Genomic DNA, 72,089 nt, shown 5'->3' with positions numbered 1-72,089 from the left:
GATGCAACAGAGTTGATTTAATAGGCTTTTGTGTGCAACGCGGTGAGAGTCTTATGAACAATATGTGTATATGACGTCAGACTGAAGCAAGGAGAGTCTTTTTTTTTAAATTAAAACATTTATATCATGTTTCCAGCGTCACTAGAAGTTTTCCCCGGGAGAACACAGTGCTCGGAAATATCTATCACATCACTGGTGTAACAGCCAATTACTTTCGTCCAGAAGCCGGGCCGTGGGTGTATAAGTATAGCTTTGCACTTAGTGAGTTTATACGGAAACTATTCCAACGTTATCTCTACTTTCAGTGCAACAGAAAAATCTCCAATTCCAAAATCTCCAAAAACACCAATTTAGTTTTTTTTACAGCAAAGTTCTTAGCCTGTCGGCAGTCGGCGGTTTTTGTGGCCATCCGTGAGCACAAATTATTATCATCACTGATGGCTCGTATCCCCCTAAGCAGGCAAAAATGCAATAATTCCCCTCATAATGCAAGCCTACAACTACTAAGCAAAGTGAAGCGAACAGTGCACGCATTGATTGAAATCTTCAGTGGGACACACAGAACAGCATACGTTTCAATAAAGAACAAACTCAAAACACGCATCGGAACGCTAAATTAAGCATTGCACACCTCCCTCAGAAGTTGTAGGGGGGTTTTGCAACAGCTTCGCTAGACATCCACTTTCGCAGAGCCAGGGTGGTGAGTCAACGTTTATTAGCAGTTCTTCATTTTTTCGTATGTATTTAAACCATATCAGCCTCTGCATGGCCTATTCAATAATAACTCAAAATACCAATAGCAAGAATTCATAATTATAATCATTATCAACGCGCAGTTGTCGTCTCAAAGAGCTAGCTGCCTGAAGCCCGCCGCCTCTCTATTTTTTTAGGTAAAGAGGAGAATCCCTTTGACTGAACAGTGAAAGAAGTCCGAAAGAAGAAGTCAAAGAGTCCGAAAACTACGCTTTATAAATCTGGCATAACGCATCTCACTATGAACTTCGAGGTTAACGCATTTAGCATCGATGCAAGCACTTCCAACGACGAGACGTGCATGCTGTCAGGGCCTACAGACAAGCTTCCCACTGCACACGCTGCGCCATCTAGCTGCGCTCCTGTGAAGTGGGCGTGTGGCGCGCGTTTGATTCCGCCAAGTGCCAGGAAACTGCAAAGAAATTTTGTTCGCATTGCATTGCGACACATGCGCCGTGGCACATGCCCCGTAGCGTATGCCCAGTTGCTCAAGTTGGGTTCAGCTATAGTCGTGTACAAATTTAGAAGGCTGCGGAATTTGCCTCTCAAAGGCGGATGCACACGAGCCTCCGCCATTGTGCACGCACTCTAGACTGACGTCATGAGCCGGACGGATGCTGACGCCACCAACGGAGAACTTGGCAGCCCGTGCTTCGAACTGGGCCGTGTTTCCTCCGCAGGACTACTTCTGCGCGGGGCTTCTGCTGCCTTCATGAGTTGTACTCGACTATAATTTCATTGAAGAGCCGCAATTACATGCACAGACAACCAAGTTTCCCTCATGTTCATTGAAGAAAGGCACACACCAACCGACACATACCCAGTGCTCACTATTCGCATTAAGCAAGTTCAATGAACAGTCGCAGATACCAACTGATACATACCCAGTAGCATATATATGTTGGTGGAAAGTTTATTGAAGAACAACACAAGCAAAGTGGCATACCCAGTGCAGTAAATTGAAATCAGCAGTATCATTCAATAATGGGCTTACCCAGCGCCACGTACTAAAAGACCAAATTTGGCATGAAGGTTGCTTTTCCCGCAGCTCACGAAGTTGGAAAACTTCATGGGCAGTTTTTCATGGCCCTGATCGCCGATAACCCCCATCCATCAACAAGCAGCCTGAGCGCTAACCATTACACTATCAGCCACCAGCGACCCAAGTTAGCGGGGAAACGGTTAGAGACAAACAGGCAAATAGATAGATAGCCCTCAAAAAGAGCGTGAAGTATCCTTGGAATGCTAATCGAACTAAAAAATGGCCGATGACATGCACTGTGGAAATCGACGTAAACAAAGCGTCAATAACAAAAAGGAAAAAGGTGCAGCACAATAAAAACCGAACACCAGGTTTCGGCAACTTATGCGTAAGGGCCATCACCCACCATTACAATGTTAATTAACGCGGTCGTTGGGTAATACAATGTTACAACTGGGAATTTATAAAACCTAAATAATGTTATTATTTTTAATAACACCATTTATTTCTGTCATCGAGACGAAAAAACTCCCCTTTAGATAAACAATTTGCGAATGCTGTCGTGGTGATGTATGTACATTTTTGCATTCTTTAATAATATCGCGCGAACATCGAGTGCACACCATATCTGAAGCATATATGGGCTAGAGGCTGTGAAATTGGCGACATTGAGTGCAAATGTTGCAAAGTTGAGTGGTTGTAGGCTACTGGTGGGATTAGCCTTGCAGTGGCTGCCGGCAATTGCTCCACCGTAGCGACACCTAAAATAAATAAATCATATAAGTCAGACACAGACCTCACAACTACAAATAGTCACTCCTAAGGTCACCATGTGGAGGCCAAATCCGTGTCCTACAGGTAATTTAAAAGAAGGCGAGAAACCTCCTTCCTCCAAAACTGGTTCCCGCGCGGGAAAACAATGTCCTCAAGAGAACTGTGGGGAATTTCTGTCTTCTTGAGGGACTCGAATAACGCACTGCCTTCCGCGTTATACAGAGTACAGCACATAAGGTAATGTTCCACGTCGCCGCATAAACCACACGTTGAACATAATGGAGACAACGCCAGGCCAGTCTTATACAACCACGCAGGGGTACGAGCAGAGCCCGTGCGAATGCGGAGCAGTAAAGTGGCTTGGTTTATTTGAGGCCCTTGGTCACACATAGCTCATGAGGTGAGCTCCACAAAGAAGTGAAGTGGTACAACACCGCTTCTCTGAAGAGTCTCTTGTCCTCTTGAGGCACTTTTCTCAATGGATTCCCAGACAGCGCTCTATGGGCGAGGCTGTCCGCCATCTCGCTGCCTTTGATTGAAAACCCATTGAAAACGCATGAAGAAGCCTTTGATATGGAGATTATATGGACATAAGGCATCAGTAGGGAACTTGTGCTCTAACCTTTGAAGGGCGGAATTTGAATCTGCAAGAATGACAACAGGTTGAGGCGTACAAAACCGTAGCTTCTTTACAGCTGCCTCAATGGCAAAGCTTTCGGCCGTTGTGGAGGACACAACTGCAGCGTAGGGAACCGTCCAATCATATACTTCAAAGAGGGAATGTGAAAAGCAGCTGCACTAGAGCCTCAGACCTTGTTCACAGAGCCACCAGTAAAAATTTGAAGATGACGTGCATATTGAGTCTCCAGATGTTCCAGTACGAGCGAACGCGTTACCGTCAAAGGAGAAGTCCACTTAGCGCAAACGTGAGGTATTGTCAACGAACCATCGAGGCTCGCGAATGACCAAGGTGGTTTCAACCTCTTAGTTCGACCTCTAGCGTCAAGACTCAGGTAACCAAGAGTATTAAAAGCCAAGTATGCTCGGGACTCAGATCGCTTTCGAAGGCGCTGTAGAAGGGCTCGCCTGGCTATCGTCTGTTTCAGGCGGCCATTTGCATCAATAACCTTTGTGAAGCGACTAGGCTAAGACGTCTCGATAGAGACTCAGAAAGTACTGCATTGTTAGGAGCAGTCTGTGGGACGCCAAGAACCCTCCTTGCGCCCTTTCTGTGCAAAGCCTCAAGTCGTTCCAGCGGTGATAGCGAGGGGGAAATTAAAGGCAGCTGGTACATTATTGGACTCGTCACTAGTGCATCGTGCCGCCTGATCATTGAAGAAGGGTGACTTCCCCATTGCTCACTTGCATCTCTAAGGATCACATTGAGACGTGGAGATAGTGATGTCACAATAGAGTCCACAGCTCGTCGCCACTGTAGACGGTAGTCAATAATGACGCCCAAACAGCGCTTGTGCTTCAATTGACGAAGGCAAGATTGATCAAGGTCTGTCTTCAGCCGCGCATAACGTCTTCCTCTGCGTGCAAACACAATGAAGCCAGATTTTTCCACCGATAGAGTCAACCCAACACCTTGAAGGTAATTTTGAAGTGAAAGTAATACCTGTCGAGCTATCAGAGCTAAACGCTTGCGTTGATATCCGGTTAACGAAATACAAACGTCGTCCGCATATATCGACATATGGATATACCTGCAATGTTATTGCACTTCAGCGGGAAGACCAGCCATTACAACATTAAACAGCGTTGGGGAAAGAACACTTCCCTGAGGTATACCTCGCGATACCGCCCTTTTGGTGCTTATGGTACTTCTTAACCTCACTTGAATTTTACGATCACTAATAAATGAGTGAATGGAACGCAGAAGATAGCCCTGTACGTCTATGGCCAGCAAACTATTTAGTATTGAGCGCTGAAGGACGCTATCATAAGCCTTTGATACGCCTAGGAAAATAGCTAGTGTTCTAAGCCCGAAAGCTCATTGATGTTCAGTATGGCTTATCAAGTCCAAGACGCTATCTTGCGCGCTTAAACATGTGCGGAATCCAGTCATGAATGTTGCCAGAGCCCTTTTATCTTCGAGCCACCAAGATAAACGCTTACTTGCCAGCTACTCCATGAGCTTAGCAACACACGACGTCAGTGATATAATATGATACGAAGCCAAGTTTGTCATTTCTTTGCCGGCCTTCAGCACTGGGACAACACAAGCCACCTTCCATGAAGGAGGAACGTCGCCAGTCTCACACACTCGATTGAGATAGCTTAGGAGCAACTTCCGGTGTTCCAGAGGTAGGTTCTGCATCAGCTGGTTGGTAATGCCATCAGGACCTTGTGCACATCGACGCCGCAGGCTGCTGAGTGCTGTCTGTAGTTCTCCAAGTGGGAACAGGGCGTCCATAACAAACGTAGATGTTGCAGGCAGAGCACATGGATGAATTCCTGAACTTGCACGTACAAATGCATCTGCAAATTCCTCGGCCAAGCACACGAGAGGTTTCTGCCTGCGCAGTGCAAGCGCATCGAAAGGCTTACTAGGAGGAGAATCACCAGCGAGGCTGCCAATGACTCGCCAAATTCTCGTCATCGGTGAGAAAACAGTGAAGCTAGCGCAGAAGGACGCTCACTGCGACCTACAGAGCTTGTTCGTATGCCGTCGAATGGCAGAGTTAAGCCTATTGAAGGTCGTCTTGTCGTCCTTCTTCCGCATCCTTTGTCCCTCTGCCCTTCTGCGTGCCGCGCAAAGGTTCCTGAGTTTTAAATCCGGATCCGGAAAATGATTAGGCATGCTTGACCGCCGTGGTAGTAGCCATCTTACCATAAATAATTTTGCCTATAACATCACCAGAAACACTTGCAAGTTGCTCCCTGTATTTATCCCAATCTGCAACCTGGCTCATTTTAGAGCCGTGCATTAGGAAGTCAGCAGTAAACACTAAAATTGGACAGTGACCACATCCCATGCGGTCAGGTGCAGTTGGTCATTTCACACGGATGTCAGGTGAATGCAAGGTTAGGTCTATAGATGTGGCTGAGGCCGGTAGAAAGTGGGACTTCCGTCATTGGCCAGGCACAGGTCCAAACTGTCGATAACTTCTACAAATTTGCGTCCGCAAGAATCTGTTCCTGTCACCCCAGACAGAGTGATGGGCGTTGAAGTCACCGCAGATAATTCGGGACGCTGAGCAACGGTCACAAAGCTGCTGGAGAAACAAATCCATTCCTACCTTCTTCCGCGGAGACACGTATACGGATGCAACAGAAAGAGTTCGGAAGCTGAGCCGTATCCTCACAGCCGCTACCTCAATACTATCGGTGCAAATATCGGTGACGTTGAAAGCCACATGAGGAAACTCTCCGTATGTAAAGGGCGGCACTTCCTGCGGGAATTGACTTTATGCTGCAATTCTTATGTGCGACATATCCTGTCACAGATCTCCCGCTTGGTAGGCCAGCCTCCGACAGGGCCAATCCTGGAACACAAGTTTCTTTCAAAAATAATTTCAGTTCTGCTAATCGACTTATAATCTCAGCTGCAGTGGCCAAGAGTGGGTCCCAGTCCGCATCTTTTGTTGAAGTTGTGAGGCAGTGCGTCCAGAAAAATAAGGTGGTCGAAAATCGGGATCTGTCTGTCCTGCGAGTTTTGTTTGAAGTCCTCCGTTCATATCTCCAAGCGATGCAGACTCGCATCCTGAAAAACTTTTTACAGTTCGTTCTTTCCTTTGAGTCCATCATTAGCGCCTTCGCAGCGAACTTTACCTTATAATATGGCTAGTTTTCTTCAACATCGTGCAACTAAAGATCACCGAAAGTGCCGTTTATTAAGCAATGGAACTGCAAATGTAGAAAGAACTCTCCAGTGCAAGCACGTAAACAGTCCTGTTTCCCCAAAGTCGGTGTTAAAATAGGTATAGAATAAGATGTTTCATGCGCTATGCGCTTTTCCTTCTTCTTTCGCACAACATGAAACCACGCATAGACCAGGCAATAAATATAAAATTTTTTCTGCTGTCACCATCCTATTTGTTATTACTGTTTTTATAATGCGTAAGCTGTTTTTGGAGAATTCCTTAGCAAAGTCTGTCCACCCGTGATGCCTTATAGCTACAAAATGTATGCAATACTGGTCAACTTAACCCATGTAATCGTTATAATGGCGTAATAGTACATTATCACGGGCGTTACAAAAAATTGATTTCTGATAGGGTTTGAACCATGGACTGCAGCGCGGCAAGTATATGTCTGTGCCACCAACAGACAAAAACTGGTTACGTCGCCGTCGCTCCGTAAATGTTTAAAAAAAACTCAAATAAAGAACTTAGCACATGTGGTCGTTATGATAATCTAAAAGTATCTAATTCATAGCGTTATAAAAAGCCAATAAACCTGTTACGTGGCTTTTGCAGCGTCGCGGGTGCAACAAAAAAGTAAAATAGAGTAATTAACACATGTAATCCCTGTATTAGTGTAACAGTGGGTGACTGGCTGCGTTAAAAGGAAAGAGAGCTTGGTATGTCGCAGTGGCCACGTCATGGACGCAATGAGGAAGGAAAATAAAATAAAAATTATATGAGGAAAAACTGGGGTGTGGCAAAATAAGAAGCGGTTGTGATGGCGTTTTGGCCCAGTTGATACAATATATATGCAAAATAAAGGTATGGTTGGTCAAGGTAACACCTAATAATTGTTATATTAGTGTAATAGTAGATGATTGGTAGCGATGGGCAGACATGCATAAGCTAGCCAAAGAAGTAAGTAAAAACGAAGTACCAGCCAAGCCAAACAGTGCTTACCCATTATTAAACAATTAGTAAACCTTCTTTCTTTCCTTTTCAACCCGCCATCATTGCCTAGTGGCTATCGTGTTCGGCTGCTACGCACGAGGGCGCGAGATGAAATCCTCGGCTACGGCCGCCGCATTTCGATGGTGGCAAAATGAGAAAATACCCATGTATTTATATTTAGGTGCAGGTTAAACAACCCGAAATTGTCCAAACTTCCGTAGTCTCCCACAACGGCGTGCCTCATAATCAGAAAGTCCGCCGAAGAGAGGTGACTCTGCTTTATCGCTTATGGCTAGGGGTGGCTTTCACGAAAGCTTACTCATTTCGCATTGGAACAGCCGACAACGCCCTCGGCAATGCCTGTCTTTGGGAGGAGACGCTGGAACAGATTCCGTGCGACTGTCCTGAATATAATGTTCAGCGACAGTCACTGGCGTCCGTTCTAGTGCACCTTGACACTAGACCATTGTCCCTCGAAACGATTTTGACATGCCGCCGACAGGAGACATCGCAGCTGAAGGCGACGAAGGGACTACTTCGGTTTTTGAAAGAGTCGCGATTGGACAAGCGTCTGTGGCAGTGATATCACGTACTAGGCAAGAGTGATGGACTCTAATGAATGATGTGTGTGCTGTGCTATGTGCTTTCTCTCTCTCTCTCATTTCCCCATTTTTCATCCCCCGCATCCCGCTCCCACGTGTAGGGTAGCAAACCGGTTAAGCTCAACTGCTTAACCTCCCTGTGTTTCGTTCTCCACTTTTTCCTTCCTTCCATAATCAGAAAGTGGTTTCCAAGGACCGTTGCCAACACACTACAAAGTCCCACATGCCAGAATACCTTTGTCGGCTTCTCGACCACATCTGTATACGTCTCGCGCCACTTCTTTATACCACCATGACGACGCCTACACCGAACATATGAGGCTAAAGTCCCACTCCCGATTTTGTACCCTCATCTTGGAAACTACGGACACAGATTTGAGCCGACAACGCTTCTATTTTCAGTCTCTCCCTCTACATCCAGCCGCCACCGACAAGAATCGCACGTGACGTCACTCTACGAACATGGTAAAGCTAAAGCTAACCTGTCGAGGATGACATGGTCACCTTTGACGTAGGCAGGTCCTCCTGTCGAAACGTTGGCCAGCCTTTCTGAGGCACCCTATCTCTTTTTACAACCTTTAAAAAAAGAATAAAGAAAATAAGTTATGTGCCCGTGTGAGGCATTCTCACACACACAAAAAAAAAATGTTCTTGCAAATACTTCAGGCTGGGTACTTGTGACGTTGAGCGGTGGCGCCTCCAGGACAAGAAAGGAAGGCAAGTTGCATTAACAAAGAAAATAGCATAAAAACTGCATTCGAAATACAATCTGCTTTGTGCACATTCGCATACTTTCACCGATACTGCGAGTTCTCAAAATTATATGGCGCTTACATTCTCTTTAAATGAGTGCAAGCGTTAGAACCAAAGTTGATTCCATTGTTGAAGCAAAAACAGTATTTTCATGCTTAGTTTTCTTATCTGTGTGCTCGTGTTGTAGCGTTTGCTAGCAGTTGGTTTTTTTTATTGTGCTCATGTGGGGCACGTCCGTGCAGCGTATTATTGATTACTTCAAGTACTTGATCCTGTTACGTCCCAATTCGTTTTTCCTTTTTTCTTTCTTTTTTTGTCTGCAGATTGTGTCTGTTTGACTATGTACAGAGTTCAGGGCTTTTTTTCAAGTGGCTCACGCAACTTTTCGCTGGATCAGCTTTTTGTATCGCTAGTTTTATTCGAATAATAAGCAAAGAAACGTATATAGTCATCATCATCATCATCATCATCATCCTATTCATGTCCACTGCAGGACGAAGGCCTCTCCCTGCAATCCCCGTTCTAGCGCACCTTGACAATAGACCATTGTCAGTTGCAACTATTTTCACATATCGCCGACAGAAGACATCGCAGCTAAAGGCAACGAAGGGACTACTTCGGTTTATGAAGGAGACGGGCTTGGACAAGCGGCTGTGACAAAGATGTCACGTACCGCGCAAGAGTGACAGACTGTAACTAACGATGAGTGTGCCTTGTTATGTGCTCTCTCTATCTTTTCTCCCCATCTTTCATTCCCCCATCCCGCTCCCACGTGTAGGGTAGCAAACCGGTTAAGCTAAAGTGGTTAACCTCCCTGCTTTTCCTTCTCCACTTTTTCCTTCCTTCCTTCCTTCCTTCCTTCCTTCCTTCCTTCCTTCCTTCCTTCCTTCCTTCCCTGCGATCTCCAATTACTCCTGTACTACGCCAACCGATTCCAACGAGCACCCGCAAATTTCCTAATTTCGTCGTACCACCTAGTCTTGTGCCATCCTCTACTGCGCTTCCGTTCTCTTGGTACCCATTCAGTTACCCTAATGGTCCAACGGTTATCTAGTCTGCACATTACATGACCTGCCCAGCTACATTTTTTTTCTCTTAATGTCTGTTAGAATATCATCTATACCCGTTTGCTCTCTGATCCATACTGCTCTCTTTCTGTTCTTAAGGTTATGCCTAGCATTCTTCATTGCATCGCTCTTGGCGCGGTCCTTACCTTGTTCTCAAGTATTTTTGTCAGCCTCCAAGTCTCGTCGCCGTATGTCACCACCGGTAAATTGCACTGATTGTTTACTTTCCTTTTAAATGATAATGGTAAGTTCCCATTCAGGAGCTCACGATGTCTGCGGTATGAGATCCAACCCATTTGTATTCTTCTGCGAATTTCCTTCTCACGGTCCGGGTTTCCTGTGTTTATTTGACCTAGCTGTACGTACTCCTCCACAGACTCTAGAGGCTGACTTACGATGTTGAAATGTTGTTCCTTTGCCAGGCTATTTATCATTATCTTTGTCTTCTTTCTTTAAAAAAAACATCAGTTTATGCAGGTAATCATTATCAAAAATGCATCTGTAGTATTCTTCCTTCGACTTCCTAATTGTCTTGCTGAGCTGACTTCTAGATGACTTGAATTCTATAAGCTTACTGTGGTCACGAGACTGAAGAAGCACCTGAAACATTTTATCTTTGATTTTACTCATTTTCAGCAGGTGTCGAGTAACCCAAGGTTTCCTTGATTTTTTACTCTTACAAAAAACTTTCATTGGACGAGAGGCATAATAGCACTGTCTGAAAAGATCTAGGAATTTATCATAGGACGCATTTGTATCTGTAATAGTCAGTGCTTTGCTCCACTCAACATGCCTGACATTCTCTGGGAAATTTTGGAACGTGAATGTCGAAATATCTAGATACTCTACTTCTGCAGCTTCTCCTTTCTCGATTGGCTGCAGTCTCGCCATCAATAATACAATGGGCAAATTATCACCAAAATCTGGCCTTAAGACTTTGGAGATAGATTTTTCGGCACGAGAGTTCGTGATAAATATGTCTAGTAGAGATGTGCATCAAGTCGTAATTCGTGTTGGAGATGCTAATTCCTTCCAAACACCATTGCATTCTAAGTTCAGTAGTAAATCTATAGCAGGTGCGGAGTCACGTAAGATATCAATATTCAAATCCCCACCTAGTGCTAGCGTGCATCCATTTTCATTTGCATGTGAAAAAAAATTGCTAAGGAAAATAAGAAATTCTGGAATACTGTCATTTGGTGGCCTATACTCAACGCCAAACATGTTGTTGCCATTTCTATAGAAGAGTTAAGTGCTGGGCTAGTTGGTGATCTTGCATACTGAAAAGATTTTGCGCCAAAAAACAACACACACAAGAAAGATGACGACACCACGGGCGCATATCAAGAGTTCTCTGCATATTATTTCTTCTATATCGGGCTTGCCTTTATATCTTCCTTCTGTTGACCTTCAGGACGTGAACCAGCTCCTGACAAACATCGTGTTTGCGACATGCCGTGCAAGGTACCTTGGATTCTGCATCAGGAATTCTGTTACACCGGTCCTTCCATCATTTCAAAGCGCCCGTGGTGTCGTCGTCTTTCTTGTGTATGTTGTTTTTTGGCGGAAAATCTTTTCAGTTTGCCGTTTCTAATGCACAAAATTTCATAGTCTAAAGTAGTCAAAGTAAAATCATTCAAAAATTGGTAACCTGGAAGAACTATTTGCAATGACACACCACCACCACGTCTGTGCCACCGATTCAAATAGAAATGGCTATAACCCGGGAACACAAAATGCTGAGAATCGTCGCTGTACCATGTCTCGGTAAACATCAGCACATCAAAAGTAGTACCACAGGAATCAAAGAGAAGCAGTAGGTCACCCCGTTTTGGAAAGACATACGTTGCATTTAAACGGAAAAATTTCAACCATGTTCTTGCCTTCTTGATTCTTATGATATGCGCAAGTTCTTCTGGGGAAATGCTGTTTTCAGCCATGACTATCTAGAGTGCTGATGTCTCCATACCTGGGCGTAAAAGCCTGACTCAAAGTGTATGTGCTAATAATCTTCTTAATGTCGCCCTCACGCTGAATCGACAGAACGGGAGACATGTCGGTGCGACGCGCGAATATGGACACATTTATTGTCCACACATACTTCTATGCGCATGCTCGCTTTCGCGCGATGCTCGCTCCGAGCAGCTTTTTCACAAATGGACAAAGATGCTCATATATGAAGATGGGCATGGACCATAGGAATGGTCTTCATCATTTTAACCACCCGGGCGGTCAAAGTGACAAAGATAGTCAGATTTTGACTTTTTGAATGCTGTCAGAATAAGACATGAAATCCCCATCACGACCGCAGTCGTGGTACAGTGGTATGGTCGTCTACACCGGCTACGGTAGGTCGGTTGTTCGAATCCGGCCGCCTGATACCCACAGGTTGTAGAAAGAAGGGTAAGGGGTACCCCAACCAGACGCTCAGTACTGTGTGGGGTGCGTGTAACGCCTGCAGAGTGCATTCAACCCCGCCATGCCCTCTCCGCAGGGCACCCTCTTTCGAACGGCATCCCGTAAGGGAGATTGCTATGTCGGCCCTGCTACGCACACAGCTTCAAGTCCTCATCACGGGAGAGTGCGCTTTTTGGAAATGCACTTTAAGACCCATTATTTCGTGCCTTTAGACAAACTTTTAGTGCACTCGTTCTCCTGAAAACAAATTGCAGAAACATTTTTGAAATATAATTCTACAGTTTGCTTGTAGAGGCTTAAAATGTTTTAAAATGGCAAGTGATCGCTAGCCCGAGATGCATCGCCTGGCATTGAATAACCCTAGCATAAGGTAGGTGGCTTTGAACAATTATTTCACTTTTATCATTACCAGTTTAACAATTCGACGAGAAGCCAGCTTCTCTATCTCGATAAAAGCAATGAGTGAGGTTCTGCAGTGGTATGGCGTCATAGATTAGCACGGGGGGCCTTCAAGCAGTTATTTGTCTTTCTTTTATGTGAGTGCACTTGTCCCCGAATCTTTCGTTTATCCTAGAGCAGCTCATGATACAACAACTCATTATGCCGCTCTTGATACGAAAAGCTTTTTGTACTCATATAAAAAAACGAGCGATTGTCTTTCGTTGCACGGTATGGTTACATAAGGGCCGTTGTGTGCGGGAAAAAATTTAAAGAAAAAATAAGTATGCCCTTTTTTCTTTATTTTTTTTTCTCTTTGCAAAAATATAAAGTCACCTGCGGCTGCTAGCCGGAGCATTCATACTTATTTGGCATTACACAATGATGAAGTTGGGCACGTGTACCATTTTTGTCGTGTTTCTTACACTTCTGGCTATTATAGCCACGATACTAGGACCAAACACTTCATATGCTGCTGCTGCCGTATGCGGCTCTCGGGGAAGGGTAGGACGTGTTCGACGTGGCAACCCTACTCCATTTAAAACAAATCCTCGACCAATGCCCACAAGACCATGGACACCAGGGCCAAAGTGTAATTAATGATTTATTTATATACTCTAAACTAGTTGGCAAAGTCACACGCGAAACTCCAAACGTGCTGACTAGCAGCCAAAGTGGTGTCCCTATTCATAGATAAGCAGGATAATAAAAAATGCACGGAAGTCACCCTCAACAAAAGGTACAAGAAGTTGAGAAGCTCTATATACACATCAAAATATTTCACCGACGATTACGATACTCCTTAATGCGAAATTATAGCGCAGCTCTGTGCGTGTTTTGATTTCGCGCTACATTGAGGCATCACACCCATTACGGCACCGACTATCAGAGCTGTGGCGCACGACGCTCTGTATAGACCAGCCACACAGTTGAAGTTTCTTTGCGACTTCAGCCCATGCATCCGTAACTTTTAGGGGGAAACGCTTGTTCGCGAAGGTGTGCTTTCTGGTTCTTTTGTTTTCTTTTCACGCCGACGTGCCGCCGCTGCCGCGGATGCCCGCACGCGAGCGCCATATGGTCGAGCTTCAAGGCGGCTTCCTCCACTTTCCTGAAATGGCTCGCGCCAAGCGCTCGGTTATAAAAGCGAGAGCTTTATATGGCTCATGGGTCGATGGTGGTGGTGGTGGTGGTGAATTGTAGCAACAGGCGGGTTTAGCCTGGCGAACAAGGCCGGCAATTGCTCCGCCCGAGCGTCTCGCATAATACCGCTGATGGGTTTCACCATATGTCCATCAACCCAGTGTCTCTTAAGAATTCGATCAGGAGACGTGAAGTTTCTTTGCGGGCCATCACTGATCCCTCGGGAAATATAAGGTATTGCAGGCGCGCATGCGGAAGGTCCTTGTTTTGCAAATCCTTCAGGAGAGTGTCTCGAAAAGTCCGATGACCGTCCGGCGTTATGGCACCGAAATTAAAGTGCATGCGCCAGCAAGCCATCTGTTTCTTTATCGCTAGAACAGTTCCATTTTCTCTGTTCGAGTTTAATGGACACCTTTATAAAGGATCAGTGTTGCCACGAAAATGTCTGCGTGTTCTTTTCCCCGTTTTGTTCATATTTTACGAGCCATGTGCACGTGTCTTATGATGTTTTAAGCAGTTCAAGTATGGCTGCGAGAACTGGAAATAAATCTGCTGTTCAAAGTTAGAGCTTTGTGTTTCTATAATGGCCCTTTACGTGTCCCTCTATTTCTGCCTGCGCGACAAAAAGCGGAAGGCACCATATATACAAGTCCATGCAGCTATACGGTCATCTATTAAAGTGTTAAAATTAAAATAAAAACAGTCATGCAGTGAACCTGCACAAAGCACAGAGAAAAAAGGCAATAGGTAGCAACAACGCATTCGAATGAGAACGTCAAAGCAACTCAATTTAATGAATGTACGGCGAGCACTCAGGCTCTTGTCTTTATCCTCTTTAGCGAAACCTAAAGTGACTGTCAACTTTGCACTTACATTGTCAATGATCATCGCTGGCGCCTGGAAAATTTTTTACGCTTGTTTCTAGAAGTATTTCGAAGACATTTAAAAGCTTCATTTTACACACTGTCATTACATCACCTTTCTACGCCTCCGCGACGCCCCCTCTGCATTCTGTCTTAATTGCGAGGCCTGCTGTTCAATAGGGGTTTACAGTTGCCTCTGAGGATGAATGGCCACGAAACCACGCGAAAAAGAAAGAAAAAGCTATTGCTTTAAAAGTTCCGTTATTTCAGCACCATCACCGCACATAACCTTAAATTTTCTATACTGAAGAATTATCAGCACACAGGTTTCACTCTCCCTCAATACCTAAGTCGCTTCATTCAACAGCATGTCTCAACTGTCTAAGCAAAATCGTGGTTCGGTAGACAACAGCTAAGGCTGCAGCAGTAAACATTCTTCATTCACGAGGCGCAGCAAATTGGACGAATCACGCTATCACTGACAGAAAGAAGTCTCAGCTGTTGCAGAAACGAACGAGATTGCAGCTGAAGTTGGTGCCTTGGTGCATTGGTTCCATCTGTGGCAACTTCGGCTTCTTCACATCCATTGGCTGCTGTCTCCCGAATGAGCTTCTCCTTAACACCCATGTGGTACACTTAGCAAGAAGGTTTCAACAACGACAGCAATACCTGGTTGACAATAGTTCCTGCTGCAGCTAGCAATAATGTCGTGCTATACTCCTCGCAGATTATGCGAAGTGCCGATCATTGCCCATTGTTCAATGCCTACTGTGTCCACCACTTAGCTGCAAGTAGCGAAATGTTTTTGAATAAATTCCTAGAGGCGCTTTTGAAGAAAGCCCTGTTCTTTGTTAGTGGTAGCCGCGTGAACTTCTCGGAATCGCACGGATTGCAACTCCGGGAGAATCTCACTAGGCTGAGAGTTGTTGCATCGTTTGATAAAGAATTAAAGTTCCACCTGTTTTATTTCGTCGACAGTACCATGCTAGAACTTCTGCTATACCAAAAATACATTGAAATGTTTGGCGACGCGGCTTCAGAAAATACCAGGGATAACTGCTGCGGTATATCTTAAGGACGTGCCATCCGTACACTTGAGAGCAGCCTTTCGGGTCTGAGACCAGAAGGCATAAATGCCCACGAAATAAAGTTGAATCAGTGCCAGCATAGCATGTGTAATTGCCAGACTCTTTTGCTTGACCTGTAAGAGGAGGTAAAAGGTAAAATGTTTTTGTTTGTGATTGTGCATGAAATTTTAGTGAATTAATTGTTTTGGTGCCATCATTCTAATTTTAACCGAAAGCATTTACGAATGTTGAAAGCCATTTCACAATATGGGGGTGTACCTTTTTTGTGCAAGTCCACACACTCAGAGATTCGACGTATGTACGTTTCAAGAGCTACGGATTCAGGGAGTGAATTTTCAGCAGACCCCTCTGCTATAGCATATTCCAGTGCAGATTCATAGGGCAGTCAGTGATACATGTACTTTATTCTCGATAAAAAAAAACCTAATTGGCGTCTCTGGAGAAGCCATCATTCTTGGAGCGCATGTGGCAAGTCTTTCTTCTTTCCTACTTATGACACAAGATATCAATTATTACTTTTCTTTACAATTTTCATTATCGCCCTTCTTTTGTAACACTTCTGAATTTAATAATTACACTTATTTCGCTGTTTTTAGCAGTCGGCTGAGGAGCAACAGGCCGCAAGAATGCGATTTTTCATCTTGGTACTTGACGGATGAGGACCTTTACATCTTAAAACATTTGTTGTTCAGCTACGCCTGCTGCGACACACTAGGAAAATAAATATATGCCGATTTACTGTAAAAACAGTGTTTTTACTTAAATCTTTCTTAGACACTCGAATTTACCTCTGCCTTTCATCACAACAGATCCATAGCCATATTGCGAGAAGATGGATGATATCTCCAGCAGCTACACAGGGTCTTTGTTCCTCATTATTCCTGTCCCATAATTCGAAGTATGCTCTTAACTTACTGATTGAAATAGGCATGTATTCGAGCTTCACTGTATTAAACCATGAACGCAAAAACAGCTGTAGGGAATCATGAACTGATTTTGACTGATGGACTTTGACCGAATTTGACATCATGGCTGATGGACTTCTGGGCGCTTCCGCTGTGCTTGCCAGTCATGGCAGCATAGACGGGCCACATATCGGAGATAGGTGCTATAGGAGTTAAACTATGTGTCATGTTCTGTGTGTGTGCTAGGATTGCTTTGAAAAAAAAAACTAGCAGTGCTATGAGAAAAAATAAGTTTTTGAGAAAGGGCATGGCAACACGTAAACGTACGTGGCTTAGTTGATCTCAATGCTGTATTGGGCGAGAAACCAGGTCGGATAAGTGCAGGTGTGAAAGTGGACAAACTACTTGCTTCGAGGTTTCACATTGGTGTTAGTGTTCATGATACCACAACAACAGTTCCGTCATTTCGAGCAAGATCTCGTACCAAAGCGAACTTATTTATTTTATTTATTTATTTATTTACCCTGAGGGACAAGTGATTACAGAGGGGAGTTAGCAGACAATAAGCATAGCGCACAATAATATAACAAAGCATAGTAAGGTAAGGTAAATCCTAATTATACAATGTTAGCTAAAGCAGATTTAAATCGGCTGTTATCTTCAATTGAAGGAATGTCAGAAGAAAGGCGATTTTAATCTTTTGAAGTAGAAGTTAAAAAGAGTAAGGGAAGGTCTTAGTATGACATGGCTAGACACCAATCTTAAAGCGATGGCCAACACGGTTCAATAGGTAATGTAGCTGAAGAGTGAATTCGTCGCAGAGGGTCGCCTGATACTAAAGCCTATGAAAAATTTTCGAGCGAAAGCGTTTTTCGGTGGGATGCTAATGATGGAACAGAGATAACCAATTTCATGGTAGTTATACTGGTAGTGCAGTTATGACATGAACAGATGAAGTAAGTGGAACAATTTTGTGCCACTTAGAGTAAACTAACCAAATTCTCAGTGCTTGGCTCCCAGACTGGAGTGGCGTATTCTGATTTAGATTGAATGAGTGTTTTACATATTCAAGAGCTTTAAAGATGAAGGAGCTGTTGAAAAGTTACGGCATCAGTAAATTAACATGCGATTAGCGTTGTTAATTATCTGCTCAGCATGCCAAGACCAACTTAAATTAGATGTGATATGAACACCCAAATACTTAAAGGAGGAAACTGGGGCCAAGGGAGCGTCGTTCACGTAATAGGTAAAGGACAACTGATGTACGAGACATCCATCACTTTGCACTTGTTATGATTTAATTCCATAAGCCAAGTATTGCACCAGTTAGATATGGAATTTAGACCTGACTGAGGAATGTGAACAACATTATCAGTAACTAATACGTGAAAGATTGCGCAGTGGTCAGCGAAAAGATAAATATTAGAAGAAACTAGAGAAGGACGGTCTTTATTGGAAATGAGAGAAAGAAGGGGGCCTAATACAGAGCATCGTGAGACTCCAGATTGAACAGGACATTGGTCAGGCGAATGTTCATTGGCTACAACAAATTGCGATCAATTTGAGAGGAAATCATTGATCCACAAAAATATGACTCTGATCAATATTAAGCTTAGTTTATTAGATAGCATCTGGGAGAATTTGTCGGACGCTTGAAAGAATCTAATACCGTCAGCTAAAGAAGAACGATCAATAATGCGGTGTAGTTTATGAGTAAATGATATGAGCTGTATGTCGCATGAGAATGATTTCGAAAACCATTGTTGATCTGTTGAGAAAAAGAAGTGAGATTCAAGAAAGGTGACAAGGTTTGAGAAAATAATGTGTTCTAAGAGTTTGCTGCATGTACTGGTAATAGAAATGGGCCAATATATGAATGGTGAAATTTCATTGTCCGATTTAAAATACTGAAATCACCTTCCCAATTTTCTATTGAGCTGGAAGGGTGTATGTGCCAAGTGATTGCTGAAATATTTTGCTACTATGAATAATAACACAAGTATTTAACACAAGCATGATTAGTAAACAGGAGGATTTTTCAAAAATTTGGAATACATAGAATCATAGCCAGGGGACGAATTGTTGAGTTCTGTAATTGACGAGTTTCGGAAGTGATATACTACACCTTGCGCGCAGTGCACCAATGGCACCCGATGGTTGTTTGCGCAGCCTGCGCTTCCCTTTCACGTGCGGCAAAGCATACATAGGGCAGACAGGCAGGTGCCTCAATGACAGGCTAAGAGAACACAAACAAAATTGAATTGTTATCGAGATGAACATGTCTCCGTGCATTGTGATGATTGCGGCTGTAAAACACTGTTTAATGATTGTATGATTGTGCCTAGACATGCAGATAAAGATACAAGAGATTGTAGAAGCAAGCATGATTGACAAAGAAGGTGCAAACTGCGTCAGTGCCCCGTCGATTTCCTTGAGCAGAAAGATGTTTTCTTTGGAAAATTGAATAATTTCTGCTAGTTGTCTGTTCTCGCCAACCTGTGCCTTATTATACTGCGCCAACTTCCCATAAACTCAGCCATTTGACCCTGTACCAGTTGTCACTCATCGCATTTGCTGTTTAGCAATGAGCTCAGGACTGGGGGTGGAACCTGCAAAAGAGTGCACCCTCGCCGATGGCAAACTCATACACCTTGTTACTGAAAGGCTGGCTTTCCTGCACAGCTTGGCCATCCAATGGCTAAGCGTGTTTAACAGGGGAAATTTGGCCAGCAGCATAAAACTATCGCAAAATTCAGCACAAAATCAGACACACTTTCTTAGATTAGGTAGAAATAAACGCTAAGGACCATGCTTGCTCCCGCACAATCAACAATATATTCGATTTATTTCGAATATTTGTATCCAATCGAATATACCAAAATTTTGGAATAGCTAGTTTTCGAATAGAATAGAATATGAATACTAAAAATTTAATATTCGGTAATATTCGAAATTTATAATTCGCTGCAGGTGTAAAATTGTGGGTTGCCCATGCGATGCTTTTCGCTCGTGTTAGCCGGTGTAAATAACATGCTTTTCTGGAATACAATTCAGTTGATAGCACAAGTTCTATCGTCTTTCGTGTCCCTGTCAATCGAGAGCTACGACTTGAATTGATGCAATGCGACAACTTCTCGAAGTACGAAGACTACGCGTGGCTCCAAATCTGGCAGCGCGGCCATGTCCAGCGACTAGGACACGTCTGGGGGCAACGATGACTGGACCGTTGACGGTAAAGGAGCTGCCAAAGCAGGCAAAGGCAAGCAGTCGAAGAAAACGGTTCGAAAGAGCCGCCTGTCGGGTAGCGAAGCCGAGAATAAGAGCTGCGCGTCGACCTCGTCCGAGCCCGAGGAGAGCAAAGTTTCGAACTATAGCGGCGGTTCCTTGGCGCCGGCCGCCGTTAGCGGCAGCGAAGGCGATGACGATAAGTTCAACGACGGCTACGACGAGGACCTCATGGGCGCGTGAGGTCAGTTGCCAACAGAAGTGGAAGCGGCACCTTTCGAGTGACGATCATCATCTGCGAACTTCCTCTCCTGTTAACTGCGGGGGGTGGTGCTAATTGCTATAGCTTTTGATAAATAAGTAGTTGGACTACGTGAGCACTTTTACAAAAGAATACTTTCAAGTGCGGCAACAAGTCACTTTTTCACGATGATCAGACCTAACTTACGCACTAGAATCCTGGAGATGGTTCGGACAGTATGTACCCACTGGCATATAACCATTGAACGAAGCTGGCATGAGAGAGGGTCATTTAAGACCACAAAAAGAGATACGCGCACACCCAGTTTTCCTAGTCAGTGTCATAAAGACAGACGACTGGTGCACCACCCCCCGCAGTCTCGCAACATCAGTGATCCATGCAGGTGGGTAAAAGCTTCGTTGTCGAGAGGCTCATTGCTACATACTGTGCGACTCAAGATGGCCGGACGGTTGCTTTCAGATCACTTGGCTCCGCGTTGGCATTCGGCGGAGACAGCTATTGCGTAACAACTGGCGTCAGTGCCGATATCGTTTTCGACTGACATGTCGCAATGGGCCGAAACGGGAGCCATAATGAGCAGTGTGATTGACTCGGAGAAAGCAGCGGGTTTTGTATGACCACAGGCAAAACGGCTGTTATGATTAAGAAGATATGTATGCGGTTTTCGATATCCCTTTAAAGTTCTTCACAAAACGACGAAAATAGGAGAGGAGGCCTTCGAAGCTGCCATCATCTTTACAGACTTAGGCACATGGTAGTGTTTCACGGCCCGAATTTTTTCTTCACAGAACTGCCACAGATAGGAAAGTTATTTTCTAATGACTTGACAGTAAAAAAGGTGGTGGCATGTCTTCGTGCATACCTTAATGAAATTTATACCTGTATTGAGTTTCTTCTGTACTCTAGAAGTAGTGGCAACAGTACATATTGCCTTTTCTAACCTCTATTTCCTGTGAATCACTGAAGGTTTTATGCTGGTTTAATATATCGCGCTCCTAGATGATACGCTTTCTGTGAAATTCTGTAGTTTGCATGCCTTTTGTGTGGCATCACGCCAGTGCGTGCGCCAGACTTGGGGAATATTACGTCACACTATATAGCATAATGCGTGCGGCGGGATTGTGCGGCAGGATTGTGCGTCTCGATTATATTTCTTTTTCAATGCTTGGAGCAATACAGCAGATCTGCTTTCAAAGAATTGCCTTAAAATATATCTCACTTGCTTTACGCAATAACAATGACATGAATCTATTCTCATGTCTCAAGACGCCATGTCTTATTTTGTTTTTTCATTGCAACAGCTGCCTAAAGGCACATCAGTGCAATAAGTTTTCTCTCGCTTGTGGACGTACGCGAGAGCTCTACATACACAATAGTTTTCATTGTTTTTATTCACCATGAGCTTACCTAGAACGCCAAATATATTTCAGAGGAGAGTATGGTTTTCAAAGTTTTAAGAGCAGTCCCTATTAAAAAAATGTGAACGAGAATCTACGAGGAACGTTTTACACTATTATTGCTCAATAGACTACGATTTCACATCGGCTGAACGATTTCTCGCCGAATGAACGATTTGTCGCAGACTGAACGATTTGTCGTACTACAGGTGTGTATGAGATTACGTTCTTGCCAATAAACGAGATTCACATACATCAAGAATGAGGTTGCTTGTACGAGCTGAGTGAATTCAAGATGAATGACCTTGTACGATATGAAAGAGTATGAACCCTAACAATATTTCAGTTCTTTGACATTTGCTATAAAATTCAAATATAACTCTTGTAAGTGGTACTACATGCATGACAACCTGTGGTGACCTTACTGCAGTGTTGTCTTGCTGTAATGGTTTGTTCAGCATTGTACATTCAAGAGTAATTTTGAGGTGAAAATGTCGGATGTAGTAATGACTTGTATTTGTAAATAAGAGAGTACACTTAACACAGGCTCTTTTCCAGAGCCATTCAAGTTTTCATTAACGGTGATGTCCTCTCAATTTAAACAACATGTCATACATCTCACAAGTGTTGTTTATTGGACCGTCCAATGGTAATTTGATACACCCAGTCTGCTGACAGATGACCACTGGGATGTGTTCCTTGAGTGAAAGTTTGCAGGACACACGAAAAGTAAACAAAAGCCAACAATTTATTTTCACTTATGGAATAAGATAGCGGATAGGCAATTTTCACCTACATTCACACAGATAAGATTGCTCCAGTGTTCTTCTGTACTCAACAAAGTTTAGTCAAATAAGTGACTTATAAACTTATGACTTCTAAAGGAACATGCATTGCTGTCGTAGAATAACATGTCGCATTAGCACGCCGCGGGAACAAGTTATCACCGTACGAAAGAAAAACACTGTTTGATCAACAATACTTACTAGTATTGAAGGAACAGAAGTAACAAGCCTAAAATGTACTTTTAAAATGGAGCACGAACAGGTCGAGCAAACTAAATTACTTTGAAACTACCCCTCTGCCAGCAACGTAAAAACTGTGGTGGCGTAGTGGCTTTCACATTGCGCTGCTAAGACATTCGAAGAAAAACATGCGAATTTATTATATAGTTGCAGTTTCCATTTTCCAGTTGTCATTAGTTCTAATTCACGCGTGAGATGAACGGAACACAGATATATAATCAGCATCCTCCACTATGGAGTTGAATGACATTGAAATTGAATTACAGCACTTTAAAACGAGCAGTATTTAATAATCAATTGTACTAGGCAGTCGCAAAACGATAAGGAGACCTGTGTAATTCAGTAATGATGTCCACACTAAGCACTTTCAATGCTCTTCCTTTGAGGTTTTCCACATTCACACACAGATTATTACGCTTTATAAGTGCTTCGTATTTTTGTCGCATATGCAATGAGTGTGTGTGACCTACCAATATCTGTCTACAAAGGAGGAGTACTTTGTGCATACTTTCCTGGCTTTACGCGCAGTCCACTCACACACTGACGCACATATTTGATTGTGCTTCGCAGTATAAGCAACCATATAGACACTTATAAAAAACTGCCTATTACGAAAGTGTTTAATTACCTACTAAATGCCATATGTCGTCCATAAAGTTAAGATGACTAGTACTCCTCAGTACTCTATGAAAGAATAGAAATTCAGTAACAGCAGATGATTCTTACTAAGGAGGAGCATGCTTCATCAACAAGTTCACTGTTCATGTATGCGGATATGCCAATAACGCGGAAGTTGCATTTAACAGCAGCTAGAATTGTACATTTCTTCAGTCAATCCACCACTACATTTAAATTCTTACTTTCACTGATTTTACCAGGTGCAGCAGGAAGGTTGAACAGGTTGGCAGTGTGGGCTTTTATGTATTCTTAAAAACTCGCCTTTCAGCCATATGCCACTGCCTTCAGCAATGCATTTCGCTTCCATATGTATGCATAGAAATGCGTGACTGCACATTAGTTTTAAAACCTTGTGTAGGACCGAGTTCATACATGCATTAATTTTCGGCGAACATTGTCTTTTGCTGCGCTTGTCGTTCTTGGAAACACCTCTGGCAGTGTTATACAACATCATTAATGTGCCAAAATAAACGATGTAGGTGCTCCTAAGAGGTTATTAGATTTACTAGTTAACTAAAAGCAGTAAAAAGCAATGCACAGTATGCATGCTGTCGTATCCTGATGAAATACATATGCCTACTTTGGATTAGAAGTGGAGTCAGTACATTATTATCAATTGTATTGAGGAATACTGTCAAGTGCGTGACTTATAGGCTTCGTGAAGATTTTTAAACAATGGTTGTCGGCATGTTTAGCGTTATTAGAAGACACGCTCACAATGATTTGCCGCTGGTGTGGCAATGGTATATGCGACTGTTGTTAGGCATTTATAGGTTGTATAGAAGAAATCCACGACATCCGAAGCTCTAATGTTCTTCAATATGAAGAAAGAAAGCTGGTATCGGGATGCGAAAGCATCCCGCTTAATCATAAAGCTTTCCAGTTGAAATTAGTAAAACAGTCTAGAACTACCTTATGTTCATTCACATATCCTATAAATATCACTGACCTGATTTTATAATTGTACCTCTATAACTCCATGTACAAAGCCAGAACACGCTTGGCACTCCAAATCTGACCTTCAAGCTCAGCCAAGGTCAACCTGCAATGCACAGAGCGACGGCGCTGTGCGCGTTTGCGCCGAGAGTGCCGACGCCGTCGAGCAGCGTCTGTGTGTTTTTGTTTATTCGAGGATCTTTTCGATAATGCCATGTCGTATGCCATCGAGGGGCCACACCTGCAATGCTACTGGCACGCTCATCATGCCAGTACCTGAAATGCTTTCAGTGCAACGCTAAACCATGCTGTCGCATTCAATGCTTCGCTTTCGGGTAAAACAGACAAGTTTTTCAAAGCTGAGTAAATTATGTTCCAATCATCGTAATCAGCTTCAGCAGCCACTTTTTGGGCCTACTGCAGGACTCGGGCATCTTCCAGTTCTTTTTTATTCCCAACGGTCCACAATTGCCTAAGTCATTCACAAGCTCATTGCAACTTGCGCTTTCAAATATCCTAATAATATCACGCAACTTCATTTTCTGCGCTTCTCTTCCTTTGGCCCCAATTCTGTGAATCCAATCGTCCACCTTTTATCTGCCCTACGAAATTCATTGCCTGCCCTGGTCTATGCTTTTACTAATGTCATCTGTAGTGACCATTATCACCTGCGAACGACTATTATCGTTTGTCTTGCTCGGCCGAAGACTGCGCTTTGCGATATATTCAGCGGCCTTAACATCATCGCCTGTTGCTATCGCGAACAAAAATGTCAGGCATGGAGATAGAGAAAACTATGCAGCCCGAGATTTACAAAAATTCGCAGCGAAGTCAGGTCTCCTTCTCAGCCAGGTATTGTTCCTTCACAAAGCGCAATCCAACTATTCCAGGAAATTCGCTAGCCATTCTGAGCAAGCCATTATTTTTAAAGGTTCTATAGAGGTCATAAAAACTGCACCTAGTGCAAAAGATGTTTTCCAGGAAAAAAGATCGCGTTCGCCTTAAAGCTACGAAGTATACCTGAGATTTCGCTCATGTAAGGATGAACAATCGGCGTTAGTGCGTAATGCGAAACTGAAATGTGCAGAAATCATGTGCAAGTTTAATGCGATAGCTTGCTATGTGCGAATGTTTCCTCCCGATGCCCGCAGTTCTCGGAGCTTTAAAAACGTCATACTTTAGACCGTGCCAGATGTCGGGACATCTGTCGCTTGCGCACAATATGCGCTCAAAACTTTCACATTCTGCTCAAGTGCGCTTGTGTTTCTTTATATACCTCAGGCGTTTATAGCTAAAAAAAGTAGTAGCATGAGCTCCACTACTCAAGGAAACTCAATTATACTAAAAAATCTAATTGTTCATGAAACAGTAACCTGGCTCGGTTTCGCACGAAATAAATGGCAAATACTTTGCCACAGATACGATTCATTTTGAACTCATGTCGAAGGTGCGTGTATTCATGTTCTTTTGGCAATAAGGAGATAAGCAAATTTTATTGAATCTCTTACGAAAGATTTGACATAAAGCAAATCTGTAAATTGCGTGAAATCGCAGAAGCCATAATCGTAATGTGTAAGGAAGCGTGCCTTGATTTCCTTGAAAATAGAATTATTTACCCAGAGCGTGAACATAGTTACTACAAGTCTGATCAATAATATTGAGATAATACTAGTTAGATATATGTCAGAAAAGAATACTCCCTTTATACCCACACGCTCAAGGGGTACTCAGAATGGAATTATGGAAAATTGCCGTCCGAAAGAATTCCGGCTAAATTCATTCTGAGCAAGCGCCGCATAGTGCTATGGAGTTTGAGGTGTTATGGACGTTGTGAAGTTACATTACTCTAGGCAAGGCTGTGGTGCTCATTGAAAGGGGTTTGGGGTTTATTAAGATGGAACAGGAATGCCCATGAAATGTAAACTATACGCACAAACATCAACATGTAACGAGAAAAAAAATTGACAATGATGTTACAATTTTGACCTATTTTTTTAGCCGTGATCCATCGAATGCCCTCCAATGGCCACCCACCTACCTAAAAAATCCCCCAACATCACACGCTCCACATCGTTCATCCAATCACATTGCAGAGCGCGTGCTTTGCAAACAGCGGTGCTGCAGGGTGACACTACCCCGAGTTCCAATGTCTCGAGGCCGTTGCCATAAATACTTTGCATCGAAATGGTCCTCTTGTCAGACAACCTCACGAGACACAGTCTCACATATAAAAACTTTCACGGAGGTTCGGTTATCTGGCCTGTTCTGCAGTTGTCTCGGCATGGGTGCGGTGCAGCGGCGATGGCTTGATTTCAAAGCCACGGCACCGCTTCCACGAACAGAATGGCGGATGCACCAACTCACAGCAAACCCCTTTACGCGCTCTCCGTAAATCGGGGCTCCATCACACACCGACTTTCATAACTCGCCACTAGCCGCCGTCTTGTTCTCGAGCGGCTCTTTTGACTGCCATGCACGGTCCTTACAAATAGCCGCCCGCAGAAACAATGCCGACACTTCACTGATGGCTTAGAACAAATAAACAATCGGATGAACCAAGAAGCCTTGAAAAAAAAAATGCTTGAAGGCTATGTTACCAGCAATTCGTAATAGGTTTCCAGTAAAAAAAACAGCTTTGGTCTTATAGGCAAAATTACGCTTGATAAGCAGCATTTGTCGGGAGGTGGCAACTGATTGGGCGGTCTATATATAGCGCCGCGAGTCATGCCTCTTCATATATCACTGAATATATCGCGAAATGAAAACACATAGAGCTGCTCCCAAAGTTCGCATTAGGGTATACCGTGATCGCCAGTGATATTATGTCAGCTAAACCTACGAGATTTGAATCTATGGCTTCGGAACTAGCGTTTTACTGACGACAGCGTGAAGTACAAACTTAAGGTACATTTATGAGCCATCACAAAGAATCATTCTTGGCCCGTTGAACACGTTCTTTGGGCAAGCCATTGACATATTCGAGTGAATGGATTAAAACTTGCACTGACAGCCATTGCAACAACTTAACATTGACATTTTGCACTAAAACCTAGTAGTGTAGTCAGGAGTAGGTACCTGATTTTGAATAGAATATTTGGAGATGGAACTTGCGATGAAAAGTGAGATCAAGTCCGCAATAAAGAGATGTGCTTTGTAGGAAATACCGTGCAAGTGTTTAATTTCCGCTTTTACTTAGTATAAAAAAGAATCATGATATAAAAAAGAAATATAGTTATAAAAATATTTTTCAGCAATCCACAATGAGCTTACGAAAACTGATCGTCTGATCATCTCTAGTGGATATAACCAATGTTTTTGTTCACTATTTCGAAGTACAGTTCAGGTCTCTGAGGCTATTTTTATAGTGACAGCTATTATATGGACTTTAAAGGCGCATGTCTGCTGTCGCCATCGCCTTGATATTCCGCATAAAGTGAAAAAGGGATGACATCGTCTCTGTGCGCCGTATGCTGTATGCGCGGGTGAAAGCATGCGAACGTGAGCCAACGATGGTGGCTCAATTTCACCCATGGAGGAAGGAAAGAAAATGAAGGAGACGTCTTCTCCCGTCCGTGCGCAATCAGAAAAATGTGGAACATGTCACGCGTTTTTATTTTATTTTGTTATAGCGGTGACTTTGTTCGGCCACAATCGCGACTTTGTCTTGGTTGTGAGCGCTTAGACGTGCTGCTCCGTGAAGATTTAGTACCGTGCCAAAGGCGTCGTGTGTGCAGGATTGCGTTAGCCTCCGTGTTTTGCTGCATTGTGTTATCTAGACCGTGCACTCCCAGCTGTTGTGTGGTCAGGTGGGATTGCAAAAAGTTAAAAAAAAGCGTGAAACAAGCGCTCATGGGACACCGTACACCGCGTATCACGCCACGGACGAAGGACGACGTGGGAATATATTTCCCGTCTTCGGTAGATTCACGTAACGTGTCATCACATATTGAAAACGCTGTACTTTAGAATACCTACGATAAACTCCTTGCACATCAGTGACACCTGTGCAGTGTTCCTGCGTTTGAGAACGGATCATGCATTCGTTAGACGTAAAAGAGCAATGTAAAAGAATGGCAAATGAACGGCTGCTGTGAGTCTTGAGGGAAGAATCACCCTTGCAGTAATCTTATAAGTGTGTTCGAGGGGCGCCCGGACGTCTAAGTTGGCGAACGCGGTGCAGTAGCCATCAAGGCTTGACGGCAGAGCGGACGCCTGGGCGGAAATCAAACGGCTGATGTTCGCACGTAAGCCTGGTCAAACAACTAGCCGCACGCATACGCGCCTACACACTTAACGAAAATAATTCCAAATGGGAGTACAGGCTTCGTCCCTTAGCGCATTCCCGAATAACAGTTTCACATGCTCCGTGCATATGGACTTTTAGTTAACTGCATCTCTCAAAAGAGTTTTAATGGTGTTTAATTAGGAGTTAACATTACTTCGTTTATGAAAGGGGTACTTATGTATCCCAAATGAAGTGAATATTACCTCATTTCTTGTAGGAGTACTTAGGTGTTCAATTTGGACTGAATATTACTTCCGTACTTAAAGTGACTTCGGGGTTTCACATGAAACAAATTTAACTTCATTTCTGGAAAGGTTCCTCAGGTCTTACAAGCAGAGCAAATACTACTCCATTTCTGAATAGAGTTTCTCGAGATCCTCCTACATAAATTATACATTTTTCCAGCAATCAAATGAAGGCCCTGCCATCATGCCGTGTCTTTGCGACAGGTATTATGGACCCCTGAAGTATACTGCAGGTGCTCTGTTTTGTGCCGGTAACAACCTTTACTGTAACTTATATAGTTTCCCACCTTTCTACCTATAATTCATTATATCTTGAATTTATTGATAATACTCATGCAGAGATTACCTTAACATTGAATTATATTAAGAGAATTCATCTGCCCACCTAGTTAACCCATTAGGGACCGGTTTCTTTATTTTCTTGCTATCTTGAAATAAATGTCATATCTTAACTTACATTTATACTAATATTTCACATGCAAGAAATTATTATTCTTGCCTAATTAGTTTTTGAAATATAGCCCGTGACCATATGGTCACACTGGGCCCTTGCACTACAGCAAAATACGCGAAGTTAAAAACATTTATTTCAAGCCATGAAACATCGCAAAAAACATATATAGCGAATAGTGGAGCACTTATTTAGTGTGATATGGTATAAATAATCGAATACAAATGCGGACGTCATATTTGTGCACCGCGCGGTTGCAATTATCTCATGCACACCTCCCCCTCTTGCCATTAGGTATTGGTGCACCAAAGTGGGCCACTTGGTCATACCGTGTACCAGTCAGCACATCACCAGTATTTGGTATTCTGCGTTGACGAGGTCCTCTAGGCTTATTGTTCCATCGCATCAGGTAGCTTTGTGCAATTTGCCTGCGGAATCCCACCTGCGTGACGTTAAACCCTGTGCTACAAATTAGCGCCTAAGCGTTGCTGATAGATACATCGCAAACTGAAGTGAAAATCGGCCACCACCACTTTTTGCCACGGATTGGAATCCTGTAGGCGCCTGCATTTGCATCCATCTGGTCCGTACCTCCTATTAATCTTGTACTTAGCAACAGTGTTCGGATGGGCCACCTTGATTCGCTTCTTCTCACCATACGAGTACTTGCCCTATCGAGTACAGCATTGTCAAAAAGTTCGAACAACTCAACAAGTGAAAAGTCCCTGTAAGCAGCAAAGTTTGGGTCGGGAAATATGCCAAGGCTTGTCTGGAGATCACCCTTCGTCCACTTGGAAGCAGTGGATAATTTTGCCGGAATGGCCGCATCAACTACAGAAGAAGAAACCTCTGATATTATGTCACCTTGCTCGCCGGGGTCGTCATCGTCCGAGTCGCATCCACCAATGCGGCGTCCGTCAGAGAAAACAGTTTCAGCGCCGGCTAATAGCTACCACCTGCTTAGAATGTCAATGAGCCCACCTGAGCCTTCATCAGACGAGTTTTCATCCGAATAGGTGCTAGCCTCTGGCGGCTCGATATAAACCACTGACACGTTGTCATGTTCCTCTATGACTGCTTCGCTATTTCTTCCAACAACAACCTATTCCGACAATAAAATAAGGAATAACCACTGTGCAAACGCGCCAGCAGCCGTGCACGAGATGAGAATGCAGGTAAAAAACATAAAAAGTTAGGTAGCCTAAAGGCCTAGCGTGACCATATGGCAACGCGCAAGATAACACGCACGTTCATGGATAAATCAAACATTATTGTTTCACAAATGCTCATAGGAGGTCACATATTCAAAGAACAATACGGTGGTAAGGATATCTGACTATTGCTTAAGCAAGTAGTGAAAGAAAAAACACACTTACCCCTTGGAGCGATGCATGGCAACGCTACTCGCAGAGCAACACTTATTCCTGCATTTGCGAGGGGCTCCCACAAAAAGACTGACAGCTGCTGACACTTGGTATCCATTAAGGAAACCCTAATCTGTCAATCAGCATGTCAATGGCGATTTTGGTGCCGTTTTGTTAATCTTAATTAATTGAAATCCACTGTGCAGACTAATGTGACCATATGGTCACGCTGGTCCTTAATGGGTTAACCTGCCTTTCTCGGTTACACAACTCTGTTCAAAAACGTAGCTCTAAATGCGAACTCCGCACAAAAAAACTGACGCCGGATTGTGCAGTTTCACGTTCGAAAGAGCACGCGTGTGACATTGCCAAGATTCAACTTTGAACAATGATTTTCTTCTTGAAAACATTGACAGGAGTGCATTCTCGCTTATGTATTTCTTGTTAGCATTTCAACGTACGTTATGATTGAATGAAGAAATAAAATTAGGGGTTGGTTGGTTGGTGTAAAGTGTAGTTTATTCTCTGTAGGCATTGCCCCATCAAACGGAAGACAAAACATACAGGAAGACACATGCTTCGAGGAACCTTACGCGTAATAAGTGCATATTACATGAAACGACACCCATCATCTAGCAATAATATAAACCAAAAATCATAAAGCATCAAGGCGAAACTTCAACTTATCAGACATTCAATAAAAAAGGCGCACAGCAACAAATCAAAGCAGATGATAAAAGGAAGTGCGGACGACATTGTATAAGAGAATAATCCGGAGTCAACTTCTACAACAATTACTTGAGTAAACCATACAAAGTGTCGTTGTCCATAGCTTGGAGGGAACCACATTTAACACAAGAAATGTATCCCACTTACGACCATATTTCTTTAGAGAAAAAACAACCTAACATGGCAACCGACCTACAAACTTCTGCAAATGCTTTTTCGTGAACATGAGGCATTGTGACAAGTGCGTATGTGAACCTGCATTCCAAAATGAGATTGAGCTTCAGCTTTCCTAAATGGTTGACGACAGAAGCCCCGTAATTGCAGCAACTGAACCCTCTCAAACTACACGTACGAAAACAAGGCCTGCCTAACACATTCAAGTTATGCATCCCGCCTATTCACCATACCACATATACGGTGCACGAAAGGTCTCCTCCTCGCCGGCAGAAGGAGAACATGCAGGTACGCTAGCCACTATGGAAACGCCGCATCCCGGTGAGGTCAGTGTCCACCAAAGCTGCCGAACGCGTATTGGAACTACGAGAGGCGATGACTGTTCTCGCCTCTGCAACTTGCTTGGTGCGCCCGTGCCTAGCGTCGCCGGATTAGTCGCGCGTCGGTGCCAGATGTCAAAACCGTCAAGCAAGTCCATGCAAACGCTGCTCCAACAAAAGTACATGCACACGGACACTAAGATGGAAGTTTTCATGCATGAGCTTCCAAGTAAAATGCACCGACGCACACAGACACATAGTATAAAGCGCGCTCACACACGCAAACATACACTCAAGCAACGTGGACACGCACTCCTCCCTCCCGCGCACGCACCCACGCAGAGAAACGCTATTTTTTCGTCATAAAATCTGCCCGCTTGGTATAATATTCTCATGGCATTCTCAACATGAATAGATTTTCCACAGGAAGCGCTAGCACCCCATTAAAGACACGTCTTCCGCTTCATGCTCTATGCAACGCGCCAGTCGAAACATCAGCTATACATCAGCCGCCATTCTCGAACAATAATATTCTTGCACGCTGGGCTCATGCGTCCATAAGAGCATAAGTAAGCATCGCAACTTCGAATACAGGCACCATTGGCTATATTCATCATGCACGAAAAATCATTTCACAGCGTTTCACCTAAAGCGACTGAGGTGAGGTCGGCTTCACTAGACAAGGCTCGTCGCACGTCCTATAATGACATTGCTGCTGCCCGGCCAAGGGAAGGTGTTTCGAGAAGGTGAATGTTTCTTTACTCCATGTTGACAGAGTAAATATATTGGGCTATAAATTTTCACAGGCTACTGAACTATAAAACCCCACATTAAGGCTCATTTATATGCACAGTGTACTGCTTGGCATCGGAGAACTTCGTTTCCGTGAATCTTCACTTAACGGGTGAACAAAGTATATCAGGCCGCATTTGGCGTATATAAACGAGTAACGACGCTCTCTTCTGCTGAACTGTTCATTGGCGTGCTGCGGTTCGTCACGCATCCGCGGTGTTTGGCCGCCCGAAACGTGCTCACTAAACCAAAACAATCCAGCATACGTGTTTTTCCCCATAGACTGTAGAAGGGCTTGCCATTGGTCGTATCGCGATCGAATACATCGCGATTAGATACGTTGGCTGGATCACTACGGCGCGCGAACGTGCGCGCAGCCCGGCTAGGTTGCGCGCCAAAGGCGAGAAATGTAATCAAGAGAGGAGAATCCGGCACGACAAGATGGCGCAGTAACGACAACTTGCGGCGTCACTGAGCTTCACAGAGATTTATATCAGGGCTTCTCCTCAGTATTTCCTCCTTCATGGTCTCGCACATGCAACGGTAGAAAACAGCGAGAAAACACGCGATCTTCCATCGCGTGAAAGTAATTCCGAGAGCGGTGATAGGAGGGACGCAGGGGGCCTTTTTATCCAGCGGCGGCTTAACGTCGTGCGCCGAAGTGACGAAAACAGAGAGGAGGCGCACCATCTTTTGGGGCGCACTCGGCAGCATTGCGGATGGGGGTGTACTCCGGCGGCCGCAGCCTATGGCGCAGTCACGCGGACCTCATCTTGAAAGCGCTCCGCAATGCGCACAGAGTGTGACGAGTACTGATGGCTTCGTATGCGCTGTGTTCCCGCCGCTTAGTTCACGTTGAAGCGGGCTGCAGCACGAAAGTCAGTTCGATTGCTGCTGCTGCCACACTTTCTCTCCAGGTGAAAAGCAATTAAATTATGGGGTTTCACGTGCCAAAACCACTATTTCATTATGAGGCACGACGTAGTAGGGGGACTCTGGAAATTGGGGCCATCCAGGGTTCTTTTACGTGCAACTAAATCTAAGTAGACGGATGTTTTCCCATTTCGCCCCATCGAAATGCGGTCTCCGTGGCCAGGATTCGATTCCGCTACCTCGTGCTTAGTAGCCCAACACCACAGCCACTAAGCAACCACGGTGGGTCTTTCTCCCCAATGTTCTCACAGCAAGTGTGCAAGGTCAACGAATAAGATGTGTCAATGCTTTGTTGTGCGCGCGTGACACCATGCTTGTTAGTTTAGTGAGTAAGGGAGTATTTACAAGTTTATATCATTTGCCAATTGATGTCTTGCCTTTCGGGTGAAACTGCAACCTTTATGAGATAAATACTTTTTGAAGTGTCAAGAACAATCGCTTGAAATGCATTTGACGACTAGAGACAATGCCGATAAAGGTCGACTCTGTAATATCTATTTCTTCAGAAAAAGTGCTGTTCTGATAAGCTTTTCAAGACAGGGGTGTCCATTGCATGACAAAAAAATTAACACTGCCACTGCTACGGCAAGAACTCAACGTGACAAAGTATGCTGTGAAGCTGCCTTGCGAGACAATGTGCTTTGTTCTCTTGTTCGTATATATGTGGGGCGATGTTATATCTTCAAAGGCTTTTCCATATAACCATTTATTGCCGCAAGAATGTTTTTCCTTTTGGCCTCAGTTATCCTTTTACTATCAACGATGCATGGAGAACGCCGGTCATATGCTTTAGCAGCGCATGGTCGTTGTAAAGTTGGGCAAAGTCGTCTCTCTAACTATCATCCGAGACCTCCTCCTAGTCCAAGTCCCTCAACGCGCGCTCCTATTCCAAGCCCCCTTCAAAGTAAGTACTATCTTAGTTTCGTAGAAATCATGTCAAAATCAATTACACATATTGTAGTGACGATGAAGAATGAGGCACTGTCTAAACTTTGAGTTACGAGCTTAACTACTTATCGGGCGAACTTGTGCCTAGCTAAACAATATTGAAGCACGATGATAGTGGCAAACAAAATTGGCGAGTGCTGACTTTGCTCTGCGGGTGAAGCACATGAGCTTTACAACATGACTCGTCGGAAGTGCGCGCGCCACCGCTCGTGCCTGCGTGCCTTCCAGAAAGCGATACACAATTCGCATCGCGCTTACAGTCAGAATAAGCAAGGTTCGGTGACAATGGGCAACAAACTGTACCAGCGATAACATTAGACAAACTTCATACACAGAAAGGCGCGTCTTGCGCTGGGCAGTTGTCTGCCCGGGCAATGCGGTCACCACTAAAGGCGATAAATACACGTGGCAATGAACCCCCTTAAACAGCTCCGTCTCGGTACTGTACACAAAATACTAAACCAAAACGCAAAAGCACAGTAATAATAATATTATTTGGGGTTTTACGTGCCAAAACCATTTTCTGATTATGAGGCACGCCGTAGTGGGGGACTCCGGAAATTTCGACCACCTGGGGTTCTTTAACGTGCACCTAAATCTAAGTACACGGGTGTTTTCGCATTTCGCCCCCATCGAAATGCGGCCGCCGTGGCCGGGATTCGATCCCGCGACCTCGTGCTCAGCAGCCTAACACCATAGCCACTGAGCAACCGCGGCGGGTAAAAGCACAGTAAGGAGGCATAAGAAACGAACATAAAAACCTGTTCCAAGGGTTCGTTAGCGCTCGTAGAATGGCTTAAGAAAAAGTACGTGGATGACTTCAGGTCATGTGTGATGGTGCTATGAGTGCTTAATGTTGTCTGACACGACCTCATAGACTAATGGGCTAATGCGATGGAGGATCTTGTGCGGCGCGAAATAACGTAGCAGTATTCTTTTACTAAGTCCTCGTCGGCGTATCGCGGTAAAAATTCCCAGACGGTCACTGGACTAGCATTCCACATAGCGTCTTCGAAGTTTGTAGTGTCGGCTGTGCGCCCTGTGTGGTCGTTTGCCATCATTTCATGAAGAGCTCAGCCGATTATTGGTGGAGCGTTGGTGCCTCGCTCAGTTGCTGTTGCAGGACGGATTTCGTCCCGGACCAGGACAAATTTTTCTTCAACTGTGAGGCTCTTCTTTCGAGGAACCCGTATGGGTTTCCTTTGTAGCAATTGCTACAAATGGGTGGATGTCAGATTTTCCCTTTATTAGAATTCATTTCAGGACAACGATAGCGGCGAGCGATGTCGGCGATTGTCGAAATTTGATCTGTTTGTCAAATGCGTCCACTGTTATACATGATTCGCCCATGGTTAAGGCGTAATCGCTGGTGCCAGCATTCCTTCTAGAAAGTGCTACACATCTACGCCACGCTTACAATTACTTTCACAGAGTTGGGTGGAAAACGTCTAATGCCAGCGATAACATTCGAGAAATTTCAAATAAAGAAGGCTCGTTTTGCACTAGGCTATAACTTTGAACATTTGTTAGTTGAGTCTGTTATATTTTTTGTGTTAAATTGATGCTTAGTCTCTGCTGCCGAGGCTAGTATTTTTATAACTAAGTAGGCAACATAAGTGTGAATTTTCACTCACGGACATAAAACCTAAGCGGTAGTTTTCTTCAGCTGCGTCTTAAGTACTGCGCACTGATGATCAGTGGGATGCCACGTATTTCAGAGAGCCTACTCCTGTTTGAGTCATTTTGGCGGAAAAAAGATTGTTCAAACTTCAAAGATTGAAATTTGGGTCAAGGAACGTACAGTGTATTCGTTTTTTTTTTGATAGATAAACAAAGTAGGTGTATCTAGGCACTGTAAGAATCAGTGACGTCACCGCAATCAGGCGCGAAAATTTATGCGCTGTGTTATCACCTGTCTTTTTGGGGGGCTTTTTTCGGGCGTTAGTGATGCTTCTCGTTATAACAGTGGGTCCTTTTTTTACCACAGATTCATTTCATAATAATGCTTAGTAATAGGTCTTGCAGTTTCCTTCGCGTTAACCATGCACATTCAATCTCTACTCCCTAATGCTAGCCTTTTTTTCTGCATTCATGTTTATCTGAGGTCTGCTTTGGCCTCGCCTAATCTTATAAAAATTTGCAATTGTGTGTTGCACAATTAGTTTTTCTTTATGGAGGAAAATATAACATTGTCGTTGTTTTGGATTGTCTGCCTTATTGCAGGACACAGCGATGTGACTTATTTTACCCTTGGAAGTTCCAGTGTTATCTTTGAAATTTTAAGTATGACTCTCACTGTGTGTTTAGTTTTGCACTGTCTGGGGATGAAATATCGCACTCTGCTCAACTCATCTTGCAGATGGGCCAAAGCCTGGCGGCTAAAACAGTATCACACCTGGTGGAACCGAACACCAACGCCGATGCGGAATTCCACGAAATACTACACTCTGCAGCTCTGCTCAGCACAACATGAAGAAAAAATAAATAGTGTTTTAACACGTGACAAAATTAACTGTTTTAGTTACACGCATAGTACGCATAAGTCCTTTGCACTACACGCCGGTTTAACTGCAGTTCGGTGGCAAGTGCATGCCTTGCGTGTTCTAGACCAACAGTTATCGTTTACTTACGGCTGAGATGCACTCCTTCAGGCGTCTATTTGATACGCAAGATTAGGGTAATTGTTGTTTCACCGCATCTAACAAAATTCTGGCAAAAACTACACAAATGTAGGATCTGCACAAACAGCCCATTCGAAAAAGAAAAAAAAGAAGGCGTAATACGTCAACAGCAGTTGGGTGGCATTGGGGCACCTCGTGAGAATTTAAGGTGAGAAAAGCGGTGTAGCAACACAAGCTATCACATCGAAACGACCGCGCGAAAAAGCTCAAAACAACGCAAAACTACTCTTGACTACAACAGAGCAAATTTTGACGCAATAATACGGAACTGCGCGCATTCATAGACATCTTCTTGCATAACTTCGAAGATAACTGAATATAATCTAATTGGGACAAATTTAAAACTAAAGCGCACAAACTAAATGAAAAATACATTCTAAAGTGAGTCATCACCACCCATTCGCATGCACCATGGTGTAAGTGGTATGTCTGGATGTCATGGTATGTCTGAAGGTGATGAGGCGTTGAATGACGGAACATCGAACTGCAGAGACGAAGCAGTTCTTCTACGGCGTCCGCAGCGACCTGACGACCACGATCGCTAATGATGACACGAAGGGGGACCATGTCAAAAAATAATAAATCGAAGCGAAAACGTTGCAACGGATGCAGCTGTTCAAGGTGGTAGGGCCGCCGTTTCCGCGTAACGGGTAAGATGGTCGACACGTATGATCACGCATCGGTTGTCGTTAGATGATCGGGGAAATGGGACCCAGAAGATAGATGCCCACTTGTTCAAATGGCAGGCGAGGTAGCGGCAGAGGTTAGAGAAAACCTGGCGGAGTGGTCGTAGGGCGCTTGTAGCGCTGACATTGTTCGCAACTGGCGACGTAGTGCTTGACTGTGTCCCGCATTCTGGGCCAGTAAAAACGCTCCTGCGTCCGGTTGAAAGTTCTGATGAATCCTAGATGGCCAGAGGCCACATCGTCGTGCATGGCTCTCAGTATGTCCGTTCGCAGTATCTGCGGCACCACCAGAAGGAAGCGTGCGCCTTTAGCTGAATAATTAGTCTTGTAAAGCAGGCCGTCACGGACACAAAATCGACTGTTGGCTCCAGGACGCGATGCGGCTACAAATAGAGGTTCCACACTAATATCGTTTTCTTGCTCTGCTATGAAAGTCATTGAGTCTGGGAATGTAGAAGAAATGGGAGCAAAATAGTCATCAAAATTGTCTTTGTCACACTCCGTCGTCGTCAGAGGAAGGCATGACAGTCCGCATCTGCGTAGCAACGCCCGGACTTGTAAGAAGTAACGAAGTGGTACTCCTGCAGTCGAAGAGCCCAACGTGCCAGTCGTCCATCGGGTCACGGAGATTCACCAACCAGCATAACGCGTGGTGGTCAGTAACGATAGTGAACGGGGTCCATAGATATAAGGCCGAAATTTGTGGACAGCGAAAACAGCTGCCAAGCATTCTTGCTCGGTCACAGTGTAACTGCGTTCCGCCTTAATCAAAGAGCGACTAGCATAAGCCACAACGTGTTCAGCTCCTTGATGACGTTGCACTATTACAGCACTGATACCGATGACACTGGCATTAGTGTGCACTTCCGTAGGTGCAGATGCTTCGAAGTGACGCAATATGGGCCCTGACGTTAGTAGAAACTTTAGTTGGTGGAACACATCATCGTAAGCCGATGTCCAGTTGAAAGGGGCGGTTTTTTTGGAGAAGACATGTTAGGAGGTACAGCACGTCGGTGAACCTTGGGACGAAGAGACTAAAAAACGAGCACAGGCCCAAGAAACTCCTCAACTCCCGCACTTACTTCGGTGCTTCGAAGGAGCTGACTGCCTCAATCTTCCGTGGATCTGGCCTCACACCGTTTTTGTCGACCAGATGCCCAAGTACTAACGTCTCGGTTTCCCCGTTAGACATTTCTCGAAATTTAGGATCAGACACAATCCAGAACAAGGCTGAGACGGCTGTTATGCTCACTCAATGTGCTGCCAAAAATCACTACATCATCGAGGTAGCATAAACAAATTTCCCATTTAAGTCCTCGGACGATAGTATCCATGAATCGTTCGAATGTTGCCGGCGCGTTACAAAGGCATTGCAAAGGAATTACAAAGCGCATTGTGTTGTCGTCTCCCTTCCGTCCTTGTTTGCTGGCGCTAAATATGCTTCCGAACGGCATAACGTTAAATTCATAAAGACCATCTGGTGTCACAAAGGTCATTTTCTCCTTATCGTCTGGGTGCATAGGTATCTGCCAATACCCTGATCGCAAATCCAGTGATGAAAAGTAGGCAGCGGAATGTAGACAATCGATGACATCATCAATTATAGGAAGCGGTTAGCATCCGTTTTGGTGACCGCATTCAGTTTGCTGTTATCAACGCAAAACGGCCACGATCCATCCTTCTTCTTTACTGAGATTACTGGTGCTCCCCACGGACTAGAGGGCTCTTGAATAACATTTTCCGCAGCATGTCCGTCACCTGTTCAGCAATAACTGTCCTGCCCGTAGAAGAAACACAGTAGGCTTTTGCCGAATGGGATGCGCAGATCCGGTGTCAATTCTGTGGTGAATACGAGAACGCGGGAGTGAAGCCTGCTTGTCGCCTTCTGTGAAATCGAACACACAAAGATTTGCCCACAAAACTTATGCGAGAGCGTGGCACTCATGTGAGCGCAGCTCCTTGTTGATCATCCGTAGGATCTGCTCTTCAGGAGTGCTTCGGTGGGGATCGCTAGTATGAGACTGCTCCTCCTCGCTTAGAACTGTTTGGGAGATGTAAGTAATCTGTCAAATTCAGCGAGCTTCATATCACGCAGGAGAACAGCAGGGACGCAAGAACAATTAAAAACCCACAAATTTGAGGCGCCATTCACTCTCACGACAGAGCGTGGTACAAGTACATCTTTCTTTGCGCAGCTCGACGTAAGTGGCTGGACTTGCGGGTCTAACGATGAAAGGTCGGCAGCAGCGAAATTGACAGGCATACGTGACAGCGACCAATGCGGTAGCAGCAAATCGTTCGCAACAACACAACAGTTTTTCACTGGTGAGGATGTGTCGGCAAAGGTGGCGAGAAGCGCGCTATTCAAAGTAATTTCGCCTGTGCCACAGTTAACGGATGCACCACAATCCTGAAGAAAGCCAATCCCGAGAATCACATCATGAGTTCACTGCGGTAGTACGAGAAAACACTTGCCACACAAATACCAAGGGGAACTAGGTTCTCTCCACTGACACCCCGAAACGTCACACCATCATTCCACGGGTACATAACTTTCCGACCAAGCCTCTCTTTGAAAGTCACACTCATGACGGAAACGGTAGCACCAGCATCCACTAATGCTGTTGCAGGTATACTATCAATTAACACACGCACTTTGTTCTTCACCATCATAATAGGCAGAGGAGTATTTCGCAGAGACGCCCACTGTACGGCGACCTTACCTCCATCGGCCACGCCGGCTAGTTTCCGGACGGCGGTGGTGACGTGGCATGTCACTGTGGTAACGATGAATGGCGTTGTCGACGGGTTAGGGGCGTCAGGCTGCGGTCTGAACCTGGCAAGCCACTCCTTCTACTATATTGACGAAAGGTATTCCGGGGTTACGCGCCTGTGGTGTTTTCAGGATCAGGGTCTGATGGCCAATGGTCGTCATAACTGTCACGTTCAAAATTAGGCTAAGTTGGTGGTGGGCCATATGTTGTTGCCTGTCGGCGCCGGCGACAAAAACGAGCAATGTTTCCTGAGGCGCCACAGCTGTAACACACAGGCGGTGCGCGACCGACGTTGCAAGCCTCGGGGTCAACCTTGGGACGCTGCGAATAATAAACGCGATCTTCCGAATTCCGATTCGTGGTAGTAGCTCGACGAGATTGTTGATCGTGCGTCATGTCGTCGGGAAAGGTACGTAGGTGCTGTCGCAGCTGATCAACTCGACATTCTGCAACGCCTGGCATGGCAGACAATGTGGACACAGCAGATGCATGTTCTTGAGGTTGGGTGGAAGCGCAACCAAGCTGTTCGACATCCGCCCCTTTGGTGTGTCGTTCAAGTTCTTCGCGGACAATTTGCCTTATAGTTGCCGCAAGCTCAAACTGAAAGCTGTAGTTGTCGTTTTCGCCAACGCTTGCCACCATTGTGACATTTGCTAACCTGCTGAACTTTGGCGTGATACGGCGCAGCTTCAAGGCCTCAAATGTGCGGGAATGCTTGATGAGGGCGGCGACAGAGGCGAAACTCTCCTTTCCGATTAAAGAATTGTAAACAACCTCGGCTATGCCTTTGCGAAGGAGTCCAACCTTGTCCTTTTCGGATATTCGAGGACTGAGCGTTTTGCAAAGCTTTAAGATCGCGTCTATGTACGTAGTACAGGTCTCCCCTGGGACTTGAGCGCGATGAAGCAATGTCTGCTCGGCCCGCTTCCTTTTCATGGTGGAATCCCTAAAGCACTCTGCGAGGTGAGTAACGAAGCTGTCCCACGTTGTTAAGGTATATTCATGGTTCTGGAACCACACTAGCGCAGTGCCTGTGAGGATAAGAACCACATTGTCGAGCTGAGCCGTGGAGTTCCAGCCATTGTACTTGCTCACACGCTTGTAGTGGGTGAGCCATTCCTCCATGTCCTCGACGAATTTTCCTGAGTAAGGGCGGGGCTCCATCTGATACATCCAGGTGCCGGTTGTTCACACTGGACCATCCAGAGAAGGCTATTGGTCGCCGCTGTGGGGCATCGGGATCTCAAGTAGTGTTGGAGGCAGTCGAGCGAGGCGTCGGCTCCGGCATGTCACTTGCTGCAGCAGCTCTGTCATCTTGGTCGAAGTACCCAGCACCTTCACCACAAAACTGTTACGGTTAATGCTGAACCGGCTTTACTCAAGGGACGAGATTGATGGTGAAGTCAAGATGGAATCCCGAGGCTGCACCAGCTAACGTCTTCTTCCTCTGCTCCTCACCCGGCTCATGCCGTAGCAATATTAACAAAAATGTTTCCACAATCTTTGGGCATGGGTACGCTCCCCAAAAAATGAAAAATAGGGAAGGTGATTCCAATCTTTAAATCAGGCAATAATAACTTTCCTTGTTTTTATCGCCCTATTTTTCTCACCAGTAACTGTTGCAAAACACTAGAACATGTAATCTACAGTAACTTGGTTAACTTTCTGGAATCAAACTCATTTTTAGCGCGGCTCAACACGGCTTTCGCAAAACATATCCATGTGAAATGCAACTTATGTTTTACTCACACATTGCACCAAATACACCATGCAGTTTGCATATTTTTGGACCCTATAACAGCGTATGACAAGGTCTCACATAGATTACTGTTTCATAAACTAAATCAACTAATTTTAGGCATAGTTTGTTAAAATGGTTTGAATCTTTTCTTACATATCGTTCACAGTTGGTTGTCGCGAATCAGTGCTGCTCTGCTTTTAGCCACGTTTCTTCAGGCATTCCGCAGGGATCGGTTCTTCAACCCCTTTTGTTTCTTATCTATATCAATGACTTGGTGCCTTTCTAAAATATTACGTTCATTTATTTGCTGACAACTGTATTATTTTTCCCGAAACAAGAACTGTTAATGACACTACCCACTTACAGTCCGATCTTGATGCTGTTGCTACCTGGTCCAAAGCATGGATAATGGAACTTAACACTAGCAAACGTACAACAATGCATATTTCTCGCACTAAGATCTCCACATCTCCTTTTTACCTTAACAATGTTCAATTAGAATCAGTCACCTCCTAGAAATACCTTGGCATTCACATTACCACTAACTTAACCTGGAACCTTCACATCGAACATGTAATCAGCAACGCAAACCGCATTTTAGGTAACTTCCATCGTAACTTCCTTAGAGCGCCATCTCATAAGAAGCATATTAAAAATCGGGCCCCTCGGTTAACCCCCTTTCTTCTCATTGATTAGAGCGCCATCGTCACTTAAGCTATTGCTGTACAAAACACTAATACGTTTCAAGCTAGAATACGCATGCTCGATATGGAATCAAATCAGGATAAACTTGTGACGGAAAGAACTGGTTCAAAATAACCCCGTTAGGTTTATTCTGTGTAACTACAATCGAACCGCTAGTTTCACTGCTATGAAGTCTAATCTTACCCTCACATCCCTGTCTGCGCACCTCCAAATTTCCCGACTAACTCTAAAGCTCCCTCCTGCAAACACAAGGGGTAGTGTACACTGATGCGGTAGAGTACCCTGAATGGCACTACGCTGCAGTAGTAGTGAGCGACAAAGGCGAGCTAATCTCCAGCTGTAGCGTAAGACATTCTTCACCAAAGGAGGCAGAGATGGCGGCGATTGCCCTGGCAATCACAAACCCATCAACCATAATAATTATCACCAATTCTAAAACTGCAATCAAAGCCTGTGACACCGGCAAGGTGTCCAAAGAGGCCGGCAAAATTTTGCAGGTAGGCAAGGAGAACGTACCAAACGACCTGATAAGAATAATATGGGCGGCCGCCCATAGTAGACTCACAGGGAACGAGATCGCCAACGAGATCGCCCGAGGACTCATACACCGGGCTCCAGCGCAGGCAGAGTACTCCCTGTACAAAAAGCGAGACCTACCCACATAGAGACAAATTCTAGAAAACTATAGTATGGGCAGGAGAATCCTCCCTCCTACACATAGATCTCCCACAAAGAAGGAAAAAGTAATCTGGCGAGAACTGCAGATGGGTGCCTTCCCAAACCCGTATATTCTACAGAAATGGCATCCTGAGGTGCACGCTTGCAAATGCAACAACTGTGAAAGCATAGCGATCCTAAATCACAGGCTCTGGGCTTGCCCAGCACTAAACGGTTGTAAATAATTTCGATTGATTTTGGGATAATGTTGAGGCGCACTCGCCGCGCCTGTCATGACGCAGCGAAAAGCAGCTCGGCCATGGTGACAAACTTAGTTTGGCGTGTACTGCATCTTACTGCGACAAGTTTGCGACAATTTTTATGGCTCCGCAAGAACTTAAACCTTCATTCAGTACTCATGCTTGTCGAAAATGCGAAAAGCAATAGCCAAGAGTGATAACACGGGAGTGTGTCGCTTGCGCCGGCAGAACGCGCAAAAAACGCGAAGTAGCTCAATTGCAAGGAACTTGTAAGTCGAAAATTCTCTCTTATGCACGACTGAAAACAAGCCTTGCACCCACGCATTTTTCTTGAGTGCGAGTACAAAGAATACTGTGAGCGATCAGCATGGTCTTGTTGAGAGCCTGTGTTGTCACCTCCGTGTATTCGTAGCGTACTGTCTCGTCGATTGTAGCTAAGTTTTTGTGGAAAGGCGCGGTAGACCGTGTACTCGCGCTCTTAAAGTGCAGGAAATTAATCCCGGGGGAGAGGGAAATGCTTGAAAATAGGATCTGTTCGTGGTATGTACGGTATTGTTTGGGATGAGGCCGGTATTTCTAACGCCATTTATAAAAAGTGTACGGCTTTTGTTTGTAATGGCACCAGTTTACCACTTTCGCACAATTCGTCTCTACACACATCATTCTTACGTGCTAATACTAAAATGGCACATGCTTGTAATTTACTTTTTTCAGCTGACTTCGTCCGGTGGAGCTTCGTACGGGAACTGCTGCTCTTACCTGTTGCCACAACGTTGAATGAATGCACAAAAATACCGCAAGGAGCTTTTATATAGAATAACATAACAATTTCCTCATTTCACAAGGTGTCTTGCGTCTTTATGAAATCGCATGTGGCACATATTTGATGAAGGCTTGTGAGGCTCCTTCGCAATAATTATTATTTAATAACAGAACAATTTCGCACAAGAGGCGCGGGATTTAACTGCAGAACCAAAAAGAAAAAAAAACGTGTCGATCAGCCCAGCCGGCATAACGAGTAATAGCTGGCTTTCAAAACGCGCGCGTGCAAAACAGAAACCGCGAGTGCGGTTCATGTATTAAAGGGCCCCTTAAACGGTTCGGACCAATTTCGTAGACCCGTAGGGTACAGCTATAGTTCATCTGTTGCACCACCATTTGTGTGAAACGTCTCACATTAAGAGAACTACGGACGATTACAAGTTACCCTCCTCCATAGTCATGCACTTCCCCCCCGACTCGTTCACCAAGTCATCAGGGCTGAGCTCCATCTTCACTGGCTCTGCGTCATAATGACCCGTCGTGTCGCCACCTTCCGGTTCTCCATAAGTGAGCGCAAGAAGCCTCTCCAAACACTCCGCTAGCTGCTTGGCAGTCGACCCCAAGAGAGAGCTATCGAAGCAACGTGCATTGCGAGCATTCTGTTGCAGCGTCGAACGTGTATGGTATTCGGGTAACCACAGGCGAACTGGGCGTTTCGACGGAACGGTGGAGGCATAAGCTCGAGCTGATAAAGGAACTTTAGCGCAGACGTACGTGAGCTGCCTGATCGGTCTCCAGGGTCGAGCCACCCACTGGCGCAGAGCTTAACAGTCCGAAGAACTAATATTGCTCAAACCAAGCGTAAAACATTTTAAACATTTATAAAAACAACGTGTTAACACTTACATTCCTGCGAAAAATTTACACCAGCAGCACAGAAGAATACATTCCGTTACTGCTGCTGTGTGTGGATGAGCTCTGTGCCACCAGGTGGCTGCACCGTGCAGACCGCTCATGTTTGCGCCTCCGCTCATCCCATGAAACTCCCAGGCCCAGTCAACTTGCACTTCCATTTACCCGAATACCGGACACCGTAAACACTATTGTGGTAGTAATCCTCCGCAGTAAAGTGACGGCTGCAAATACGCAAACGCTGGCACCCATCGGATACCGAGCACGATGCGCTGCAGCCACTCCACTCGTCTGCTTCCTTGCAGAGGGACACGATGTCGCAGCTTCACATATTGGCAGTCGCTACGTTTGCAGTCCGCAATGTAACAAGAGCGAACCATGGTGTTCGCAAAAAGAAAGATCAAAACCAACACTGACCCTGGTGTTCTCGTCAACACGGAGCACATTGTAACACAAGAAGATGACAGTTGCTGCGTGCAGGAATTCCTTAAATTAGTGAGACATTGTTCATGTGCATTCTCTTTCGGTTACATTCCTTTTATAAAAAAAAATTAACCAACATTTCAACTATTACGAGCTCGCCCTACTGACACCAATTGGATGATTTACGTCATATGGGTAGGGGCGGCTGAAAATTCCACCGAGAAGTGTGCTGCGATCAGCAGCGACGTACATTTTTAAAACCTAATAATAAAATACACTCTTTACGCGGAGCACTTAGATGCCTCAATTATTGATCAGAAGGACCTACTCAACGACTCAGCACGTTTGTACAAAATCGTCGAAATCGTTTCAGGGTCCCTTTAACGCAGGCGGCTTAGTGCGCTGCAGTCAATTCAGCCGCTGGGCTCTATAGCAGTGTCCGCTCTTGTTAAATCCTTTCTGCATGCCCATAATTTGGTACGAATTATACGTACAGCTCAATTAAATTTCGCCTATTTACGATCAGCCCGTTCAAACAAAAATGTTAAGGTAAATAGCAAATTTTTCTTAATTAGCGACTAATCACTTTGTATCCTCCGTCACGTATTGGTCGCTAGCACCAACGGCATGTTTACGAAGGGGCAGACATTTTATTTGAAAATTACTTTTAATCAGAGAGCGAACGGGTATTGCTGATATTCTCATTTACATTAGGAGAAAAAAATGTAGCTGGGCAGGTCATGTAATGCATAGGTTATATAACTGGTGGACCACTAGAGTTACAGAATGTGTGCCAAGAGGAGGGAAGTGCAGTCGAGGATGGCAGAAGACTAGGTGGTGCGATGAAATTAGTAAATTTGCGAGTGCTAGCTGGAATCGGTTGTTGCAGCACAGGGGTAATTGGAGCTCTCAGAGAGAGGCCTTCATCCGGCAGTAGACATAAAATAGGCTGATGATAAGGGTGATGACAGAAGCTTCGTATATTCTTCGTTCTCGTATTGGGAGCTGCGATGCCGCGATGTTCGGTCACCTTATCTGCTTATCGTTTCAAGTACAATAGATGGTGGGGCTTCTTCGGCTCCTAAATGTGGAGGCCGCACGCGCGTTTCGAGCAGTGCCGGGAATCTGTTTGGTACAGCGAAAGGGGTGCCAATGTCGGCAACGTGGGTTATGTGCTTAGTCATTTGAGTGATATCGCCCATCTACTTTAGAAAGCATGCGTTCTCGCCCAACAACACTCGAAGCTGAGATAGCGTGGCTGGTACGATGCTAGCATATCACACTTTCCCACTTCCAACTAAACATTATTCTTTAAAATGCTTGAAATATTTTTAAAAAATGGCGCCATCACAGGTGCATGGTCCTGACTTTTGTAATTTTCAGATGGCCAAAGTGCTAAAAAACGTTACAGCATAACTCAACTCACGATGACTGTCAATTGTATTGCAATTAGTATCATCGTACTTCTGAAGCCATCTTTATTTACCATCCTTAGTGGGCAATCAGGGGCTAGCATTGTCTTGGTTGCATCAGATATTTTCCGGGATTGGCCCACATTATTATGGCACCCACTTGCCAAGGTCGCCCATGAGCATAATGGCGACGACAATCGAATGACGTCAAAGGAACAACGAACACCGTATGATGACGACAACATGACAACGACATTAATATTTCTAAATGATGATCAAGGTAAAAACGGCAGCGTGACGACTACAAGACGGGGACAATGTGCATATGGGTTCCGCGTGTCGTAGACAGTATGACGGCAGCGGGAAGAGGAAGCTGGAATGACGATGATGATTGCATGACCATGAGGGCACGACGGTGATGGTATAAGAAATTAATCACGATAGCTTCTGCCTGATGATCAATCAATCAATCAATCAAACCGTTATTTTTAACGACACTTGGGAGTACCTCAGGCGGAAAGTTGAGAACTATGCTAAAAACAAGAATGAAACAACTAATACAAAGAAAAAAATGCAATAATTCCATAGTTGCATTCTAGGGAGTAAAGTAACCAAATCAAAACGTGTACACATGACGGAAATAAGCATGCACTAAATGCCCAAAGTTATCAACCATTCCAAAATGATATGGCATAAATCAATCGCGCAACGAGAGCGATGTCCTAACCACGGTGGCATAATGACGTGTATATGACGAGATTAAATATATAATAAAATGAAAAAGGAATGACGTCGAGGTAACAGACGCAAATTCCGTATGAAGCCGCGAAAGTAAGAACAGAGGCCAAGGAAGCTCCAGAGCTATGTTACGGAGCAAGGTTTGGGAAAATCAGCAACTGCACGGAGCTTGGCGGCGTTAGGAAGAATGCTTCCTTTAAATTCTACATGGGCAAGGATGGGGAGCTCACTGGTGCGAAATCGGCTCTTCTTCAAGTTGAGCTCTAGGCCAGCGTCAGTTAGGCATTGTAACACTTTCTTTAGCCTACAGAGATTGGTGGAATAATCGGGCGGAAAAATAGCCACATCATATTAGTAGCAGAGGCTCGCTTTCAACTTGAGACCACGCTAAAGGTTGTCCATGCATCCTACGCTCAAATGTTGCGGTAATGCTGCAAAGCCCAAAAGGCCTGTTAGGAAGTTCATTTGGGCCATCCGGTGTTACAAAGGCCATACTAGGTTGGTGTTCTGCTGCCACGGGGACTTGCCAATAGTCGCTGCGCAAATCGGTAAGGAAAAACTCCGTGCCTAGGAGGCACTCAAGGGCATCGTAAATTCTTGGCGGTAGGTAAACATCTTTACGAGTAATTTTGTTAAGGCGATGGTATTTGACACAGAATCGAATCGATCCATCCTTCTTCTTATCAAGAACCACTGTAGATGCCCAGGGGTTATTTGAAGGCTAAATGACACCATGATTAAGCATGTCAGCGACTAGGTAGTCGAAAACACAACGCTCTATCGCGGATACGTGACGTGGTCTGTCGCAGTGGCGCACTGGTGCGGCGTAAGGGAACTTGCGAGTGGTTAAAAGAACATAACTTTTCGAGAATGCGTAGAAGCTCGGCGCATTGGGAAACAGTCAACGTGTCGGCAATGGAGCTATCTAGAGCAACGGGCTAAGTAAGCTCATGCGCGTGTTAAGGGCAAGATATAGTCCGGCGTAACGGCGCGGTTAAGCGACGTCGGTGAAAAGCGCGCACTCTACAGTCCGGCGTCCCGGCGTACCCGGCGTGCTTAGGCGCGCTTGTAAAGCCCCTCAATTTTCCAAAAGTAGCGCCATTCTTAGAACATTCCGCCACCCCGCTCACCCAGGCGCTTCCTCCTCCACTCCTCCTGTCGCCCCAGCCTCCTCCGCTCCCCCATTGGCCAATCTGTGTCACGTGAAAGCGGGCCCCGCGCTTTTGTATATTTTTTTCTTTCCGGCGCAGAGCAGGCGCCGCGCTTTTGTATATCTTTTCTTTCCAGCGCGCTGCGACCCCCAATCTTGGGCCTGCGACCCCCATTTTTGGGCCTCCGCGACGAAGTACGGCAGGCGGTTTGAAGGAGCGCGGTAGTTTTACACAATGTGTTAGGGCCGAGTGCTTAATTGCGATGCCGTGCTGCTGCGCCTACGGTTGCCACAACAGACCCAGTGACGGCAAAAAGCTTTTTGTTTTACCATCCGCCGGGCGCAACGCAAAACGAAGAAAAGTGTGGATTCACAAGATCGGGCGGGCTGACTTCGAGCAAGTGGCAAAGAACGCGCGGCTTTGTTAAGTGACACGGCTCCTCCAACCTCTTCTTTTGACGCCCGTGTCAAAACGGGCCCGTGTCCAGTGCATTGGGGGTGCGTTAAAGAACCCCAGCTGCAAAAAAAATTAATCCAGAGCCCCCATTATGGCGTGCCTTATGAGATCGTGGTGTTGGGATGTAAAACCCAAGAATCAACTTTTCTTCTGTCTTGTGTGCCTTGACTGTTCCAGTTAACGCAACACTGCATCCTTGTGAAAACTTACAACGCAAAAGAATACAGACGCACGTAGTATACAGAGATAAAATTAGCACTTCAACAAAAGTGTTGCTGGTGCCAATGAGGGAGGGGGATAATTATTTTCTGAACCTCTTTCCAGTTGTCCCATCAAGTTCCTTCTTTCTTTTCTATCAAATTCTAACCATTTGCACTGTAATAAATAAATAACGATTTCATATGCTGGTAAGTTGTTAAAATTATCTATACCGCCTATGTGTGAAAACGTTGCTCATGGCCACCACAACCTGTGCATGAGCTACGTACATCTGTAAAAGGCGCGGAACAGAAACGGCCCTGCTGCCAGGCATTGCTGACCGCAGACAGTCGGAATCTCTCACGCGCCGGCCGAACAAAAGCATCCTGCAGGTACGTAAATTAACCTATATACGAAACCACGTGCACATACTTTCGCGCTGTCAAAACCTGAAACTCTGGTAATTACTCGCGTGTCTGAGCACACCGCGTGCTTGTGTCGTGTTTCAGCAACACGAACTTTCAACGTGCGCGCGCTTTACGCCTTAAATACGCCTTGAATAATGGTGCTTTTCTCTATTTCTTCCGCAAATCCGACACGACATTCTTAAGGCCAGTTACCGACTGACAAAGCAAGATCTAGATTGAAAAAACTGCTCCGCAGGACTCGAACGAACTTTTCCGCAGATTTCCTCCCGTAGCGTGTTAGCCGTCGTCTGCTACGGCAGGCCCACTGCCGGCGGCGCCACCGTCGAGGCCGCGCCGAGCGGAGGAGGAGAGAAGTGAATGGCGCTACTTTGGGAGATTGAGGGGTTTTACGCGCTTGGCGAGCACAGCGCCGCCGGCGCGGACGTAGAGCGTGTTCTATTTCACGCGGCTGCCGCTAGACCAGAATGCACTGCGCGCTGCAGCGGCAGCGAGCAGAAGGCAGAATGGCGGCCTGCGGTGCGCGTACTGACAGTGCGGCTGTGGTTTTTTGAACATCCGTGTGGGATGACAGCGCGAGTGAGGACGCCTGCTTGAAGCGATTTGCAACATTCCATGTGTATACGATGTGAAACGCATGGATCACCGCGACACAGAGCGCAAGAAGAACGCGTGGGAAGCTATACGAAAGCAGTGTGGTCTCGCCACAGGTAAGCTGCATTTCGCAGCTCCTGTACTAGCTGGTGGTAGTCGCCGAGTTGAAGGCGCTTGTCGAATAGCTTTCGCATGTACATACATGGTCCGCTTCCGTTTTTGACGTAGCCGTAGTACTAGCAATATGAGTGCGATGTTCTGGCTGTCAGGCACGGCGGCCGCATTTCGATGGGGGCGAAATGCGAAAAACACCCGTGTGCTTAGATTTAGGTACACGTTAAAGAAGCCCAGGTCAGAAAGAAAGTGGTTTTCGCACGTAAAACCTTATGTTTTTTTTTTCTGGCTGTCAGGACAAGTTAACGCCATCCCGCAAAAGTTTTCATTTTAGCGCACAAACAGCGCGCGGAACGAGAAGCGCGCGCGCTACCCGAACGACGCGCATGCGCCATGTAAACAGCTGTTCGCCGCGGCGCAGTTGCGCTCCCTGACGCACAGATGGCGCCAGCCCCGAGCTGCGCGCGCACGCCGAACTCTAGAGGAAGCAAATTTCTTGCACCCCTGGCGTCGCTAACGCAGCGTATCCGACTTCGCTTGCCGCGGCCTGGCGCGCCGAGAACGCCGGACTATATCTTGGCCTTTACAGTCCACTTCGGCGACCTCATGAGTGGCGATGGAACCAGTTGGCATGTCAATGACGGCAGCGGGGTCGACACACTGGACGCGGCCAACGTACACTCCACGAAGCAAAGTGAGAGGACATGATAATTGGTTCAAACGAGTGGTCTGCTGACTCCTGCATCAACTTCTAAAAGGGCAAAACGCAGCGGGGAACATTTGCGACGAACTAAAATGGCACACGGCGTAAACAGTGCACTTGCATCCGCAACAATGTTGCATGTCACCACGGCAAGGGCAGATGAGTGCGGTGGAATCGGAAAGTCTTCGGAAACAAATGTTTTATCTTCAGCTTCACGAGCATCAAGAAGCGGGGCGTTGCAAAGGGTTTGAAATTACACTTCAGCACGAACACAGTCGATGACGGCCCTATTTAGTGGAAAGCAATTCCCTGCCAAAAAGAAAATTGTGACAGCAGGTCTATAGCACCAATTATTTGACAATGTAGAGGAGGCCCTTAATCCCAATGCGAGCACTACAAGTAGCCCCGTGCGTGATGCAGTCTGCGCTGGTAGTACGAAGTGATATATTTGACAGTGGCATCGTAACTTTTGGCAGCAAACGGGAAAATGTGGCACCAATAACTGAAAACGTGACACCAGTGTCGACGAGGGCGAGTGCAGCTACACCTTTCACATGTACGTCAATAACATTAGTCGGGGAAGGGCCTTGGTCTTGTTGTGGGCGACGTGCAGTTCCTGCCTCTGAAACTGCGGCGATTATTTTTTCCCCTTCCGGCTAGAGGGATGACGGCGCATCGGCGAAAGCGAGCACTGTCGAGGCGATGGTGAAAGGCGGTCAAGAAGAGGGCAGTGTTCGGAGTGTTTATATATCTCGACGAGGTTTCGAAATTCAGAGAACGATGGGCATGGCGAAACATACGGAGCAGGCTCGAAGCTACTGTGTTTTAAATGTGCGCAGTGCCAGCAATATTGAGCGCCGTAGCCGGCTCAATATTGCCTTTTCGTCGGCTCTTGCAAGTTTATTGAAAAGGGGAATCGCAAAAGCTGCCTTCCGTAATACACTGCAAAAGTCGTGCGTACACGAAATAGTCTTTGGAGGTGAGGTACATCGGCTTTTGCGGACTGGTTTTCCGAGCGTCCTCCTGGTACAAGCTAGCGGAAGACAGCTGAAATGCACCAAAGAAAGAAGACACGCAAAACGAATATAAATACTTCAAAAATGGCTCTCATTCCCCATGTGCTCGGGGACTCCCATAGATGGAAGAAGGCCGTGGGAATTGTGGGTGTTTCGGTTGTTTTTTCAGCCCCAAGAAAGCTTAACGCCCTATGCAGAAGGGTTAACCAAGACAACCCCCACAAAAAAGGGTGCGACAAGTAAAATCAGGAGCCCCTCACCAACTGCATCACAAGTTGGTTGGTTGGTTAGTTGGGGTTTAATGGCACTAAGGCAACTAAGGCCATGCTGCTCCAGTCACAAGACAAAAGGAAAGGCAAGGTTAGAGAAGGCAAACCTGCCTTCCATTATAGTTCGCATAAATAACCAGTTTTTTCTAAAAAGTGGAACAGGTTATTAAATGGCACTAGCGGGTCATCTGCCAGTAATAGGGCAGGGTGTAAAGGTATATGTAAATTATATAGGTTGTGTAAAAGCTTCCATTGCTGTGTATCAAACTGTGGACATGTTATAAGGGTATGAACTACTGATTGCATTTTTCACAAGTAGGCGGGTTTTCTTTTCGGAGGAGAAAGTTGTTTGTTAAATGTGAGTGTCCAATCCGGAGTCGACACAGGATCATCTCGTAGAACCGTTGCTGGTGAGTGCACGACTTCCACTCACCAATTACGGGTTTAGTAAAATGCAGCTTGTTGCTTAAGCAATGGTCCCATTCCTGTTGCGATTTTGACGTCAAGGCTTTCCTAATCGCCGTGATACTATCCCGATATGCAAGCGCCGTGTTTCTTATGTATTTGCGCGCTGCCTTTGACGCACACATATTCGCTACTTCTTTACCCGGCATACCAACATGGCTTGGTACCCAGCAAAACCTAATTGACTGGCCGTATTTGTTTAACGTTAGCATGTTTAAAATATTCCCTATCAGGGGTTCACATTCAGATTTCGCGTGTAGAGCCTTCAGTGTGCTTAATGAATCAGTGTATATTACTGCGTTTTCGTGTTGGTCAGCAACGCTCTTTTTAACTACAGTCCATATTGCGTAGACTTCGGCTATATAGACAGAGGCATGTTGTGGTAATCGAATACTTATTTCCCAATGTTGTGTTACGGCCCCCATACCCACGTGTTTTTTTTCACTTTAGAGCCATCGGTGTGAAATTCCATGTAATTTTGGTATTTCGAAATTCTTTTATAATATGTTCGTGAGGGGTGTATTTCTTCTTTAAATGTGTCAATGTCCAGTCACATAACGGTTCAAAATCGTACCACGGGGCCAAACGCTGTGGCTTTCTGGCATCCTGGAGGACTTCGCGAGCAATGTCATAATCCCGAACATATTGCTCATATCGCAGGACAAGCGGCCTAATCATGTTCGGTTTGTTTGTATAGCGTAAGCGTGCATTACACTGCGTGACATTGTTGAGGCATATGTGTTGTGGTGAGGACTGAATTCTGATATGTAAGAAAAAGTTAGTAGTACTCTGCGCTGCGGTAAAGGGGGTTCATTACAGTCAACATATAAGCTCTGCACAGGCGATCTTCTGTAAGCACCAATTGCCAGTCGTAGTCCAATGTTATGAACTGGGTCAAGTCGTCGGACGTAAGATAGTCTGGCTGAGCCACATATGATGCTGCCGTAGTCTAATATGCTACGCACCAAAGTGCGGTAGATACATCGCAGGCATTTACGGTCAGAGCCCCAGCACTTTTATCAAATATAACACCCAGAAACTTGTGTTCTTGTTTTGCCGGTAATGTGGATTCTTGTAGCTTAAGCATGGGATCTGGCTGTAGGTCTCTTTTTTGTGAAAAGACAACACCAATAGTTTTTTCAGTTGACAAGCGAAAACCGTTTTCAGACGCCCGCTGCATTAGTTTGCTTAATGTAATTTGAATTTGCCTTTCGCAGGATGTCAGGTTCAATGCACGACACGCAATTTGCAGATCATTCACATATAATGAATGCATTACAGAAGATGGAATTACCTTATTGACCGAGTTCATTTTCACCACAAATAATGTTGTGCTGAATACGCATCCTTGTGGCACACCGTTTCTCTGAATAAATACGCGGGACAGCACCGTTCCTAAACGCACTTGGAATGTTCGGTCAGACATGAAATAGGCTAGACATTTAAGCATTCCACCGCGGATCCCTAGATCCGCTAAGTCACCTAAAATACCAAGCCTCCATGTTGTGTCGTACGCCTTTTCTAAGTCAAAGAAAACAGTGAGACAATATTGCTTGTGTAGAAAGGCCGCACGTATCTCGTGTTCTAGCCTAACTAGGTGAGTTGTTTTAGAGCAACCTTTCTTGTACCCACACTGGTAGTTATCTAGCAGGTTCTCTGCTTCAAGGACGTATGTCAATCTTATGTTGATGATGGCTCCATAGGATTTTGCAAGACAACTTGTGAGTGCTATGGGTCTATAACTGGTTGCTGTTGTGGGATGTTTTCCAGCTTTCAAGAATAGGATATTGATGGCTTTATTCTACTTTTCGGCATTTTTCCCGTTTCCAAGATTATATTTTAAAAAAAACGAAGCAAGGTTTCAACTGCATTAGGAGATAGATGAGCGAGCATTGCGTAATGTACTCTGTCCGGAGCGGGTGCTGTTTTTTGCAAGTAGTAAGTATTCTGTTGATTTCTGGAAGTGTTAAAGCGGAAATATACAGTCTTTCTGAACTTCCTGTGGTCGGAAGCTTTAGTTTTCCTGCTAACTGCTTATGTTTTACAAATGTAGCAGAGTAGTTCTCTGAGCTTGATATATCATGGAAATGTTGACCTAATATGCCTGCTTGTTCTTCTATACTTGTTTGCATGTCTGGAGGTGATAGTATGGGGATAGTGTAAGAAGCGTAGTCACCTCTAAACATACGAACCTGATCCCACATTCGTTTGAATGTTATTGAGCTATTTATAGACAAGACATAATTTTTCGAAGACTGTCTTTCGGCTTGTCTGCGCGTGTACTTGGCTTTCGCTTTTGATTTCTTGAAAGAGAGTAGATTTTTTTGCGTAAGGTATCGCCGAAAAATACCCCACGCCTTGTTTTGTAGTTTTCTTGTTTGCGTACATTCCTTCGTCCACCAGGGTTTCAGGTTTTTTCTTAGGAAGCCAGAGGATTGTGGGATTGTATACTCTGGTGCAGCGAGTATGCAGGCGGTGAGCTTATCATTCATTTCGTGCATAGTTAACTCTTCTGTTATTTTATCCAGAGTGGCCTCTTCAGTAAAGAGAGGCCAGTCTGCTAGACGGAGTTTCCAACAGTGTGGTCTTAATGAAATGGTAGCAAAAGGAGATGTTCTTTTAATAATAGCAGGCATATGGTCACTACCTTAGGGGAGGTCAATAACATTCAGTTGAAAATCGCCAAAGAGCGATGGAGAGCACAGTGCCAGATCTAGGCAACTCATAGCTCGTGTGCTTGGGGAGTAGTAAGTTGCCGCACCAGTGTTTAAAACACATATGTCATTTGTTGGAACAAAATCTTCAAGCGTTTGACCCCTGCTGTCAGTAGTTTTACTGCCTCATAAAGTGTTATGCGAATTAATATCACCGCCTATTAAATATGGTTCAGTTAGCTGGTTTAAAATTAACTCTAGGTCTCTTACGGTAAAATGTGAATGCGGCGGAATGTATACTGAACAAATGGTGATGGCTTTATGAGCTAAAACGGTGACAACAACAGCTTCTATCTGACTAGTAATAGGAACTTCTCTGGCTACAATACGACCCTGCAGAACAATAGCTACACCACCTGACAGCCGGTTCGTCTGCGTACGGTATCGACGTACAACTGTGAAACGTTTTAAAATATTTTTGTATTTTTCACATAGGTTTGTTTCCTGTGAGCCTAATGCCACGGGAGGGCAGTTTAATAACAGGTCTTTTCTGTCACCTAAGTTATGTTGGAGACCTCTACAATTCTAATGGGTCATAAAAGTCATTATAAACTTGAAAGGTAGAAAATAACGAGTGAATAGATATTAACGAGTGAATGGGAGATAAGAAAGATGTTAGGTAACATGGATCTGAAGAAGGGAGATACAATGGAGGGATAACCCTTAGGTTATCGCCTTCTTATTTTGGGTGGTTATTGGGATTTTGTCCCTCTTACCGCGCTTGAGAGCGCTTGTCCTACGGTGTCGATGACACCGGGGTTTTGGTTACGACCTCCATTGCTCTCATTGAGGCGCTGGAGGAACGAGAGTTTGGCACGGAGACACGTGTACCGGGCCTTGAAGTTCGCTTGACCTTAGCGCCCTGCGGGACTGATGTCTTCAGGGCCTCTGCAGATGATGGGACAGCACTGGCTGCTTCCACCACGGGGGCGAGCAGCGTCACTATGGGACCACTGTGCGTGGGCACGCAGGACTCCTCAGGCCTCTGTGACAATGCCGCCACCTTCGTCACGTCGGCATAGCTGCGTCGCGAAAGGTACGATAGTCGCTTTCTGGCTTCAAAAAATGAGATTTTTTCTTTAACAGTTAGTGCAGTTACTTTTTTTTCTTTATCCAGCAAGGGCAAGACCGCGAGTAAGTGGGATGGTCTCCCTTGCAGTTAGCACAAAGTGGGGAAGAGGTACAATCGTCAGTTTGGTGATCGTTGGAGCTGCACTTAGCACAAGTTGTTCATCCTCGACATGCATGCGAAGCATGTCCGAACCTTTCACATTTGAAAGATCGTCTTGGGTTCGGCATATATGGTCTAACATTTACCTTCACATAACCTGCATCCAGCAAGGCAGGCATTGCACTTGTTCCGAAGGTAAGTATAACATGTTTTGTGATGATTTCTTGGTCGTTCCTGCGCATGACAATTCTTTGACCTTTGGTAACATTTTGTTCCTGGAAGCCTTCCAGCAGTTCTTCGTCGCTCAAGCCAATAAAGTCTTCCTCTGATATCACACCCCAGCTCGTATTTGGCCTTCTGTGCGGTGAAATTATCACTGTTGCGCTACCAATTCTGGTAAGTTCTGTGAGCTTTCGCGCTTGATCTTTGTCATTTAGTTCTAGGAGGAGGTACCCGCTAGACATTTTTGAGGCTTTGTATGTAGGTGCGATTTTTCTTTTAGACACTTGGCCACTAGGAATGGAGAGAGCTTTCTCACTGGTACGTTGTTTTCGCTGTGCAGTAGATAGAGCTTGGGAAATGATGGAGCATTGCTCCGAAAAGAGAACTGGAATGGTACTTCGGTGCGGCATCTTTTCAGACGCCGATCATAAACAACAGAGGCTTGAACTGCCATAGGAAAATGTGTATGTTCGGCAACAGCGCCGACCGCCCACCACGGAGCCCAACAAGGGGACGCGGCGCTACCCAAGGTAGGATAGCCACACAAGGTTAACCCTTACCGCCGTGGAGAAAGGAAATAAATGGAAGAGAGAAGAAGACAGGAATGATCAAAAAGTGACTGATAACGACGAAGGTTTGAGGAGGGAGGGACAGGAAGAGGTGACTGCCAATTTCCCCCGGGTGGGTCAATCCGGGGGTGCCGCCTACGTGAAGTACAGGCCAAAGAGGTGTGTTGCCTCCGCCGGGGGGCCTTAAAGGTCCGAACACCCGGCATCGGCTCAACTCCCAGGATCCCCCTTTCCTCGGACACGGCTAAGCCGCACACGGCTACACGCGGGAGGGTCCAACCGTCATGTGCTCGGATACGTGGTGTCGCAACACACCAAACGCCTGCTTACGCAGACGCCCCTGCGGGGTGCATCACAAGAGTCGTTGATGAAATTCCCCCAAGTGCGGGCACTCCTACATGGGACAAAGGGGCCGCTACCTCAATGATCGCCACCGGGAGCACGCTAACAACATAAAACAAAAATACAGCAGCAATCTTCCTCTGCATTGCAGGTCTTGTAGATGCATTCCCTGTTTTAGAAAAGTCACTGTCATCCAAAAGCATGCTGACCAGCGACGCGTGAAATTATCAAAGCATTTGCCACCATCCAACGATGTCCTTCATGCATTAGTTCACCATCCATCCAGTTATTAGACAACGAAATCACGTATTTGCAAATTTAACGAATATTCGCCCACCTGCCATCTCGAGTCATTCTTTTCATGTTTTCACGGCATATATGTTTTTGCTGTTACTTCACTGCCTATATATTCTGCGCTCGCGCAATAAACACACTTCTTTGAAGTCGGCGCTTGTGTCGTGTGCCCCTTTTCTGTGTCCCGTTTATTGAGCTAAAGAATGATTATGTAAATGGCAGCAATTTAAATGCAAAGCAAGTAAGCCTAGCGTTCTCATTGGGACAAAGCTTCAATTATTTTTGACTGGTGAGATAAACGAGATATTCGACAACACATCGTCCGACTTTTAGATTCGACACACCATTCTGTCTTCCTCTATGTTTTGTTACATTCAATCCCATATGATTTCTATGCTGCGAAACACGCCAGAAAAAATCAATAAACGTTAGATCAGCAACACATATTTTGAGATCTGCTTATACAGAGAAGCTATAGTCTCCCTTTACATTGCACAAAATTCGCTGTTTCACCTTGCAGGCGATGAAATGAGTGCAAAGCAAAGAAATAGAAGTTTTCTCGAAGTAACGACGCTGATTTGTGGGCATGGTAGGTTGCTGCAAGCGTTCGCTTACTAAACAAGTGTGGTGCGATGTGCTCGGAGACAAACTCGAACTGAGGTAACTCGATGACTCTAAGTATTCATTTGTCACACGCAAGCGTGATAAGCAACGCCGGCAGCGGGACGGGCGAACGTGCTGTCGCTCTCTCCAGGGTTTCAACTGTGCCACGCATTGGAAACCTGTATTAGATCATCTAACCTACAGCGCTCTGCACGCGGGAGGACAGCGCACCTCAAGCTCTAGAATCCTCGGATACGCTTGCACTCACGCCCGCAACAAATCTCGGGACCTTGAGCGTAATAACTGAACCCATAGCAGGGCCTTCAGATCAGCCCGCGGTGCTTGGTCGAATTTTTCGCAGTGTTTCTGCGAATAAAGTGCATGACATGCCTGCGGCATAGCCATAGAGAGCTACAGCTCAGTGGGTTTACAGGACAGCGGGCCCACCGGGCGAGTGGAGAAGCACTGGGCACGGGCGGTACGCTGGGCGGTCAGCATGTTTACGAAGCGGGCCCCTCGTACTTAAAGTAGGCAATAGTATTTGGAATTAACAGGACACAAAGAAAGGAATAGGGGGCCTGACAAACGAAGTGCCAAGGTGAAATTAAAAATTTGCTTGTTATTAATAAGCTTGCCTCGTAAAAGATTAATAAGGTGATTCGGATAGCAGCGGTGGCGTTCCCGCCAGGTGCAACAGTGTTGGAGCTCCAATGTCTTGGTCGAGTAACAATAATCGCCCCTCCCTGCGTTCGAAGAAGCTGAACAAGTAGTTAGCTTGCAAGCAGAACTACGACTCCGAATGCGCATGATCGTGACATGTGCGTGAAGGTATGCGTGTCGTTGTGGCGATAATGGTTAGAAAATCCTTGTGATTTGCTCGGAGGCACAGGTTCAATGACACCAATACGCACAGATTTTTTTTTTATTTAAGAGTACTGAAATGATGTCAGATATGGACGTACCTCTAACCTCCACATTCAGAAATGCATCTTCAAGCTCATGCTTGACTTGTTACAAAAGGCGCCTCGAGGGAACGCGCCCAAGGCGCTAATTGCGTTTCTTTTGGTGCATTCACGTCAGGTTTCATTGCCATCAACTTAAGCGAGGAATTTCAGTGAAGATGCCTTTCTGAATACGGGGCTAAGTCCCCGAAATAAGCCACGTAATGCTTTGCAATGAGTACTCTCACAAACCGTACTGAAGCAACTTCTGCGTTGCCAAGAAATAATATTGTACTGCTGTGCTTTCTGATTTCTTGTTGCTCTGCGCAATATATGTCCATTTGTTATGCATAATTACGAAAACTGAATTTTAGATTATGTATATGCCAGAAACTTTTCAGCATATTACTCCATAATTCTCTCGACTCCAGCAATTTTGCTGTATTTTTTCACAGGGTCAACGCTAACAAAACCCTGACAGGTGCTCACGGCGCAAAGAAATTTGCTACACGGCTACTTATCCTAACATCAGTCCAGGGACAAACTCTGGCGTGACCGAGAGCTTCCAGTCTTTTGGCTACTATGTGACCCAGTTTTCCTCAATAAATTTTGAAATCGCGTTTTTTATCATGGCATTTCTGCCGCTTCTAATAACATACAAACATGGTCGCAGTATAATTACCGTATTACCTTTAAAGAGAAATCAACAAGTGATACCCGACAGTACATCATTCCTCCTGGTTTCACTAGACATGAGATTTGCGCGCCGTTCAGTATGCTGAAAGCGTAGAACCCAGATTTTTTTAGCTAAAATAATAAATAACAATTCCCCACGCTCCAGTCCCTCTTCTATCCTGTTAACTCGCCTACTACCAGCAAAATGCGAGCCGTGGAATCATCGATGCTTTTAGTGTTTTCAACGACATCTTGAAAAAGGCACCCTTCCTGTTTTGACAAAAGCTTGTGGCAGAACCTGTTTCGAAATGAACGTGGACTTAAATTTTTAGCATTGAAACAGCCAGCGATGCTGCACGCCCAAACGCGTCATGCTTGGGCGTGTTAGAACACCGTGTTCTAGGCTGTCGTTACTAAACATGATTAAACGGACTGAGGACACAGACCAGTGAGGTGCTCAGCGTGGTAACGTGATGCTTGTATTCTCCACATTCGTAAGTTTTTTGCGCCTAAAATTTTTGAGATCCTTCCCTGTGACCGACCACCTTACTGATCTGTAAAATGATGGTGAGCACTTCTTTGTGACTTGCAGTGTTGAACCCTGCCTGAATTACCAAGATGATTATGATTGTTATATTTGTTCATGTCGTCATCGTTTGTGGGAGAGCAGTGTAGATGCGCGGCTTTTTAGTGCCCTACTTTTAGCTTCTTGTTATAGGCTTCACTAAACATTTTTTACTGTGGTGATGGCTTTTCTATCAGCAACACAATAAACTTTCAAGCGTTTGCAGTTTTCCAATTGCTATTTTCGCTTGTGTTATAGGGACGGCAAATAATCTGCAATGAGAGCAGTCTTCTGGCAGAATAATTTTAGTATATATTACAGTGAACAAAATTAGGGGCACGCTGATATGTTTCCCAGAGAAAAGAAATGATTCCCCATTTGGGAGTTGTCACTCCTTGTCGTGAAGTCGACAAGCAGGGCTACTTCCCATTTCCCTTCCCTTGACAGTGTTTGGTTTGCATTTGTGAGTGATTTCACGTTGGTAATTGTTTATACGCTGGCTTGACAGACAGACGCCAAGCAATGATAGGTCTAATAATTGGGAATACAGCAATTTAAAAGAAACACGGCAAAAAAGTGACCGTGGCTCTTCACCCACGCTGTGTTTCCGAACCCTAAATACTAGTATTAGACATTGTTCTGACAATAGAAGCTATCTATCTTTACTTATTTATATGGAACCAAGTCAGTAGAGAAATTTCCTTTTGTATTGCATGGACGATAAACAACAACATTTAGCCAGTTTCGACGGCCAGGGCTAGTATTTTTGTAACAATTCTGTCAATCATATGTCCAAATAAGGCGCAATTTTCACTCATGAGCATGACACATAAGCTGCATTTTTGTTCAGACACGTCGTAGGTACTCCACACTGATAGTCACAGGGATGCCGCGTACATGCTTTCTCCTATTTTACATATAAGAGGCCTACAAACAAACGCACCATGGACAAAATAAAGGAAATTACTTCTACTTAATAATTGAGTTAAAAATGATAAATCAATGCAAATGAAGGTGGAGGAAAAAACAACAAAAAACAACTGGCTGCAGGTGGTATACTAAGCCACATCTTCGCCTCACGCGTGAAATCGTCTTATCATATAAGCTACCGCAAGGCAGTTTTCCCATCCACTTTCTAGTATATTTATGTTTTACTAATAGAACTTACCGTGGGTGAGTTAGCCAGCGCCACCACTCGCAAACCTTGGCGGCGGTTGTGGAACATTATATCTGACGCAGGCATAGCGAGTGAGTGACCTACTTTCGCTACCGGCAATTGGTCAATAAGCACACAAATGCTCCCTGAAGGCACAAATTTTGCCGGATTCTGGACCCTTGTGATGCTAGGCATTCGGGACCCTCGGTGCTAGCTAAACTCCCTGGGTTAGTTCTAGTAGTGAAACATAAATACCCCAGATAGTGGATGGCAAAACGGAGCAGCGGCACCTCATTTGACAAGAGCACCACACGTGTAATGCGAAAACGTGGGTTCGCATCCCACTGGTGGCCAGAATAATTTTAAACTACTTTCATTTCTATTATTTATCTTCTTTTTTGTTGGCTCGTTGTGATATCGATAATAAAAGTTGGGACCCTCGGCTCCTTTTATTCTAGTTTACTCCTATTTTAGTCATTTTGGCCGAAGAAACCTTGTTCAAACTTCAAAGGTTGACAATTTGTTTCAATGAAAATAAAGTGGTATACTTTCTTTTTTTATAGCTAAACAAATATAGTTTTCAAGGTGAGTGTAAGAGTCTATGATGTCAGCGCAATTTGGCAGGGAAACTTACGCTCTGTGCCAGCGCCTGCCTTTTTTGGCTCCTTTCTGGATTTAGTTACTTTTCTCGTTGTAACAGTGCAAGATTTGCAACTGAATAATCATGATTGACTAGAAAACTCAGTAACACTCTCACAGTTCGCTTTGCGTTTTCCATGAACACTCCCATTCTTCTGCATGTGTGTTTTTGCCGATGTAGGCTTTGGCCTTCACTAATTTCGTAATGATCAGCAGTTGTGTAGTGCGCAATTGTTTGCATAATGAGAAAAACATAGCATGTTCGTTGTGCATTGCGTGAACTATTTTACGAAAGAGCGATGTGACTTATTTCACGCTGAAAAGTTCCAGTCGCATCTTTGATGTTGTAGAAAAGGTATTTAGTATATGCTGAGTTGTGTAGTATCTAGGGATGAAATATTACAGTTTGCTGAACTCATTTTGCAGATGGAAAGGGACGCTAAAGCAGTACCATTCATGGTGGATCGAAATACCTGCACCAATGCAGAACTGGGCAACGTACTTCAGTCTGCAGCCCTGCTCAGCACAACATGTGCAAAGAATAAATGTTTTTTTAGCACGGCCGAAAACGACGTCGTTTATTTACCTGCATAATACGCATAGCCCCTGCACACGACGCGCAAGCAAAGCTACGCTCTTCTGGCATGTGTGTGCCTTGCATGCTCAAGATCACGTTCTTAATTTCCAATATTATGATAGTTTGCGGTAAAGATACGCTCCTCTAGTCGACTAATTAATACGAAGCCTTGTGTTAATGGGTGATACACCCATTTAGCAAAATACTGCCGAGAACTACAGAGACGTAGGAACACTACAAACAGTCCACTTAGAAGGAAGAACAGAAAACGTAAGATCCTAATAGCAGATGGCTGACATTGGGGCACTTCGTAAGAATTAAAGGTGAGTACAATGACGTAGTAAACGCGAGCGATCTAATCAAGCCCAGTCATCTGTATAATTAGTCAAGTGGAGTGAAATTGATGCCTTGCCTAGAAAATTTATCAAAGGAGTGCTTTGAAGCACACTATACAGGATACTTCTACGAAGGCATTAGGTACCTTTTAAAAATGGCCACAATGCAATAAAAAGATCGATCCACGTCATGTGCCACGTCATGAGGGTGTAAAATGAGCAAGCTGCTTCCCGCGTCACTTGCGCTTCGTATTTCATCAGTGCTGTCGATACGGGATGATCCGTGACGTGTGTACCTCAGCCGCAGCTGTGTGGCGGGTGCACAATTACACGCCAGTCAAATATTCTTATGATTAAAAAGATATTGTAACAACAGGAGATGACAAAACTACAGACGTTATAAATACCGAATCACATAGCTTGAAATAAAATTAATCGTTCTGCATCAAAATGATCCGAATGATTCCGGGCTTATGCCAAAGTATACGCAACCACACAAAGGGAATCCACCGAATGGACTTTATCCGTTGTCGAAAACATCAATCAAAGACATTTCGCCAAAGGGGTTATGATGCTTTCACATTTCCCCACGTAAGCAGTCTTAAGTGTGTCTGCTGGGATTATTTTTTTTTTTGGTATAAACCATTCCGTAGACATGTCGGTCATCTGCATTTGCTATTGGCTTATGTAGGCAGAATAAACTTGACTTGACTCAGGAGATACCTACGTCCTTTTATGCTTCCACAGCTACTAGAAACAATGCTGCTGCGGGTAAGTAAGCGTTTGATTCGCCAAATTTTTGAGGTTCCTCTGACACTGCATTACAACCCGGTTGAGCATCACATTTAAGTAAAAAATGGGGCTACGATGGCTACACTCCAGGCTAGGTCCTCTTAGAACTGAGGTGCATTTCTGCCGTACCTGGTAGGTAAGGGTTTAAAAGGCGCAGAAAGCATAGATGTTCTCTGCGTAATGTCATTGTTAACACGGCGAGGAATAATACATCCTCTTTATTCAGAGCGTTTCTTGTATATATCAACAGTCTATGTAGCAGATTATCTTGATGAAAACACTTTGCCCGGGAGTGTCTGCTGTTTAAAATTGACGTATATGAGTGATAAGATAAATTTACGATTTATGCGTTAGCGGCAAGTGAATACTATCTGAACCCTGCATTTTTGTTTCTGTGTATGTGGTGCAAATATGGTGAATTGCGTTTCACGCTATCTTTGTGCATGTCTGTCATGGTGGTAGCGGCGAAATAAGGTGCCTTTTATCCTAACCTCACTCACGTGAAAAATTTGTTATATTCGCTAAAATCGAAACAAAGGGAAACGATAAGAAGGAGTAAGAAGCTAACTGAGTCAATATATTAACTGTACACCTAGACCTTTCACCAACATGAACATCACATTATCTTGACAGTGCTCACCAAACATAGTGTGTATTTTATTTTCGCCAGCGAGATTCTAGACGTTTTTCTATCTACTGCTAGCAGGTAACTTTATTGTAGCAACTATGCGCATGCTCAGCGTCCAAACAAACAAAGAACTAAAGGCATCGGTTGCCAAACGGGCCGTATGCTTAGAATTAGAAAATTTCCCGGCTGTAACAGCTGTATTATTCGCTGTATGATATGAAGAGACTTTACATACATGAGGTAAAAGTTATCGTTACTCATGATGATCTTGCTATTACTTTCGATTTTGAGCAATTCAACAAGGCAACACTATGGCACATTTCGTTGACACTAAACCATTTATTTCGTCGCTGTTTGTTGAGTGACAATATTTAGGTTCGGGAGACTCCATCGCGGCGACCGCGCGCAGTGGCATGCACTGTACGTAATCGGTAAAGAGATAGCGTCTGTAAACAATTCTCTGCTTTCAGTTTGCCCAAGATTATTATTTAGACAATAAAAACTTCGCTCGTTTCGAAAGTACGTACAGAAATGTCCGGGAGAGCTCGTGCGTGGTGTTTTCAGTGAGCGCTGACAGCCAAACCTATGAGGAGCGCGCCGCGTGATCGCTCATACTACGCCAGCGAGGCACTTCCGATAGATGGCGACTCCGTCACTCCTCGCCGCCAATATCAAAACAATCATCCACGCCATGAATTAAGTACTGCGTAGCCCCCTCAGTAGTTGTAATGGTGGTTCTGCAACAGCTTCGCTGGACATCCACTTTCCCAGGGCCAGGATGGCGAGTCATTTTTTATTTATTGTAGAAAGAAAAAAAATTATGCAGATTCAACGGAAATTTTTGAAGCATGTATATGGAACATGTTTTTTTTAAGTGGCTAACGAAATCTTAATAATTGGCCCATTTCATTCCTTCGTCTTTTACGTAAAGAAGACTGGCTCGCTTATGTCAAAAGTCATACATTACAGCAAAGGTGTTAGCCTCATGGTGTCGGCATTTTTTGTATGTTCGTGAGCAGAAATAACCATCATCCGCAATGCCTCATGCCCACCTAAGCAAGCAGAAATGCAGTGGATCATCGCTCTCGTAATGGCGTCTACAAGAACTCGGCCAACCTCACTGTCTTCCCGCCTATTCCTGCTTCCTTCCCTTCTATACAAGAAGTCAGCAGATTAAAGTGAACAATGCATCAATTGATTGGGAACACACATATGACGTACAAAACAGCATACGTTTCAATAAAGAACGAGCTCAAAACAAACATCTATCGGCATCGTCAATCCCTCGAACCCCGTAAGCACGCAAAAATATCCTTGTGCATACGGTAGCAATGGCTCGTACGCCCGTAAGGCAGAGGCTACAAGCGCTCAGCAAAAGTGAAACGAGCAGTGCATGCACTGATTGAAATCATCAATGGGACACACAGAACAGCATACGTTTCAATAAAGGACAAGCTCAAAACAAGCATCCGAACCCTAAGTTAAGCATTGCATACCTCCCTCAGAAGTTGTAGTGGGGCTTTTCAACCGCTTCAGTGAACATTCAATTTTGCAGGTGCAGGATGGTGAGTCAATTTTTATTAGAAGTTCTTCATTTCTTCTTATATATTTAAAACATATCCGCCTATGCATGGCCGATTCAATATTAAATCAAAATATTAATAATAATTCATAATTATAATCATTATCAACGCGCAGTTGGCGTTTCAAAGAGCTAGCTGCTTGAAGCCCGCCACCTTTCTATTTTTTCAGTGAAGGAGGGAGAATCGCTTCGACTGAACGACCGAACGACCACGGCGGGTTCCCAAGAAGTCCGAAAACTACGTTTCATAAATCTGGCATAACGCATCTCGCGATGAACTTCGAGGTTAATGCATTTAACGTCGATGCAACATAGCGACGTAGAGTGCTGCCAACGACGAGACGTGTAACCTGTCAGTGGTTACAGACATGCTTCCTACTGCACACGCTGCGCCATCTGGCGGCGTTCTCGTGAAGTGGGCGCTTGGCGCGCGTTCGATTGCGCCAAGAGCCGCATTTCGACGGAGGCGAAATGCGAAAACACCCGTGTACTTTGATTTAGGTGCACGTTAAAGGTCCCCAGGTGGTCGAAATTTCCGGAGTCCTCTACTACGGCGTGCCTCATGATTAGAAAGTGGTTCTGGCGCGTAAAACCCCACAATTTAATTTAATTCCGCCAAGTGCCGAGGAAACTTCAAAGAAATTTCGTTAACATTGCATTGCGACACATGCACCGTGGCACATGCGCAGTTACTCCTGTTGGTGTCGACTACAGTAGTGTACAAATTTAGAAGGCAGTGGCATTTGCCTCTCAAAGGCGGATGGAACCGAGCCTCCACCAATGTGCGCGCACTCTTGACTGACGTCATGAGCCAGACGGACGCTGACGCCACCGATTGAGAAATTGGCATCCCGTGCTTCGAACTGGGCCGAGTTTCCTCCGCGGGACTACGTCTTTAGTCGCGGAGGCAATCTATTGCCGCGTTTCGGTCACCTGAGCGGGGCTTCTGCTGCCTTCATGAGTTGTACTTGACTATAATTTCATTGAAGAGCCGCAATCACATGCACAGTCAACGAAGTTTCCCTCATGTTCATTGAAGAAAGGCACACGCCTATCGACACATACCCAATGCTTACTGTTCGCATTAGGCAAGTTCAATGAATAGTCGCAGATAGCAACTGATACATACCCAGTAGCATATCCTCAGTCATATATGTTGGTGGAAAGTTCATTGAAGAACAACACAAGCAAAGTGGCACATACCCAGTGCAATAAATAGAAATCAGCAGTATCATTCAATAAAGGGCTTACCCAGCGCCACGTACTAAAAGACCAAACTTGGCATGAAGGTTGCTTTTCCCGCAGTACAGGCAGTTGCAAAACTTCATGGGCAGCTTTTCATAGCCCTGATCGCCAATAACCCCCATCCATCAACAAGCAGCCTGAGCGCTAACCATTACACTATCAGCCACCAGCGACCCAAGTTAGCGGGGAAACGGTTAGAGACAAACAGGCAAATAGATAGATAGCCCTCAAAAAGAGCGTGAAGTATCCTTGGAATGCTAATCGAACTAAAAAATGGCCGATGACATGCACTGTGGAAATCGACGTAAACAAAGCGTCAATAAGAAAAAGGAAAAATGTGCAGCACAATAAAAACCGAACACCAGGTTTCGGCAACTTATGCGTAAGGGCCATCACCCACCATTACAATGTTAATTAACGCGGTCGTTGGGTAATACAATGTTACAACTGGGAATTTATAAAACCTAAATAATGTTATGATTTTTTAATAACACCATTTATTTCTGTCATCGAGACGGAAAAACTCCCCTTTAGATAAACAATTTGCGAATGCTGTCGTGGTGATGTATGTACATTTTTGCATTCTTTAATAATATCGTGCGAACATCGAGTGCACACCATATCTGAAGCATATATGGGCTAGAGGCTGTGAAATTGGTGACATTGAGTGCAAATGTTGCAAAGTTGAGTGGTTGTAGGCTACTGGTGGGATTAGCCTTGCAGTGGCTGCCGGCAATTGCTCCACCGTAGCGACACTTAAAATAAGTAAATCATATAAACCAGACACAGACCTCACAACTACAAATAGTCACTCCTAAGGTCACCATGTGGAGGCCAAATTCGTGTCCTACAGGTAACTTAAAAGAAGGCGGGAAACCTCCTTCCTACAAAACTGGTTCCCGCGCGGGAAAACAATGTCCTCAAGAGAACTGTGGGGAATTCCTGTCTTCTTGAGGGACTCGAATAACGCACTCCTTTCCGCGTTATACAGAGTACAGCACACAAGGTAATGTTCCTTGTCTCCGCATAAACCACACGTTGAACATAATGGAGACAACACCAGGCCAGTCTTATACAACCACGCAGGGGTACGAGCAGAGCCCGTGCGAAGGCGGAGCAGTTAACTGGCTTGGTTTTTTTTGAGGCCAATGGTCACACATAGCTTATGAGGTGAGCTCCACAAAGAAGTGAAGTGGTACAAAACCGCTTCTCTGAAGAGTCTCTTGTCCTCTTGAGGCACTTTTCTCAATGGATTCCCAGACAGCGCTCTATGGGCGAGGCTGTCCGCCATCTCGTTGCCTTTGATACCTATGTGCGAGGGCACCCATTGAAAACGCATGGAGAAGCCTTTGATACGGAGATTGTGCACCGAGCGTAGGGAGTTAAGACATAAGGCATCAGTAGGGAACGTGTGCTCTAACCTTTGAAGGGCGGAATTTGAATCTGTAAGAATGACAACAGGTTGAGGCGTAAAAAACCGTAGCTTCTTTACAGCTGCCTCAATGGCAAAGCTTTCGGCCGTTGTGGAGGACACGACTGCAGTGTAGGGAACCGACCAATCATACTTCAAAGAGGGAATGTGAAAAGCAGCTGCAGTAGAGCCTCAGGCCTAGTCCACAGAGCCATCAGTAAAAATTTGAAGATGACGTGCATATTGAGTCTCAAGATGTTCCAGTACGAGCGAACGCGTTACCGTCAAAGGAGAAGTCCACTTAGCGCAAACGTGAGGTATTGTCAACGAACCATCGAGGCTCGCGAATGACCAAGGTGGTTTCAACCTCTTAGTTCGACCTCTAGCGTCAAGACCCAGGTAACCAAGAGTATTAAGGGCCAAGTATGCTCGGGACTCAGATCGCTTTCGAAGGCGCTGTAGAAGGGCTCGCCTGGCTATCGTCTGTTTCAGGCGGCCAATTTGCATCAATAACCTTTGTGAAGCGACTAGGCTAAGACGTCTCCATAGAGACTCAGAAAGTACTGCATTGTTAGGAGCAGTCTGTGGGATGCCGAGAACCCTCCTTGGGCCCTTTCTGTGCAAAACCTCAAGTCGTTCCAGTGGTGATAGCGAGGGGGAAATTAAAGGCAGCTGGTACATTATTGGACTCGTCACTAGTGCATCGTGCAGCCTGATCATTGAAGAAGAGTGATTTCCCCATTGCTCACTTGCAACTCTACGGATCACATGGAGACGCGGCGATAGTGATGTCACAATAGAGTCCACAACTCGTCGCCACTGTAGACGGTAGTCAATAATGACGCCCAAACAGCGCTTGTGCTTCAATTGACGAAGGCAAAATTGATCGAGGACTGTCTTCAGCCGCGCATAACGTCTTCCTCTGCGTGCAAACATGATGAAGCCAGATTTTTCCACCGATAGAGTCCACCCAACACCTTGAAAGTAATTTTGAAGTGAAAGTAATACCTGTCGAGCTATCAGAGCTAAAGGCTTGTGTTGATATCCGGTTAACGAAATACAAACGTCGTCCGTATATATCGACATATGGATATACCTGCAATGTTTTTGCACTTCAGCGGGAAGACCAGTCATTACAACATTAAACAGCGTTGGGGAAGGAACACTTCCCTGAGGTATACCTCGTGATACCGCCCTTTTGGTGCTTATGGTACTTCTTAACCGCACTTGAATTTTAAGAGCACTGATAAATGAGTGAATGGAACGCAGAAGATAGTCCTGTACGCCTATGGCCAGCAAACTATTTAGTATTGAACTCTGAAGGACGCTATCATGAACCTTTGATACGTCTAGAAAACTAGCTAGCGTTCTAAGGCCGAAAGCTCATTGATGTTCAGTGTGGCTTATCAAGTCCAAGACGCTATCTTGCGCGCTTAAACATGTGCGGAATCCAGTCATGCATGTTGGCAGAGCCCTTTTATCTTCGAGCCACCAAGATAAACGCTTCCTTGCCAGCTGCTCCTCGAGCTTAGCAACACACGACGTCAGTGATATACTATGATACGAAGCCAAGTCTGTCATTTTTTGCCGGGCTTCAGCACTGCGACAACAGAAGCCACCTTCCATGAAGGAGGAACGTCGCCAGTCTCACACACTCGATTGAGACAGCTTAGGAGCATCTTCCGGTGTTCCAGAGGTAGGTTCTGCATCAGCTGGTTGGTAATGCCATCAGGACCTGGTGCACACCGACGCCGCAGGCTGCTGAGTGCTGTCTGTAGTTCTCGAAGTGTGAACAGGGCGTTCATAAGAAACGTAGATGTTGCAGGCAGAGCACATGGATGAATTCCTGAACTTGCACGTACAAATGCATCTGCAAATTCCTCTGCCAAGCACGCGAGAGGTTTCTGCCTGCGCAGTGCAAGCGCATCGAAAGGCTTACTAGGACGAGAATCACCAGTGAGGCTGCCGATGACTCGCCAAGTTCTCGTCATCGGTGAGAAAACAGTGAAGCTAGCGCAAAAGGACGCTCACTGCGACCTACAGAGCTTGTTCGTATGTCGTCGGATGGCAAAGTTAAGCCTATTAAAGGTTGTCTTCAAGGATCTGTCGTCCTTCTTCCGCATCCTTTGTCGCTCTG

General features: G+C 45.0%; 2 long non-coding RNA genes across 4 annotated transcripts; both read left to right on the top strand.

Annotated features, from left to right (window-relative positions):
- Nucleotides 1-34,102: 34,102 nt before the first annotated feature.
- Nucleotides 34,103-36,857, top strand: LOC135910288 (uncharacterized). Its single transcript, XR_010566995.1, has 2 exons — nucleotides 34,103-34,305; nucleotides 36,709-36,857. It is a non-coding gene; the product is annotated as an uncharacterized lncRNA (long non-coding RNA).
- A 13,974-nt stretch (nucleotides 36,858-50,831) lies between these two features.
- LOC135910289 (uncharacterized) lies at nucleotides 50,832-63,944 on the top strand. Of its 3 annotated transcripts, XR_011507766.1 has the most exons (4): nucleotides 50,832-51,040; nucleotides 57,089-57,241; nucleotides 57,365-57,571; nucleotides 63,809-63,944. It is a non-coding gene; the product is annotated as an uncharacterized lncRNA (long non-coding RNA). The 3 variants fall into 3 exon arrangements; XR_011507767.1 differs by lacking the exon at nucleotides 57,365-57,571; XR_011507765.1 differs by lacking the exon at nucleotides 63,809-63,944 and having other exon boundaries at nucleotides 57,365-57,880.
- The last annotated feature ends 8,145 nt before the right edge of the window (nucleotides 63,945-72,089 follow it).

This window comes from Dermacentor albipictus, chromosome 8 (genome assembly GCF_038994185.2).
Source record: "Dermacentor albipictus isolate Rhodes 1998 colony chromosome 8, USDA_Dalb.pri_finalv2, whole genome shotgun sequence".
In the NCBI taxonomy this organism is placed as follows: domain Eukaryota; kingdom Metazoa; phylum Arthropoda; class Arachnida; order Ixodida; family Ixodidae; genus Dermacentor; species Dermacentor albipictus.
Note: the sequence above shows the minus strand (reverse complement) of the source record. Positions and strands in the feature narration are given on the sequence as shown.